We start from the raw sequence: 60948 nt of genomic DNA, 5'->3' as shown, positions 1-60948 counted from the left end.
GGGAGAGACAGCTGCCAAACTGTATGCTTTCATATCATCTCGGTATGGAAGCATGAGTCTGAATCACTGGGCACCGCAACAAGAAAGATCTAGGACTATGGTTTTAGAGCACCACCCAATGGCTAGAGGTCATGATGGCAACAGTAGAACCTGCCCAAACACCACTGGAAGGGACAACCGATTAAAAACAAAACAAACAAAAAGCATTAACTTAAATAATGGCATTTTCTGCTTCAATTCACAAGTTTTTAAAATTTCTGAGGCAATACGATTTTTTTAATCTTTTTAAAATTCCGGAGTGGAAAGAAATATGCTAGACATATATTTGCACAAGTGTTCTTTTGATTTAATTTGCCCGAGTGAGTTTTGTCTTCATCACCTTAATAAGAGTCACAGGCTATAGTTAAAACAAGGAGAATGGGAAAGAGATGATTCAGTGTTTCTGTTCTAGTCCTGAGGCTCTTTAAAGGATTCAGTTAGACCAGCAGATGAAGAAACTTGATGGGCCAGAGAGTTCTGCACAAGGGCACAGAATGCTTGTCAGACGGGGCTTTAAATGAAACCCATGATTTTTTTCCTTTACCTTGACTCCATTTTACCACAGAAGTAAAGACAAGCAGCATAGAAGATGGGTTATATTCAAAACTCTTGTAAGAACCATGTAGCTTCCCATTTTAAGAGAAGCTAAAGAGACTATTAGGATGAATTAATGAAAAACCATAGATTTCTTTTTGTTTTAACTATAGAATATTTGCCATTAGGAACTTACCTTTTTCAATAGAAATCCTTTTCCTCCAAAAGTGAAGAGTATGGATTTTGATTTTGTTTATGATAGAGTGGGCACTAAAAGTTCTTTGCCAATTTGTTTTGGTTTGTTTTTACTATACTTCATAGGAGAAAATTTGAGGACCAGTTCCTCAAGGTATAACCTTCGTTGAAGTTAGAGAACTGCACATGAAGAACTTGACATGTTTATTATCCAGACAACCTTTATTGAAAGTTTATTTTCAGTGATCCTGGCTCAGAATCCCTTAATAAACATGACACTCATCTTCCAAGCCAAAATTTCAGGAAACAATCGGAGGCAGTTAATACAGGCTTTGAGTTTCATCATCTCCTCATCACTCAAGTCCAAGGTTCTGTTTGCCTTCATTCACGCACTGTTGGAAACTAGATCACTGCCGGCCAATTGTAGATAGGAATATAAAGAGAAAAGCTACATTTCCACAAAAATAGATAACTAACACCACCTTTTTAAATGCATGGCCCTGAAAGAAAAATGGATATATTTCAGCAAAGTACACGCCACTTCTGAGATGATCTTATATGAAGACTAAAGAGACTCACCTCTGCCTCAGCTGTTGTAAATGACTGAAGAATCTGAATTCTATCATCTTCCAATATTTCAACTGTCAAAACCAATAAGATTTTATCAAGAGATTTAACAACATTTCCTCTTCCACTTTTCCTCACCATTCCAGCTCTGAGATCTTGAGCTTCTGATTGATAAGCATTCATCTAATCCTCCCTCTTGACTTCCATTACCCTACTGGCCCAAAGTCTTCTCCAGTAACTGTCCAGGCGGCCTGTCTTGTGACAAGACTTCTCTAGACAAAGCAACTCCTGGCTTCTATCACTCCCTCTACCCCAGGCGTTCTTAAGTGTTTCATTCTTAAGTTAAGGGCAAGATACCACCACAGGGTCTTCTCTAGCATGAGGTACACCTGGCATTGCCACCTCTTGCCTCCTGACCAGGCTCTGACTCCCCAAGCCATAGCTCCTCCTACTCTTGCCTGCTATGAAATAAGACTCCTGGAAACTCAGAATACAGCATCATCAGCTGCTACCTACACAAAAATACCCAGGTCTCCCCCATCCTTAAAAACCAACATTTGATCCTACCATTCCCACTTGGTACCATCCCATATCCCTCGTCCTTTCCTTGGCTAAACTCCTGGAGGGACACACTGACACACATGCCACCATTTTCTCACCTCTCACTCTCTTCTAATCTTTCTGTATTCAGGCTCCCAATTTCATCACTCAACTGAAACAACTCTCTTCAAAGTTACCAGTGATCTCTTAATTGCAAAATCTAATGGCCTTTTCTCAATCCTGATCCCTTGTGACCTTTCCATGGGATTTGGCACTATTGATTACCTTCTACTGCCGGTTACTCTCTAGGTTTTTGTTATACTGCTCTCTCTTTGCTCTTTCCCTACCTGTCTGAACACTTTCTCAGTCACTTCTGTTGATTCTCCATCCATGTCATGCCAACTAATCCTAGGTTCTGTCCCAGGCCCTTTTCTCTTTTCCCTTTATCTTCTCTCATCTAATGTACTCATCAGCTCCCAGGAATTCAATTACAGTCTTAACGCATATAATTCCCATATTTTACTCTCTCTGAGCTCTAGTCATCCATCACCTTTTGGACATCTCAAGCTAGATGTACCCACAATAGGCATCTCAAAATCAACATGTCCATAGCAGCTTATTATAAATTTGTACTCTACCCCCGGGTTCTAGTAACAAATAACAACAGTAGCTAGCACTTATATAGTGCTTTAATGTTTGGAAAGTGCTTTTAAAATATTTCATTTTAACCTCATGACAACCTAGGAGGGTGCCATTATTATCCCCATTTTGCAGATGAGGAAACTGAGGCCAAAAAAAAAAAGGTTTCATCTTATCAAGCCCAGTTCTCAGCCACCAGCTTCAAACTACAGAGTATTCCTAAAGTCTGGACACATAGAAAATGCATGCTTTCAAGAAATGAAATGAATGAAATTTTCAACAACATTTTATTTAATTGGAATATTAATAAATAACATCTTCAATATGATTTCCATCTTTTGTGATGCAAAGGTTGATGCGCTTTGCGAGATTCATGTGAACTCAATGCAATAACTCCACATTGCCCTCAATTTTAGCACATTCACTCTTTATGTATTCAATCAAGTGTGTTGATTTTCATTGAGTACACCTTCTCCTTTAGCATACCCCAGAAAAAGAAGTCAAGGGGGCTAAAGTCTGTTAATATTTCAATTAAATAAAATGTTGTTGAAAATTTCATTCATTTCATGTCTTGAAAATATGCATTTTTGCCTATGTGTCCAGACTTTAGGGATACCCTGTATACTACTAAGCCAGTAGTGGATTTCCACTCAAGCCTTTTTCAGTTCCTCTTTATGTGTTGTCTTCCCCTAGTAGGATGTAAGCTTCTTGAGGTTAGGGACTATTTTGCTCACTTTTATTTGTATCCCCAACTCGTATCATAGTGCCTGGCACTTAGCAAATGCTTAATAAAGCTTTTTTATTCATTTCTCTGAAGTTTCCATCAAATTTCCATCAATTCCAAATCATATGGATATATTTTAAACAGTTTCCATTAAATGCTCCTTTAATGTTTCATCATCGTGACTTTGTCTTCTTTAAAGCTCTGCTTTTATACTCTTATACTAGCAAAGCACAAGCTCTGGAAGGTCTCAGGAACCTTGGAAGGTCAGAAGTAGAGGCCTGTGGTCCAAGGCCCAGCCTAAGCTAAACTCATTCTCTCTGGTCTCCTCCCCTCTTTAATCCATTCTCCATAAAACTGGCAAACTTGATATTTCCAGAGCATAGATCTGACCATAAAAGAAAACATTAGAAACTCTTTTGCTTATATGCCAATAAAAATGGTAAATTAAATAGATGAATGTTAACAAAAATATAAAATACTCAAATTAACAGGAAAAGAAATAGAGAATTTAAATGATTCAAGCTCAGAAAAGGAAATTGAACAAACCATAAATTATGAACTCCAAATAGAAAAAAATCAAGGACCAGATACATTGCAATTAAATACTATCAAATAGTATTTTTAACAAAACAATTCTAATATAAAATGTTTGTAAAAATAAGAAAATCAGTGATCCTACTGATTTTCCTCTATTCAGAACTCCAATGGCTCCCTCTTACCTCTAAGATAAAATATAGCCTCTCCTTCATAACTGCACCCAAGTCTACTTTCCAGGCTTAGTTCACATTATTTTGCTTCAAGCATTCTAAATTCCCACCAAACTGACCCACTTGTTATACTCTATATAAGGTAATTCCTCTCTTATCCCCCATAGCTTTGCATAGACCCCCATGTTTGGAATATATGTATTCCTTCATTACCTCTGCCTTTTTGAACATCTTCGATTCCCTCAAGGCTCCCCTCAAGTGCTACCACTTCTGTAAAGCCTATCAATCAGTAATGGTGGCAGTAATAGGAGTAGGAGTAATAATACTAATACAGCTAGCACTTACATAGCACTCTAAGATTTGCAAAATGCTCTTAAAATATCTCATTTCAACCTCACAACAACCCTGAGAAATGCCTTTATTATCCCTATTTTATAGATGAGGAAACTGAGGAAACAGAGGTTAAGTGGCTTGCCTAGAGTCACACAGCTAATAAGTGTCTGAGGCTGGATTTGAACTCAGGTATTCCTGCCTACAGGCCCAGCATTCTATCCATTGCAGCATCTAGCTGCCTTCTTATTAATCAACAAGCATATAGTAAGTGTCTACTATGTGTCAGGCATTGTGTGCGCTAGATGCTGGAGATACAAAGACAAAAATGTAACGGATCCTGCTTTTGAGAGTTTATTGATTCCCCCTAGCTGCTGGTGCTCTTCCCTTCCCTTGCCCCAAAATTATTTGTATTTGCTTGCATTCTTTGTATTTGCTTATCTCTCCACATGTTGTTCCTCCCCCTCTCCCTACAGTAGAAATATAAGCTCCTTAAGGGCAAATAATAGACATCTAACAAGTGTCTGATGAATAAATGAATTAATTAATTATGAATAAATAATGATGAATAATATATGAATAGATATATGAATAGATATGAAATATATATTCCTATATATGAATATATATGAAATTTATATATGAATATATACATAATGATAAATAATATATGAATAATCATTATCATAATCTGATGAATAAAATTAATTAATTGATTGATTGATTGATTAATTAATTGAAGAGCTTCTTCATCAGAAAATTGGCCACAGTGCTAACTTTCAGCCACACCAATTCAAGAAACTACCTACTAAGGCATAGAGAGGCCATGCTATGTACTGATGCAAAGGGCATTAAACGCTACAAAAACTATGAATAGTTGAAGAAGTATTTTAAATAGGCTTTATATCAGCCAACAATAGAAAAGCTATCATCACAATTTACTTACAGTCCTGTCAATGGTCAAAACTGCACAACATTCGCTCTCCAGTACCTAAATGCCACCCATACTGCTCCATGTACCCAACATACGTACAGCCAAAATCATAGCACAGTTTTCAAGAGTCCCTAGGCATAATCATGATAACTGAAATCATATCAAGTCAAGACAAGATGTCACAATCTATCCCCCAAGTAGAAGTCTCTAGACTAAGAAACAGCCTAACCCCCAGAATGTTAGGCAGCCTCCAACAATCTCTCCTCCCCTTGAAGTAGCTCTGGATTTCTTGGCACCAAACATACTTTCAGGCCACTTTTGGGGGCTGGCATGACTGGTCTAATTTATGTCGAGTAAACCAGGGAGTATTTATATAATTTGGGGGACAATGAAAGACCTATTGGCCCCCAAATAAATCCCTTAACCTTAGATTCCTAGAATTGGAATTACTCCTTTAGGATGATGAATTATCTCATATAATTCATTAAAGTGAAACTATATTTACCTGAGAAGGTTACGCTGGCACCCCTACAGGATAAAATCATCATAGGTATAGGGTGAAAAGAGAACTTAGATGTTATCTAGTCTAATCTTCCTTTCTACAGATGAGGAAACTGAAGTTCAGAGTGGTAAATGTCTTGTCCAAGATTCACTCTCACGTTAGCTTGTATTGGATAGACTAATTAGCTGTCAGAAGATGGAGAATAAAGTCCTGAGGGAATAGGACACAATACAGTTCTATTTCTACAGGAATAGGAAAATAAAGTTTCCTGTAGTCCTGTCTGTAGGTAAGGAAGACCTGGCTGATGAACCAGAATGTGTAATTCTAGCTAGAGAGGATATGAGAGCATTGCATTCTAGAGATGGGGAGATGATGAAAAATACCTACAGTGAAAAAGAAAAGACAAAAATATTTCACAAAAGTGCAGAGACCACGTTTCAGCATAAGGGGTAGAGAGGATAATGGTGACAGTGGTGATGATGGCGATGATGGCGATGATGATGATGAGAACTAAGACACCCACTATTCAATACTACTGAGTGGCAAATGCAGCAGATAGCTTGAAGTTTCATGGGAAATTATTGTGGATGTTTTTCCATGTCAACATGACATAGCACCTCATCAATAACAGGCCTTCATAAAATAGCTGAATCTTAGGGTTTGGAAGGCACTACAACAACCCATGCCCGATGATTAAAAAGCACTTCACTGAGTTCATCCAAACCCTTTGTCTACCAAATGGATTGTATTAATTCTCCTGTTCTAATTTTTAAAAATCCCAACATTTCCGCCTTTTCGCACTCAGAGCTAAGTCACAGCAAGAGCACACAGAAGTGTACTCTGTTCTCTATTCCCAAAAGCTTGTTCAGATTTCCTCACTACATAAATCAATACATCAAGGACCTGTGATTTCACTGGTGTGGAAGTTCTTTCCACCAAAAGAGACAACAACCCATCTATAACATAGTCTCTTAGAATTATCTAAGGCTCAAAGACACCAAGTGACTCCCCCCTAATCACACAGTATCAGAAGCAGGATTTGAATACAGTTCTTCTCTTCTCCAAGTTTAGCACTCTGTCCCCTAGACAATGTTGCCTTTCCATTGTGTTTTATTCACTAACTCTAGTTTAAATAATTTAATTAATCATATCCTCAAATATAGTTAGCTGAAATTCTAACATAAATTCTATCACTAGTTAGAAAGGTATGACTTTCCTTAAAGGGTTGAGAAAATGGGGACAATACTAAGGTTTGTACCATCAGGAGAAGGACATTGATGGATCTCTATCCCAAAGTTTCCTGCAAAAAAAAAAATCTCCACAAACTATGGAAAATCACCAGATTTTCAAGTGCTTAAATATTGTTTTACCTTTGCGCGTGAGCTGATAGGCATGTATCTCAAGAAGAATCTCAGCACCAACATGCCAAGCTACAAATGCAATCATTGTATAAGTTTTCCCTGGAGAGGGTAGATTGAGTCCTGGTAAGTCCATGCCCAGGAATATTGCTGCCACTAAGTAGAAAACAAAAAATAGTTTGACAATATTAAAGTGTTGTTAGAAAAATCTGTTCTTTTTAAGTATCTACCTAATTGTTTTTGTTCAGAATTTAATACATCAAAGTTGTCACAAAATTAAACAAACAAATGCAGTATAAAGGGATGGGGGCTAGTCCTATGATCTCAATGGTATAGAAAATTGTCTTTACCAATATAAGTCGGCACCATTTCTGTAACTTATGGTCTTAGAGAACTGCCTAGAACACTGGAAAATTAAGTGTCCTGCTCAGGTCACAGGACTCAGACACAGTGAGGAATATATAAACAGAAATTTGGATCAGTATTCAAGCTCACATGACCATAAATGGGTCTATGCCTATGACATGGCCCTGTTCAATCTGTACTCAATTGTGAGGGGTTCTTATAATTTCCCCTAAAATGCAGGTTCCCCACCTTTCCATAAGAGGGAGCTATTCATTTCCTCGAGATCTTCAGATTTTTCTGGTGTAGGACTGAGAAAGTTATTTAAGCACAAGTTGCTGAGCTTAGGGCATGGAACCACAAAATTACAAAGAATTAGTTCAACCCATACACACACAAAAACAAAGAAAAAAGAAAAAGAATCCTCACTACAACATGTCTAACAAGTGGTCATCAGTCCTCTGCTTAAAGACTTCCTGCCAGGAGGAACCAGTAATGTCCCCAGGGAATACACTAGACTTTGGGATAGTTCTATTTGTTAGTAAGTTTCTCCTCATGTTTAGACTAAATTTGTGTCTTTACAACTTCCAGATCCTAGTTCCAGATCCTCTAGAATCAAAAAATAGCAGTGTAATCCCTCCTACATGTGACAACTCTGTAAATGCTTGAAGATACCTATCATGACACCTCTCCCCCCTCCCCCACAGGCTCCTCATACTTCTACTGGATGAGAAAAAGCACTGGGGGCCAAATACCCCTACCTACTGAGAACTTGAAAACTACAAATAGAGTGTGGTAGCAGTTATTCTACTGAAAATTAACAACATAGAACTTCAAAATGGAATATTTTGAATACATCTGACCTTAGGGAAGCCCTGGCCTAAAATCTATAAGCACACTGGAAAGAACCTGGGGAAAGTAGGGAGAGATTTTAGAGCAGATTGACCCACAGATGGTCCATAGATGGATTTCAGGGGAGGTCTATAAATTTTTTTAATATTTTGATAACTATTATAACTAGACTCCTTTTTAATCCCATGTATTTTGTTTTATGCATTTAAAAACCTTCTGAGAGGGGGCCCATAGGCTTTACAAGACACTTCCACACGAGCAAGGACCATGTCTTAGCCAAACTTCTCCCCCAACAACTCAGCATGTTTCTCTACACGTATTAAGGGCTTAATAAAAGAATAAATGACACCGTGGGAGATTCAAAGATGAGTAAAACACGGTCCCTACCCCTAAGGAGTTTATGACTGAGCAGAGGGGAAGTTGCTATGTTCGTAAATTAATATAACATAATATAAAGTAGTGTATGTAAATTAATGAATTAAACAAGTAAGTTCTATTGGAGTTCACAGGAGCAAGGAATCATTTTTGGCTGGGGGTGGGAAGAACCTAATAGCCATCTTAATTAAGTTCTTTCTGGATTTCAGTGTTACTTTCTCCTTAACAGTCAATTATTTCAATTACTAATGCATCCACAAATCACTTAAGCCAACTTGCAATTTGGTATTAAAAACAATCAGCAATTAACAATGACAAAGGGCATCGTAATTACTTACCTGCTATTATCCTAGCAGCAGTACCAGTCCCCCAATGAGTCCAGTTAAATATCTGCCGTCTAGCAAAAGAAAGAGCCTACAGTCTTAAAAATTATGTAACTACAATTAAATTTAGGAAAAAAACAGTGCAAATTTTCCATATATCTAGGAATTTAATATCTAAAATCTCTTCAATATCTAAAGACTCTAGTTCTTAAAAAGTTCTGAGGTAGATCAAATTTGCTGCTGAATTTTATAAACCGCAAAGTCACCCTCATTAAAAAAAAAAAAGAAATTTACTATCTACCCAATAATTCCATTGTTGCGAACATATTCCTAAAATGACTGTAAAAGGTAGCAAAGATTTTTATAGCATCACTTGTAATTATAAAAAAAGAAAGCAACCTCAATCTCCATTGTTAAGAGAATGATTAAATAAATCATGCTACTTAATGTAATGGAATATTATAATGTATCATATGATCATAGATTTAGAAGTAAAAGGGACCTTAGAAACCATCAAGTACAAACTAATCACTTTACAGAGGAAGAAAATTTGTCTCATAGAAGGGTCATGCCTCTACATCGTGTCTCAGGCATATAGTCTACCCCATTTGATTGCAAGCTCCTTGGGGGCAGGGACCTTCTTTGCCTTCTTTTTGTGACCCCAGCACTTAGCACAGTGCTTATCACATAGTAGGTATTTTTTAAAATGTTGATTGATGTGATCTGTTTTAGTTCTGGAAACTGAATCTTAATAGTCACTGGGGTCCCAGCAAGTTTAAGTCTTGGGAGCAAATTCTATGAAATAAACCTCACCTGTCTTATTGTCAAAAGTTACAACAATTATAGGACAAGTTTAAATAACACGAAAAAATGTTTATTGGTTGATTGAGGCAGGATCTGAATGCTGATCTTTCTGACTCTCCACTCATCACTCTAACCACTGGCACCTAGCTGCTTCAAATACAAAGAAATATGGAAAGATCTTTCTGAAATAACACAAAGTGAGAAAAAATGAAAAGTAAAAGAACAGAATGCCCATAAATGATGCCAGGTAAGAGACAAAACAGAAGAGAATTGAGGAGTAGATGAATAATTATAATACCTTCTGTATTAGAATCAACTAATTTTCATGTAAATAGGTACAATGCAAGTTTCCTTGGTTGTGTCAATGTTTAATAGTTTTTAAGAATTATTTTTTGGGGGCAGAGCCAAGATGGCAGCTAGAAAGCAGGGACTGGCTTAAGCTCCCCCCCAGGTCCCGCCAAACACCTATAAAAATGGCTCTGAACAAATTCTAGAGCTGCAGAACCCACAAAACAGCACAGAGAAGCAGGACTCCAGCCCAGGAGAGCCTGGATGGTTGCTGGGAAGTGTCAATCCCATGGAGCTGGGAGCAGAGCAGAGCCCAGCATGAGCGGTGACAGGACCAACCAGACCAGGAGCCGGGTGGAACAGGCATAGTGCCCTGAATCAGTGAGCTGTGGCAGTTACCAGACTTCTCAACCCACAAACGCCAAAGACAACAGAAAAGCTTAGTGGGAAAAGTTTCTGGGACAGAGTGAAAGGAGTTCGTGGTGGGTCACCATCCCCAGGGGTGGCGGAGGTGGTGCATCTCTGCAGCTGCTTCCAGAGCTACAGCTGCAGTTGCTTCTGGCCCCAGGCCCACCTGGTGGGAGGAATTAAGTGGAGGATCAGAGCAGGAGTTCAGAGCCTGCTTTGCCCTGCCTGGATCTGGGCTGCAATCCTAGTTGGCGGTTTTGGGGGGAGAAGGAGCACTGGTGTGGCAGAGTTTGCTGTGTAGAAGTAGCTCTGAAAATAGCAGTGCAGCCCCTCAAGCTTGGAACAAAGTACTCTCTACTCTACAAGCAGTCATACCCCAGTGAAAAACTCAAGGGTCAAGTAGTTGGCTGGGAAAGTGGCCAGGCAGTGAAAATGGACTCAGACTCAAACTCAGACTTTGGAATATTTTTTGGTGACAAAGAAGACCAAAACATACAGCCAGAAGAAGTCAACAAAGTCAAAGACCCTACATCAAAAGCCTCCAAGAAAAACACGAACTGGTCTCAGGCCATGGAAAAGCTCAAAAAGGATTTGAAAAAGCAAGTTAGAGAAGTAGAGGAAAAATTGGGAAGAGAAATGAGAAGGATGTGGGAAAATCATGAAAAACAAGTCAATGACTTGCTAAAGGAGACCCAAAAAAATACTGAAGAAAACAACACCTTAAAAAAATAGACTAACTCAAATGGCAAAAGAGCTCCAAAAGGCCAATGAGGAGAAGAATGCCTTGAAAGGCAGAATTAGCCAAATGGAAAAGGAGGTCCAAAAGATCACTGAAGAAAATACTACCTTAAAAATTAGATTGGAGCAAGTGGAAGCTAGTGACTTTATGAGAAATCAAGATATTATAAAACAGAACCAAAGGAATGAAAAAGTAGAAGATAATGTGAAATATCTCATTGGAAAAACCACTGACCTGGAAAATAGATCCAGGAGAGATAATTTAAAAATTACTAGACTACCTGAAAGCCATGATCAAAACAAGAGCCTAGATATCATCTTTCAAGAAATTATCAAGGAGAACTGCCCTGATATTCTAGAGCCACAGGGCAAAATAGAAATTGAAAGAATGCACCAATTGCTTCCTGAAAAAGATCCCAAAAAGAAAACTCCTAGGAATATGTCGCCAAATTCCAGAGTTCCCAGACCAAGGAGAAAATACTGCAAGCAGCCAGAAAGAAATAATTTGAGTATTGTGGAGACACAATCAGGATAACACAAGATCTGGCAGCTTCTACATTAAGGGACAGAAAGGCTTAGAATATGATATATCAGAGGTCAATGGAGCTAGGATTAAAACCAAGAATCACCTACCCAGCAAAACTGAGTATCATGCTCCAAGGCAAAATATGGATTTTCAATAAAATAGAGGACTTTCAAGCTTTCTCAGTGAAAAGACCAGAGCTGAATAGAAAATTTGACTTTCAAACACAAGAATCAAGAGAAGCATGAAAAGGAAAACAAGAAAGAGAAATCATAAGGGACTTACTAAAGTGGAACTGTTTTGTTTACCTTCCTACATGGAAAGATGATGTATATAATTCATGAGACCTCAATATTAGGGTAGCTGAAGGGAATATACATATATATATATATATGTGTGTGTGTGTATGTATATATATGTGTGTGTATATATATATATACATATATATATATATATATAGACAGAGGGCACAAGGTGAGTTGAATATGAAGGGATGATATCTAAAAAAAAAAATCAAATTAAGGGACGAGAGAGGAATATACTGAGAGAGGGAGAAAGGGAGAGAGAGAATGGGGTAAATTATCTCACATAAAAGTGGCAAGAAAAAGCAGTTCTGTAGAAAGCGAAGAGGGGGCAGGTGAGGGGAATGAGTGACTCTTACTCTCATTGGATTTGACTTGAGGAGGGAATAACATACACACTCAGTTGGCTATCTTACCCCACTGGAAAGAAGGAGGAAGGAGATAAAAAAGGGGGGACAATAGAAGGGAGGCCAGATAGGGGGAGGAGGTAATCAAAAGCAAACACTTTCAAAAAGGGACAGGGTCAAGGGAGAAAATTGAATAAAGGTGGACTGGATAGGAGGGAGCAAAATATAGTTAGTCTTTGACAACATGAGTACTGTGGAAGGGTTTTACATAATGATACACACGTGACCTATGTTGAATTGCTTGCCTTCCTAGCAACAGTGGGTGGGAAGGGAAGAAGGGAGAGAATTTGGAACTCAAAGTTTTAAAAGCAGATGTTCCAAAAAAAAGTTGTTTTTGCATGTAACTGAGAAATAAGATATACAGGCAATGGGGCATAGAAATTTATCTTGCCCTACAAGAAAGTAAGGGAAACGGGGATGGGGGGTAAAGGGGTGACAGAAGGGAGGGCTGACTGGGGAACGGGGCAATCAGAATATATGTCATCTTGGAATGGAGGGAGGGTAGAAATGGGGAGAAAATTTGTAATTCAAAATCTTGTGGAAATCAATGCTGAAAACTAAAAATATTAAATAAAAAAATATTCCCATAAAAAAATAATGTCATGAAAGGATTTAGAATGAAATAAACGGAGCCAGGAAAATAATATATTTGACTTCAACAATATACATAAAAAATACAATAAAACAACACTGAGTGATGTGTAATTATAATGACCAAAAAGAGAATTATTTTTTAAAAGTACTTTGCTAGCTAGTGACCTTCACAGTCAGAAAAGAGTAAATGGAAACATCATACCTTGGATCATGTGATGGGGGCCTGAAAACTGCTAGAAGCGGCTGAAGAACTGCTAATATCATCACTATACAGCCAAGGTATGGATGATAACCTGCTTCCTAAACAAAAAGCCATCATGAGTACAGTGCCACTATGTCCTCTTGCAATTAAAATCCAAAGGAAAAAAATTCATGAGTCACTGTGAGGGTATCTGCATGCATTTTAACATAAAAATATCCTCCCCTAATATTTCAATGTGCCCTTTGTAAATTACCCCAAGATTCCTACAAAATAAATTCCCAAAAAGCACACTGGCACCAGGCTATTCTCCTTTCTCACTTGTCTTTGTGCTGGTATTTGCCTCTACAACCCCCTTCTTAGAATTAACCTCTGATCCAGAGTCTGATCTCACTTTTCAAGAACAAGTGAGCTTGTCCAAGCAGCTGCAATGCTATATAGTTACATCTACGTTTGATTGATTTGGGGTCTGTTTACTCAAAAACTCGGACTGATAGACTATAACAGGTTGCCACATGACTTCATTTGAAACCTTAAACTAAGGCTTAACAGAGCATCTCTGACTTAAGAATGAATGAATGAATAGCATTTTTAAGTACTTACTATATACCAGACATGGACACATTGAGATGGAGAAATAATACTTGAGGTGTTGTATCGTGTGGTTTGTTCTCACTGACTCTTCTGAAGTCAACTTATTGAAGTGAGAGATAGCGGGTCATAATGAAAAGGGCTAGAAGACCTGAGTTCAAGTCTCATCTCTCCCACCTTTGGCTTGAACCCAGGTCCTCTGACTCCATAGTCAGCATTCTTTCGAATCCATCATTAATCAACCAAACTATAGTATGCAGAGTTGTAACTAGGAATTTTTGTGCTTGGCACACAGACCACAAACCACATGTGGGGAAAGCTGAATAAAGAACCAGTGAGTTGAGGGGTAGACAAATACCACTGCAGAGGCAGGGGAGAGGGGAAACAGAGCCCCCAGAACAGCAGTGCAAAGCCACTGTTGAGGAGGCTACTACATGAGAAGAAAGAATAAGTTTGTCTATATGGCAGCTTCCTGTTTTAATATAATAATGGAGGTCTGGTAAATGCACAAACCCCAACAACTTGTTCTGCTGATGCAAATTCCCCACATTCAGAGGTTGAGGAGCTTGTTTCCAGTAGAGTTGCCACGATTGGGAATAGGAATGCCTTGGAGAGACTGGACAGTCATTCTTTAATTTGTTCTGATCTACCAACCATGTGGTTAGGAGGAGCCTTTTTTGATTGATTATATAGCTTGCATTAGAGGTGTCTTCAAGAAGTCTCTTCACCTCAGGTTCTTTACCTCAGTGCTCTCAGGGTTTCTAGATAATTCTTTCCCTCCCAAGATCTGGTGAGAGACATTGCTTTAAGGGAGACATCTCAGGGCCATCTCCTTTTTGAGTCCATGTGGACCTGTGAAAGGACTTTGGGCCTTGGCCTTCTGTGCTAGCTGAAGGTGGTAAAGAAGGACATGCTAAAGCCAGCTCTGACAAGCTTACAATCAATAGTCGATTGTTAAATTTTCAGTGTGAGTTTGATTTATTGCTTATTGATTGCCTAGACTTAAGATATACTCTTGTTGATTGCCTAGACTTAAGAAAGTTTCAATAATGCAGATTAAGCTTAAAATTGTATCTGTGTGCATCTTTTTTTTCCAAAGATCTTGGTGGTTAAACATTCACCAGCACACTCCTGGGTTGGAGCCTCTAACCTTAGTCAAGAGGATGCTTCAGAGTCTGGGTTTGCAGCCAGCATAGAAATCAGTTACCCAAGGAGCAAGGAGTGACCTTCAGGAATTACATCTTGACGAGACCCCCAAAACGTCAGACAAGGACTCGTCTTCTAGTCAGGCCTCATCAGGATATGAATTTGGTGGCACCAATGTTCTGTAGTAACTGAATTAAGGGTGGGTCCTTTGAGGTCTTGGGGGAAATGTTTGTGGTTGGCATATCTTCATAGTTAATGTCCCTTTGCAAAAGCTAATTGTGAAGTGAAGTAGTTAAATGAAACTAGAAAACTTATCCCAGGTATCCAACAAGGTGGTAGGGGCAGGAGGGAGAGACAATGAGTGCTCAAGCCAATGGATGGAGAGAAAACAACTCAAGGTTTGGTGCCAGAGACTAGTGGCTGGGTTCAGGTAGGAGCAAGCTAAAACACTAATTATTCTACTTGTACTTGCTAACTAGCTACTAACATCTGCTGTAGCTACATATGTCTGTACTGCTGAATGACTGCACACAGTGTCAATATCCTCTAAATTTAGTTTCCAAATCACCCTGCTTTAGATGACCATATGCCAGAGACACGCTAGAAGGAGGCTTTTGCAGGCAAACATTTTTGTACTATAAAACTTCTATGCCACCTTTCGTATGAATTCATAGCTGCACACTATGGCTGACTTTCAATCATGCTTAGCATAACAGGCTTATAAACTATTCATTGTGTTTGTCCTTAAAGCCAAAGTAATCACAAGATTCTTCTTTATAATGAATCACCACCCTAAAAACAATAAATGCCTGGGAGAGGAGGTAACAGTCAAGTAAAGTAACCCAACCCTTGGCTTTTATTGTTTAGAACAGGAATATAATGGGGGAACTCATTGCCTCAAGTAAGACCTGTTACTAATAGGACATCCTTTTAGTTAAATCGCAACACAAACTCTTGGAGCCTGGCTAGGGAGGAAATGGTTTGTCTTCCTGATCTACAAGCCAAGGAATTGGGAGTATCATTTCCCAGAACTCCATCGCCCTAGATGACATCCACCTACTTGCCTCACAGTTGCCTGGTCTCTGTATACCGAAACTTTTCAAACCTTCTGACCTCCCCTACATAAACCTTTTTGATACTTTGATGGAGTTGTGACCTCAGTGACATGGGTACTGGTCTAGGCTGGCTCCTTATCATGCTGCCTATACTCCGGCCACCATCCTCATTAATAAAAGTATAGATTCTTAAATTATTCAAGTAAAAATATTCATCCTCATCCTCATCCATCATAATAGCAACTCACATTGACATAGCACTTTAACGTTTTCAGATTCTTTTTTCTTACACAAACCCAAAGAGTTTTAGGTAATGCAATTATTAATATACTCATTTTACAGAAAAGGAAGCTTGAGAGTCAGAAAAGTTAAGTGATTTGCTATAAGTTACCCAGAGAGTAAATGTCAGAATTTGTGACCTACATTATAGGGACATTTATTTCTGTTGTGTGGATACCTTCTCCCCTTCCCCCACATCTTCAGCTTCCTTTTATGTATGTTCTTCCCTATTAGAATGGAAGCTCCTTCGGGACAAGAGCTGTCTTTCTACTTGTATTTGTATTTCTAGCACAAAGCACAGTGCCTGGCACATAAAATAAGTGTTTAAAAAATACACATTGACTTGACTTACGTGACTCCAGCCTTTTCTATATATGAAAGGAAGTATAAAGCCAACAGTGGTCAGGCCAGAAGTGCTGAGCATGAGAATCCGATGCACCTGTGAGGATGAAAATGATGATGTAAGAAAAGAGCTCCTGGGGTAATAGATAATGTTCCTCCATGAAGAAGCTCCTGGGATGGGAAATGCATGCGGGTAGGAGTTCATTTGACAGCCAAAATGAAAAATATCTCTGGTGTAAAGAATATAAAGATTGTGGTGAGGGTTTTTAATGAAAAAAAGTGAGTCTTGGGTGGGTCCTTAAAGGAAGTTTAAGATTTGAAGAGGTAGAGAGGAGAGATGAGGACATTCTAAGCAAGAGGAAATAGCATGAATGAGAAAGGAACAAGGTATGAGATACAGTAAAAAGAATAACCTGGTTGGAAAAGTGAGGAGAGAGAATTTAGGTTAGATAGGAGAATTAGGCTTATAGGGCTATAAAAAGATCCACTGAAAGCTAGCTAATGGGCAAAAATAATCACAAAGGAACAAAATTTGTGGAAAGGAACCTGGCAGTAGCTAATGTGATTTGAGCTGCCTTAAGAGAGACATACTTTCCAGATATGGGAAGGTGACAGTCCCTCTGTACTCCACCCTAGTAAAGCACATCTGCAGTATTGTGCTCTGTTCTGGGCACCACATTTTAAGAAGGATGCTGATAACCTGGAGAGTGTACAGAAGATGGAAACTAGAAAGGAGAAGGATCTTGAGTCCATGAAACAGGAGGATCATTTGAATGAACTAGGAATGTTTAGCATGAAGAAGAAAAAAATGAAGAGGAGAAATGAGAGTTGTCTTCAAGTACTTGAGGAATGGTCACACATAAAAGGGATTAGCCTTGTACTACTTGACCCCAGAAGTCAAAGCTAAGATTAATGAACTTGCAATGGGCTGCCTCAGAAGCTAGTGCCTCCCCACCATCACTTGGAAGTCCTTAAAGAAAGGCTGAATGACCACTGATCCTTTACACAATAATGAACATTCTTCTTCAGTTATGGGTTGAATCAGGTGGTTGCTAAAGTCTCTTCCAACTCTGACATTCTATGATTCTATAAATTTTAAGAAATTCAACAAACATTTATTAAGCACCTACTGTGTTCAGAGCACTGTGCTAGGCATTGCTAGACATACAAAGTTCAGATGAGTCAGTCTTTCTTTTCATGTAGATAGTGATAAGAGCACAGTGTCTTGCACATAGTGTTTAATAAATGTGTGTTGACTGACAAAAGATAACATAATAGGGATATGGATATGGACCAGAACTGTAATTCCATTGGCATAAGGAACTCCCAGTAAGGAAGTTCCCTCTACCAATTCAGGCTGCCACTTTCTCTGCAACTTAGAGGCTGTCTAGAGTACCTAGCTGTTTGCCTGGGGTTGAACACCCAGTATCTGTCAGTGGAGAAACTTGATCCTATGTAATATAACATACAATAGAATATGATGAGTTCATTAAGGAAGTGCAAAAAAATTGCTATATGAGGTCTAAGGGGGAAGATTTTCATGATGATTTCATATGTAAAAGGTAGTATTTTAGCAGAGCTCTGAAGGTTGGACAGGTCTTCAGATTGTGAAGATAGAGGGCATTACAGGTATAAGGAGCACTGTGAAAGAAGGCATGGATATGATAAAGTGCACAGCATGTTTCAGGGGCCAAGAGCAGTCCACTTGGGTTGGAACTTGAACTATGTGAAGAAGAGCAATAAGAGATAGAGCTATTAAGGTATCATTGGAGCCCAATTATACATGCTTTGAATGCCTGTGAAGTCCATGGCTAAACAAGATTGCTTAAAGACCTCTAGTGAGGAAAGGCCACCCAAGCCAGCCCATTCAACTTCCAGATTGTTGTTAGGAAGCCATTCCTTATAACAAACCTAAATCGTCCTCTTTGCCACCTCAACCCTGCCCCCACCCAGCTGCTAGTTCTGGCCTCTGGGCCCAAGTAGAATAGATGCGATCCCTCTTTCAGGGGGCAAGGCTTCAAATACTTGAAGACCACTATTGTGTCCCTACTTAGTCTCCCTTTCTCCAGGCTAAACATTCTTTACTGTCTCAACTAATCTTGATTCAGCATGAGCTCAAAGAGAGAGCTCCCAGAAAAAAAAATTTCCTAACGCCAAAACAATTTCATAGATCTTATTGGAGTACTTCTTCCTGCCTACCTGAAACCAGGCTGCTTCACCAAAGAGGAAGGCCTTGGGCCACACAGGTTTGAAGAATCGGGCTATCAGCACACCAATGCTCCCAGTTGTCATCCAGGCCACAAACATGAATGCACCTTCCAGAGAAAAGACACAGTGCTCAACCTATGCCATAGTGATTCTTTCACTAAACTGGATTTTAATTCCTAGACCAAAGACCCAGAGCATATAAAAGAACAGGAAAAAAAACTGTCAACTGATATCATTTCAAATATCTTTTTTTTAAAAATGAAATGAAAAGAAACTACTAATTCTCTTAGCCAAACTACCTTTTCAAATGATTATTTTGGAATTGGCCCACACCTTACAAGAATTAACGAGGAAAGGAAGCACTATTTCTGAGCCCAAGTACTCTTTAAACTGGAGCCATGATTAAAGCAAAAGCAAATTAAAAGTCATGGAGTTATTTTTAAGCTTATGTTGGTGATTTTATTTGTATATTACCACTTATCCCTACCAGACTATAAAAAATTCAGTAAATTATGTTGTGAATTCATAAAGAACCAGTCTGCCTTCAAAAAATGGGGTACACTGCTAGGTCTATATCCCAAAGACATTCGAAGAAAGGGAAAAGAACCTATTTGTACAAAAATATTTATAGCAGCTCTTTTTGTGGTGGCTGAGAATTGGAAATCAAAAGGATGCCCATCAATTGGGGAATGGCTAAACAAGCTGTGGTTTATGATTGTAATGGAATATTATTATGTTATATGAAATGACAAGCAGGATGATTTCAGAAAAACCTGGAAAGACTTACATGAACTGATGCATGATGAAGTGAACCAGGAGAACGTTGTACACAGTAACAGCAATATTGTTTGAGGAAGAACTGTGAATGACTTAGCTCTTCTCAGTAGTACAATGACCCAAGACAATCTCAAAGGACTGATGATGATGAAGCATACTATCTGCCTCCAGAGAAAGAACTGATATTGATGGAATATAGACTGAAGCATGCTATTTTTCACTTTCTTTCTTTCATTTTTTTCTTTTATTCAAGTCTTCTTATACAAAATGACTAATATGGAAATGATCTACATAACTGCATATTATAACCTATATCTGATTGCTTACTGCCTCAGGGATGGGGGAAAGGAGGGAGGGAAAGATAGAATTTGAAAGTCAAAACTTTAAATAAAAATGTTAAAAATGGGGGGGGAAGCCATGATAAGAAAAAAATAGACACGCACAAGTATGGAACACTGTATGTTACATCAGATTTTTTCAATATATTGATCAGTTTGCTGAATTTTTTAGCTTCACCTTTTTCATTTAAAAGACTTTGTTATAAAGGATTCTAAGGGGGGGAAGGAAAGAAACAAAATCTAGGTAACGTAAAAGCAAAACCTATCAATTAAACAATTTTTTTAATTGACATTTATTGTCTACTATTATGACTCTGTAGTCAGTGATGGAAAAGATATGAAGTTTAAGTAACTTCGTATCTAATTTTTATATCAATGTTGCTGCCCTCATAGAGTTTATAGTCTAGTAGGGATATGTGGCACATGTGCAAATAATTTCTTTTTTAATAATTAGTTAATTTTTCATTTTCAGCATTCACTTTTACAAGATTTAGAGTTCTAAAATTTTCACTCTCCTTCCCTTCTCCTTTCCCCAAGACAGCATGCAATCTGATATAGGCTATATATGTACAATCATACTAAACATATTTCTACTTTAGTCAGATTGTGAAAAAAGAATCAGAACAAAAGGGAAAAGCCACAAGAAAAAAAAGAAATAGTATACTTCAATCTGCATTCAGACTCCGTAGTTCCTTCTCTGGATGAGGATAGCATTTTCCATCATGAGTGTTTTGGAATTGTCTTAGATCATTGTATTGCTGAGAAGAGCTAAGTCTATCAAAGTTGGTCACTGAACAACGTTGCTATTATTGTGTACAATAGTCTCCTGGTTCTGCTAACTTCACTCAGCATCAGTTCATGTAAATCTTTCCAGGTTTTTCTGAAATCCACTTGCTCATCATTTCTTATGGAACAACAGTATTCTAGTACGTTCACATACCACAACTTGTTCAGACATTCCTCAACTGATGGGCATCCTCTCGATTTCCAATTCTTTGCCACCACAAAAAGAGCTTCTATAAATGTTTTTGTACATGTGGGTCCTTTTCTTTTTTTATATTCTCTTTGGGATACAGACCTTGTCATATTATACAGATCTAGTAGTGGTATTATGTGCAAATAATTTCAATGCAGAATAATGCTTGGCAAGTGCATATGTATAAAAATGTTATTTAAGGTCTGAGGATGAGAAAGGGTTACCACCTTGGTGGAGTAGATGAGAGAATGCTCACTAAAGGAAGTGGTATTTGAATTGCGTTTTATAAGATAAGCAGAAATTCACAGGCAAAGAACAGAACAAAGACACAATTCCAGGTGTAAGGAACAGCATAAACAAAGGCAATGAAGTAAGAAAGTTCAGAGCATGCAAGAAAGACAGTGAATGAATAGTCCAACTTGGCTGGAATGAAGATGATATGGAGAGGAATAATATGAAATAAAACTGAAAGAGTTCAATAGCATTAGTGGGATGAAAGATAGTTTGGAAGAAAGGAAAGAATGGAGAGGCATTAAAGTATATTAGGTGGCAAGCGTAGGACTTCAAATAGTAATGAGGGCTATAATGAATGATACTCAAATGACAGCAGTGGAAAGAGACAGAATCAATCAATAATCATTTATTAAGTGCTTACTAGGCATCAGGCTTTGTGCTAAGTGCTGAAGAGGGGACAGATGGCAGAGAGGTTGAAAAGACAGATCAACAGAACTTAATACCTGATAAAACATGAAAGTGATAAAAAGGAAAGAGTACAAGTTATTATCATAATTTTAAGAGGAGTGATTAAGCAGTGTCACTGACAAAAACAGCAAAGTCAAAAAGACCCAACCCAGGAAGAGCTAGTTGAAGCTATAACAGCAAATGAGATGGCCAAGGAAAAGAGGCTATACAGTGGGGGCCGTACTTTGATAAGTACTCCAAGAATAAATTTACATTCTCAAGAAGAGAAGGAGTCAACAAAGGAAAAAGAGAAAGTATAGTAGGCCAGGTCAAAGGAAAACCATGACAGTGTGACTTTTTTGGTAGCCAAGGATAGAAAGAGTATCAAGAAAAAGGGGTGGTCAGTGTTAAATGGCACAGAAAGGTTAACAACAATGAAAACTGAAAAGGAAAGAAAAGGTCATTGGATTTGAAATTAAGAGATGACTGGTGACTATTGGAAGAGCAGTCTCAATAGTATGGCAGGAACAGAAGTCAGATTGCAAAGGTTAAACTGAAAACAGAGTAGGGAGTAAAAAAGTGAAGATAGTGGGTATAAAAAATAACTATTCCAAGAAGTTTGACAGGAAAGAAAGAAATGGAAGAGTCCCTGGATGGGAAGAAAGAGGATTTTCAAGGAAGAAAGAGGGTTTTCACCTGTTTAAAGGCAAGGGATATCTGAGTAGGTTTACAGGCAGTTGAGAAGAGACTAATGAACCTTTGTGAGAGGGAGAGAAAAAGAGGGGAGGAGAGCCTTTCTTTTCAGAATCTAATCCCCTCTCACTTTTTAAGAATATGGGGCTGGCCCCGTAAGTTGATCAATGGGCATTTCATTTTGTCTTAGAGCCGGATAGCATCCTCAAAATCAAAATCCCACTACTTAGCTATAGGAAACAAGAGGTCATTTTCCCCTTTAGCAATTAATTGATCATCACTATAGAAAACAGCATGATAAAGTTGTTCCTTTTTTTCCTCAGGAAAAGTTGTGATATGAATCAAGCATTCCCCCAGTTTCTAACAAATATTAATTGGCATTAAGATGGCTTGTGCTCCTGTCTTGTTTCAATGCTCAGAAACATAACTTGTTAGCAGCTGTGAAGTCACACAACCCACTCCCTAAGACAATCAACACCGAGTCTTCATCAATGAACTCTATCCCATAAACAGATCGTGTAATGACACTTGCCATGAAACTTCAGGAGGAGTGGAGATCGGGAGCCTCCTATATTTTTCGGATGGTCCGTCACATCATGTTTTTCACTGGTAATCAGAGGTTGTTGTGAATGCTTATAAATCTGACCTAAAAGAGAAAAGGATGTATAAGGATCAGTTACTTCCGATAAAAAGAAAATTAAATAAAATGTTGGAAATACATAGTTTGTGCAACTTCTCAAATGGACAGAGGTCTTATCATTTAATTTTCTATTCATTCATCCAACTAGTATTTATTTAGCACCCAATTCTATGGACTATGCGGTAGTAGGCACTAAGCGGAGCATGAGGTGGGGAGGGTGGGGGAAAGGAATAAGCATTTTTATAGTACCTACTAAGTGCCAGGCACCGTGTTAAGAAATTTTATAAATATTTCCTCATTTGATATTCACAATAACTCTGCATGGTAATTTTAGTACAAAACATGGTTATCATCCTGTTTTACACTGCCCTTTCAATCATGTTGGGGAGACAAGAAATAAGAAAATAAAAAAATTAGGAGACAATGAAAATGAGTAAGTACTAAAATAAGTGGTATTAAAGAATAAATGTTGTACAGAAGTTCTGAGAAGGAGAATACCATTTTTGACTATTAATCCGGGAAGACTCTTGGACAAGGTAAGACTGGAATTGAGCCTTGAAAGATGAATAGGACTCAGATAGATGGAAGGGAGGGAAAAGACCATCCAGATCAGGAGATGGGAAAAGGAAGCACCATGAGTAATTAGTTACTTTCAATAAAAGAAGTCATTAATAAACAAGTGTCGCACAAAGGGCAATGAAAAGACTCATCATGCTCCTTATGACAAACTAGTACACAAAAAGTGGCACACGGTATCTCAAAGAGATACATGACAGGAAAAGGAGATGGGACAGTCATATATTATGAGCCAGGGATAACAGGCAGACTGCCTGTATCCTACTTCTTGTTGCTGTTCAAACATTTCAGCTGTATCTAATTCTTTTTGACCCCATTTGGGACTTTTTGAGACAAAGAAATTAGAGTGGTTTGTCATTTCCTTCTCCAGCCCATTTTACAGATGAAGAACTGAGGCAAACAGGGATAAGTGACTTGACCAGGATCACAAGGCTTACTAGCTGAGTGTCTCATTTATTTACTTACTTACTAGTGTCTGATACCAGATTTGAACTCATGAAGATAAGTCTTCCTGATTCCAAGCCCAATGCTCTATCCACTGTACCACCTAACAGCCCTCTTAACATTGTCAGTATACCACTTAGATGCTGAAAAGTAATATAGGCCTAGAAGTTGGCTCCTGACACATTAGGTGGATATCTTACAGAACAGTTATGGAAAGAAGAGCACAAGGTTTACATAGGAATAAGAAGGCATTGATGGGTTAAGACCTATACCACTGGAGGTAAACCCACAACAATGAGACCACAGGCCCATTAAGTACAGAATTTTATACATGTATTCAAGGAGGCTATTAGGAAAGATCAGCCTAGCCAAGTCAGGGAGGCTCATTCAATTATTCTGGTCACAGAAATTCTCCAAACCTGAAGTGAAGATGGGTAGCAACCTGAGTCAGTGACGGGAGTATTCACAATAACAAAATCACAGAACTTTAAAATATTAGGATCTACTACAAAAATGAATAAGAGTCATCATAGAATATTTAGGCCTCCCCAAAGGGACAAGATTGGCTGGAACAGAAGGTGCTAATGAAGAAAATGGGGTTGGAGGCCAGGTTATAGAGAACTTTGAGTTTCAGGAAAAAGAGTTTGGACTTGCAGGGGGCAATAGAGAGGCGTTAGACATTTTAGGCAGAGGAGTGCATGACGAAAGCAGGTTTTAAGATTAATCTGACAGCAGCATGAAAAATGGACTGAAAGTTGAAGATACTGCATCTGAAATCTACAAAGCACCTGTTATAGTTATCTAGGAGCAAAATAATAAACACCTGAACTAAAGAGATATCAGAAATAAAGGAGAGGGAGGGAAACAATGCTAGAGACGTAAGTAGAACACTGATCTTGAAATAATAAGTGATCTGAATTTGAATTTGGACTCTGACATTTACTAGCTGTTTAATTTCTCTGAGCCTCAGTTTCCTAATCTGCAAAGTAAGAAAGGTAAGTGTAAGGACTGGACATGTCAAGATGAGGGAATTCCCTCTGCCAATGGAGGTTGGCACTTCTGTATCTGATGGTCTTAAAGAGTTTCCTAGAGGACTAAAAGGTTAAATAAATCGCTTGCCTAGAATCACACACCCAGCCAGTACATGTTAGAAGAACTTGAACCCGGTTCTTCCTGGCTTGGTGACTGGCTTGCTACTGCATCTATACCATTATAGGGGGTATCTTAATACCTTAATAACCTTAACCCTATAATTCCTATATTTCAAGGTTGTTATAAAGATTAAATGTAATATAAAATACTACCTTAATGTCAGTTATTCTTTCTTTTCCCTCTTGAACTCCTAGAGATCAGGGGTTATTTTGTTTATTATATTCCCAGCCTGCAGCACAGTGCCTTGCTCATAGGAGACATTAAACAAGTATTTGTTGAGTTGAACATATAAGAAAAATAATTTATTAAATGAGATATTATGTGTGGAAGTGCTCTGTGAAAAGTGTAAACATATGTTATAAATGAAAGGTATTTTTTCACCCAGGAATTGGAAATGTCAGATAAGGCAGATGAGAAAAGCAGCAACATACCTACAGGTTTATAGTATCTCAGAACTAGAAGAGGTTTCAGATCAACTAACATAAGCCTTAATTCAAGCAAGATTTCCCTCTATTACATCCCCAACAAGTAAGTTATCCAGTCTTCATCTGCATGCCTTCAGTGACAGGTATGGGCCACTTTCTAAGTGACATTATCCTTCTGAACACTTAGAAAAATGTTCTACTGTTGACCCTAAATCTACCTCCCTGTAACATATTAGCTCTTCCCACTGCAGTCAAATATATCAATTCACAGAAAAAGAGAATGACAGGATTTCTGAGTTGGAAAGGAGTTCAAGGGCCAGCTAATCTGTCATATACCTTAATAACAATCATGGACCCCTTTGGCAGTCTGGTGAAGCCAATGGACTTCCTCAGAATAACATTTTTAAATGTATAAAATAAAATGCATAGGATTACCAAGAAAATCAACTACACTGAAATGAAGATGCATTTTTTTTTCATCCAAGTTCACAAATAGCCAGAAGTCTGCCCATGAATCTTTTGTGGATCTATAAACCCAGTCAAGAGCCCCTGGTCTAGACCTTTTGGAATTTTTTTATTATTTTTTTATTTATTTATTTTTAGTTTTCAACATTCACTTCTATAAGATTTTGAGTTCTAAATTTTCTCCCCCTTCCTCTCCTCCCCCCTCCCCAAGATGGTGTGCAATCTGATATAGGCTATACATATACATTCATATTAAACATATTTGTACATTAGTCATTTGAACTCTTACTTTGTCATGTTAATTATCCCTTCTGGTTTTGTGTTATTGGTAAATTTGATAAGCATTACAATTATACCTTTTTTAAATCACTGATTAAAACTTTGAACCCAACAGGCACAAGGGCAGAGCCCTCTACCAGAAATAACCTCTCTGGGTGCCATTGACCCATTAATCCCAGCAGCCCGAATCCAGCTAGTTACTGACTCTACCTAACTGTTCCCTCTCACAATTCACATCTTTCCATATTGTTGAGGATACCATGAGCAGCTCTTTCAAACACCTGGCTTGAATTCAGGTATACTATTTCTATGACATCTACCTGATCCTCTAATCCAGAACCTGTCAAAACAGGAATTAATACCGGTTAGAGGAAAGAATTCTGTTATAGATCCTATCTAGTAACTTTTTAAATTACACATCCGATGTGTCCTCTTAAAAACAGAAAATAGATCGAATGAATTTCCCACATTGTCTTTTAGTTTTTCCTCAACCTAAGGCTGACTCTCAAGTCAAATGCTCAAGTATTTATAAAAATAAGTGATTAAGCTAATTCTCTATCCATACATACAATCCCCACCTCCAAAAGACCTTTCTCTTAATAAAGATAAACATGTGAGTTACATAGAAGTTCCCACACTCTGTTTTATTCTTTCCTCTTGGGACACTTTTATTTTATTTATATTTTACTTCATGAAACTTTATCATTTGACTTTATCATGTATTTGTTATTCTTCGTGTTACAGATGGATCCTTCCATTATAAAAAAAATAAGATTATAGAGAAAGAGAACAAGACATGACAAAGCTCCCTGCGCCATTTGCCTAACAAAGTAATACCGTGTCTCTAATGTTTATTTTGGAAAGCTATTATGTAACTTCATTGTATAGCTTTTTAATGCTAATTTGCATGATGAATGAATGTTTCTCAACATACCTAGCCCGTGCAGGTAAAAATATTCAAATAGTTGTATGCCTAATTATCTCTATCTCAGTCACCATATGCTACATTAAAACTTCCTGTAATTTCTCAATTCAATTTAAAAAAAAACATTTATTGAATACCTAGTTTGTACAAGGTGCTAAGTTCTGGGGATACAAAGAGAAAATGAAAAATAGTCCCTATCCACAAGGAGCTTACATTCTATTGAAAGGAACTTACCTTCTACTTCAGGAGTTCTTGATCTCTTTTGTGTCAAAGACCCCTATAGGAGTCTGGTGAAGTCTATGAACCCTTCTCAGAATAATGTTTTAAAACACATAAAATAAAATAGAGAGGATTACAAAGGAAACCAATTATATCAAAATAGAGTTATCAAAATATTAAACAATTTCACAGAGCCCACTTAAGAACCCCTATTCTACTTAACATAACCTGTTCAAAAGGATACAAAACTCAATTATTCACACTGACTGCTCATCTGTGGGCATGCCCACATAGTAGCCCTCCAAAGATTAAGTAAAGATACTTTATATGAAAATGTCTACCATCATTGGTGGCTCCATTTGCTAGAAATATGTAATATTTCTGGTCCAGATCAAATCTCTTCGAACCAGGAAGACTAATATTTCTTCTAAAAGAACACTGAATAACTCCATCAGCCAGCCTCCATGCCATAGCTTCAAGGGTAGCCTACAAGAAAACACATACACAGCACACACAATGGTCTTTCTCAAAATTTTCAAATGATTACCAAAAATCAGGGTGTTATAATAATTAATAATCAGCACAGAACTCCAGAACGGGATGACGCTTTAAAGGTCATCTGGTCCAAATGGCACAGTTTGTTGAATTTCCTTTCTGTAATATTGCGTGTGTGCATGTGTGTTGGTTTGTGTTCAATTATTGTGCTTCCACTTCCTCACAGAAGATTGCAAAGGGTATTTTCCTCCTAGTGATGAGTCCAGCCTCCCATTTGGCAAGCATGTTATTATTTTACCTTGCACCAGATTCTCCCAGGACCTAATGAGCATACCACTTAAGAGTCTCTGAAAGCTTCATTAATTCATTGAGACTATTAGTGTCCAATACAGTGCCCCCCAAAAATAACTTGCTAAATAAGTTCCCTGGTAGGCAAAATCTAATTGATAACTGCTTCCAGTTCATTAGGAATATCTACTATTCCATTCAAGTTTATTTGATCATGAAAATGACCGTGAAAAATATCTTTCACATTAGGTATATTTTGTATATATTTTATATATTCTTATATATGTGTATGTAATTTCCTCCAAAAGAACAAGTTCCTTGATGTCAAGAACTGTTTCATTTTTGTATTTGCATCTACATTTGGCCTGGCACATAGTAAGTACTTAATAAATGCTTGTTATTTGCCTGACAATCTATGGTATTGATGGTCCTGGGAGACAATAAGGGCATGTGTTTGGAGCTTTTCCCCACTATCCACCACATCATAGAATAATAAATAGAAGGGGTCTCATATTCCATATAGCCTAGCCCGTAGTTTAACAAGAAAACCCCATCCAGTCTTTGCTTGAAGTCCTATAGCGAAGAAGAATACAGTTTCCCTATGCCCTGTAGAGGGAAGCAGCCTATCCCACAGTTTTGCAGCTATAATTGTTAGGGAGCTTTTATGAGATCTAAATCTACTTTTTAGTGATTATGACCTGTTATAATGTACCTGTCTCTTTCCTCTTTAAGCTTCCTTTCACTGATCAAAAACTCTCCTGCTTGTTAAAAGTTGTTTTTACATACAACTGGGAAATAAGATATACAGGCAACAGGGTAAGAAAGTAAAGGGGAATGGGATAAGGCAGGGGTGGGGGTTATAGCAGACAGCAGCGGGAAGGGGTAATCAGAATGCATGCAATCTTGGGGTGGGGGAGTAGGAGAGAGATAGGGAGAAAATTTGGAGCTCAAAATCTTGTATAAGTGAATGTTGAAAACTAAAAATAAATTAATTTTTTAAAAAACTCTCTTCTCAGAGGCCATTCCTATAAGTTAGGGAGAAGGGAATCTGCTTGTCAATTAAATATTTTATCAAATAAAAAACTATAAAAGAAAAACTCAACAAAGGCCAAGTACAAGGATTAGCAGATAACTGAGGCAAATTCAAGTGTTTCTTTTTTTTATTTCAGAAAAAGGAAACAAAAGTTGCCAATTTATATCATAAAAATTATGAGTATCACATATTCAGTCATAGTATAGTAAAACGAATATGTAGTTATCTACATTGTTTCATGAGTCTCCATTGTCAAAGAATGTATCACCCAGGGGCCATCACCCTACTAGTGATAAGTTTCTTCCTACTTATCTATGCTCATCCTTAGACAGAAGACAGAGTCTATCAAGGGGACAAAATTCAAAGTTTTTCAAAGTTTAGTAGGATCTGCCAGAGCTTACATACCAATTTCACAGCTTTTGATAATTCAGAGTCAGCTCCACATTACAGGAGGCACTTGAGTTGGAACTTTTTAATAAATAAATAATGTATCTAGAAAATGAATATTCATGTTACTGACTCTCAAAGACAGAACAAAGGATCAAGTGATAGGCCTTTTCCCTAAAAAAAAAAAAAAAAAAAAAAAAAAAAAAAAAAAAAAAAAACCTCTTGCATGATGAAAGAAATTATAATTTTGAAAGGACTTTCTGGATCACTGTAATGGGAGAATGAGGACCAGAGCTACATTCTAAAAGGGACTTTGCTTCCCAACTAGTCTGATTGGAGGCTCATGTCCAATAATGCAATTATAGCCAAATGACCAGCAGAGTCGAAAAGATGGAGGATATTTTCCCAAAATTTTTAAATCATACCGAAGAATCCAACACAGGGTGACTTCGTCCAATAACATGAGAAGGATGTATACGCACAGTGTCATCTTCATGAATACATATGTATCCATCATCATCACCCTAAAAGATATTTTAAAATGCAAAAAGTTTAAAGGAGGTAGAAAATTATATCTTCCTAAAAAAGAACTGACAAATTTTAGAATGCATCTTGATATCTGGTGGAAAAATAAAATAGTAACCTATTTGCATTACAAGTTGTTGAGAACTCTCCCATTTTCCCAATTTAAGGATGCTTATGATCTAAAAGATTAGAAGTGGCATATACAGGGATGACTGTGAGTTTTTTTATGTTTTCAGAGTTAGCTTTGTTATAATATGGGAGGTACATGCAAATAACAGTGAAAGCATTAACTATCATACATTAAAGTGAAGATACTTGAACTCTGGTGCAAGAACAAAAGATCAGACTGCTTCATTAGTCAGTAGGGCCGTTGTTGAATGTAATCTGTCTTTTTCTCCCTCAATGTCCCCTTTTTCTAAGAGAGGAATCTTATCAAAAGTGACCCTGAGAGCACAAATCATAGCCTTCAAATTCCTTGCTGGTGGTAAATCTAGTTTTTAGATAATGTCTATGGGTTTTAGATTTTCATTTCCTCTAAAGGGAACCCTTGATAGACTGCTTTAAATTAATGTGCTTCTTAAATTATCTAAACATATCAGAACATTGTTCCAAAAGTAGGGGTAGAAATAAAGGGAACATTGTAAGAAAGGTACTCCTGGGGGGTGGAGCCAAGATGGCAGCAGGAAGGCAGGGACTTGCTTAAGCTGCCCCCCAAATCCCTCCAAACACCTGTAAAAAATGGCTCTGAACAAACTCTAGAGCTGTGGAACCCACAAAATAGCAGAGGGAAACAGATCTCCAGCCCAGGAGAGCCTGGATGATTGCCAGGAAGGGTCTATCACATGGTGCTGAGAGCAGAGGGCAGCCCAGCGTGGACCGTGCCAGGACAGACCAGACCCAGAGTCAGCCAGCCAGAAGAGGCCTTGGGGCCAAGAAACAGTGAGCTGTGGCAGTTACCAGACTTCTCAACCCACAAACGCCAGAGAGCAGGTTAGGGGGAAACTGCGGGATCAAGTTCAGAGCGGTCTGGCCACCAAGTCTGGGGATGGAGGAGGTCGTGCAGCAGTGGCAGTAGGAGCAGCAGGAACTCTTGAGGCTGCCTCCAGAGTGCCAGCATCAGCAGCTTCCCAAGTCCCTGGTTCACAAGGTGGGAGGAATCTCGCAGTAGATCAGAGCAGGAATGCGAGGAGTGCTTTGTGGGCACAAAGGCAGATTCTCTTGCTGTGCCCTGCTTGGATCTGAATTGTGGTCCTGGTTGGCAGTTCTTGGGGGAGGAGGAGCACTGCTGTGACAAGAGCCTGGGGTGACAGTGGAGTAGAAGTAGCTCTGAAAACAGCAGTGCTTGGACCCTAAAGCTTGAGACAAAGTATTCTCTATTCTAAAAGCAGTCATAGCCCAACAAAAAGCTCAAGGGTCAAGTAGTTGGCTGGGAACATGAACAGGCAGCTAAAACAGACTCAGACTCAAACTCTAGATTACTTTTTTGGTGACAAAGAAGATCAAATCATACAGCCAGAAGAAGTCAACAAAGTCAAAGAGCCTACATCAAAAGCCTCCAAAAAAGATATGAATTGGGCTCAGGCCATAGAAGAGCTGAAAAAGCATTTGGAAAAGGAAGTAAGAGAAGTAGAGGAAAAATTGGAATGAGAAATGAGAGTGACACAAGAAAACCATGAAAAACAAGTCAATGAATTGCTAAAGGAGACCCAAAAAAATACTGAAAAAATAACACCTTAAAGAATAGACTGACCCAAATGGCAAAAGAACTCCCAAAAGTCAATGAGGAGAAGAATGCCTTGAAAGGCAGAATTAGCCAAATGGAAAAGGAGGCCCAAAGGACCACTGAAAAAAATACTACCTTAAAAATTAGATTGGAGCAAGTGGAAGCTAGTGACTTTAAGAGAAATCAAGATATTATAAAACAGAACCAAAGGAATGAAAAAGTGGAAGACAATGTGAAATATCTCTTTGGAGAAACCACTGACATGGAAAATAGATCCAGGAGAGATAATTTAAAAATTATTGGACTACCTGAAAGCCATGATCAAAAAAAGAGCCTAGACATCATCTTTCAAGAAATTATCAAGGAGAACTGCCCTGATATTCTAGAGCCACAGGGCAAAATAGAAATTGAAAGAATGCACTGATTGCCTCCTGAAAAAGATCCCAAAAAGAAAACTCCTAGGAATATTGTCACTAAATTCCAGAGCTCCCAGACCAAGGAGAAAATACTGCTAGCATCCAGAAGGAAACAATTTGAGTATTATGGAAACACAATTAGGATAACACAAGATCTAGCAGCTTCTACATTAACGGATCGAAGGGCTTGGAATATGATATTCCAGAGGTCAATGGAGCTAGGATTAAAACCAAGAATCACCTACCCAGCAAAACTGAGTATCATGCTCCAAGGCAAAATATGGATTTTCAATAAAATAGAGGACTTTCAAGCTTTCTCAGCGAAAAGACCAAAGCTGAATAGAAAATTTGACTTTCAAACACAAGAATCAAGAGAAACATGAGAAGGTAAACAAGAAAGAGAAATCACAAGGGACTTACTAAATTTGAACTGTTTTGTTTACATTCCTACATGGAAATATGATGTGTATGATTCATGAGACCTCAGTATTAGGGTAGCTGAAGGGAATATACATATATGTGTATGTATGTATATATATGTATATTCATATATGTATATATATGTGTGTGTGTGTGTATTATATATATATATAGACAGAGGGCACAGGATGAGTTGAATATGAAGGGATGATATCTAAAAAAATCAAATTAAGGAATGAGAGAGGAATATATTGAGAGAGGGAGAAAGGGGGAGATAGAATGGGGTAAATTATCTCACATAAAAGTGGCAAGAAAAAGCAGTTCTGTAGGAAGGAAAGAGGGGCCAGGTGAGGGGGAATGAGAGAATCTTGCTCTCATCAGATTTGACCTGAGGAGGGAATAACATACTCACTCAATTGGGTTTCTTACCCCACAGGAAAGAAGGAGGAAGGAGGTAAAAAGGGGGACACAATAGAAGGGAGGGCAAATAGGGGGAGGAGGTAATCAAAAACAAACACTTTTGAAAAGGGACAGGGTCAAGGGAGAAAATTCAATAAAGGGGGATAGGTTAGGAAGGAGTAAAATATAGTTAGCCTTTTACAACATGAGCATTGTGGAAGCATTTTGCATAATGATACATGTATGATCTTTGTTGAATTGCTTGCCTTCCTAGGGAGGGTGGGTGGGAAGGGAAGAGGGGAGACAATTTGAAACTCAAAGTTTTAAAAGCAGATGCTTAAAATTTTTTTTAATTTTTTGCATACAGCTGGGAAACAAGATATATAGGGAATGGGGCATAGAAATCTATCCTGCCCTACAGGAAAGTAAAGGGAATGGGGATGGGGGGGAATGAGGTGAAAGAGGGGAGGGCTGACTGGGGAACGAGGCAATCAGAATATATGCCATCTTGGAGGGGGGAAGGGTAGAAATGGGGAGAAAATGTATAACTCAAAATCTTGTGGAAATCAATGTTGAAAACTAAAATATTAAATAAAATATATACAGAAAAAAGAAAGGTACTCCTTCATTTTAGAAATTTAATGGAGAAGGAGAAAGCTGGGGACAGTCTGACATGCACCCTAGATTTCAGGGCAGTAGACTTCAAAGGATTCAGAAAAAGGGTAAATAGGATCCCATGGCCTAAAATTCGACAAGAGGCCTAAGGAAAGGAAAGGAAAGCTCTCAAGAATGAAATTCTGTATACATGTGCATTGGTAATTAAGATGGGCTTTTGGCACTTATTCAATCAAGTGCCTTTGAAGAGTTTGGCCTTTGTTTCCTTGATTAAATTAGGAGTCCTTGATGACCTCCTTGCCTCCAGGGAAAGCCTGGTTTACATGGGTTTGAGTGACATTTGTGACATCAGAGACTTTTAGACCACGTGGGTTTAAGTCACATTTTTGTGACCTTTTAGGTCACGTGGGTGAGTCATATGTGTGACTCCCCTTTGACCCTGAACAAGATATATAAATCCACTGGTTGGCATTCTCCCCGGGGGCTCTCACTCTTGGAGGCATGTTGATATGGAGACTGTGGGCAGCTGTAGTTAAGAGCACCCCAGCTTGTAAACCTGGATGTTTGGACTTTGTTAAACCCTGGTAACTGAATTGAGATTTGAATCAGGCAAGGTCTGTCTGTCGATGTTTATAATTTGTTTGTAGTTGCTCTGAAGTTCAGGGTGCTGGCTTTTTCCCCTGAACTAAGTGAATGATATTTGTATGTTGGATTGAAATAATATTGTCAACCCCCTTAATGCTATTTTCCTTAGTAAAGCAGATCTAAAGAACCTGTGCTTGCAGCATTCTTGTCGTTGGGCTTGTGTTGGTTTTTCACTCCCCACAGCAGCTGCTAGCCAGATTGTTGCAACAACATGAAAAGAAAACAGTTAAACTGAGAAGGGAAAGAGGGAGCTATCTAAAAAAAATCTGATTCCCAGATTTGAATTCGGGAAGCTGAGTCTAATGGACTTGAGGCCCAGCACTCTGTTTCAAAAATCCAGCTAGCAGCTGTTGTGGGGGTGTAAGACCAACACAAGCCCAACAACAAGAACGCTATCAGCACACTGCAAAAGCACAGGTTCTTTTGATCTGCTTAACTAAGGAAAGCTACATTAAGGGGTTGACAAGCTTACTTTAATTCAGCATACAAATATCATCCACTTAGTTCAGGGGAAAAGACCAGCACACTGAACTTCAGAGCAAATTACAAACAAATTACAAACATCAACAGACAGACCAAATACAGATTCATAGTTACCAATATCTAGATTCAGCCCAGGAGCTCAGAACAAGGGCTGACCCAGAGTCACATGCGCCACCACTGCTGTGGGTAAGAGCTCCAAAGAGAGGAAACCAACCCCTGGTTTTATATCTTTTTCACGGTCAGGGGTGAGTCACACATGCGACTCACCCACGTGACCTAAAATCGTCACAAAGAGGCGACTTAAACCCACATGGTCTAAGAGCCTCTGATGTCCCAAACCTATCACTCAAACTCATGTGTAAACCTTGGACCCCACCTTGGACCCCACCTTAGTTACCAATCCACACCCACATAGGTTTTACACCTAATAGGGGTTTGGGCCTGGGGCTTAGCACCTAGTAAGGCTCAATGAAATACACTGAATTACTCAAAGCAAACCAAAGCCAACTGAGTGCTAAGAGCCCATTTTGCTTACCAACACAACTACCTAGCTGCCAACCATTTAAATACTGGATTCTAAATTCAGAATATGCTAAGAATGTCAAAGAAAGCTATAGTCAAGAAAGGAGGTATCTCAAAAAAGTGATAGGACTACTGCTCAGAAGAGATGCAAGTAATACCTGACAATGGTTCGATCTCTGCTAGAAAGGACAAAATAACAATGTTCAATAGGGACTCATTGCCCAGGATAAGTAAGGAGGTAGTAGGACCTCCTTAATGGTAACATCTAGCTACCAGTTATGAGTTCAAAAAGACTCAAATGAACTATATCCTAGGATACCCAAAGAACTGGCAGATTGATTTCTGAGCCATTGGGAGTAATCAATGAAAGACTGTGAAGAGAATTTAACAACAAGATAGAGAATGAGACATTTTTGTTGATCCACATGACCTCTCAAAACTGCTTGTTGTAGTAGCAGACAACTGGAAACCAAATGGATATCCAATCAATGCGGAGATAAGTGAAAAAATGAGGTATAAAAATAATTGAATATGACTGTAAGGCAAAAAAATTATTAATATGAGGAATTTGGAGGAAATGTGGAGATTGGTATGAAATGAAGCACAGGAAAGTAAGAAAAGACAAAATAATAATAAACACCCTGATTACCACAATGCAAATTAAAAGTTCAGCAGAAAGAAGCTACATTCTAATTGTCTAAAAACAGTTAAGATCCCAAAAAAGAGATAATTAACATAACTTCCTCCTTCAAGTAAAGTGTTGGGGATTACTAGGACAGAATGTGTCTGCTGTTAATATATGCATTATCATATCCAATTATTTTACTGGGTTTTTTTAACTAAGTGTTTTTCTTTGTTTCAAGGGATGATTCAGTCTAGAGAAGGGGCTACATGGGGTTCCTCCCCAAACAACTGTGATATAGACAGGAGACAGAAATTTAAAAAATAGTTTGTTTTTAAATATGCCCCCCCCCAAAAAAACTAATCTTAAATTCTTTTTCTGACGGCATTACTAGACTCATTTCAATCAGCACTGAATGATTCTCTCTCTCAAAGGAGAGAAAGAAACAGTGGTATTCATTCCCCGGTTCACAGTTCACAGGATTCCTAATACAGAACTTTTTTCCCACAATCCAGATCTGACTACTTGATCAGATATATACTGATAGGCCATGGTACTGGTATAGTTAAGTTGGATTTTAGCAAAATATTTGACAAAGTCTCTCTTGCAATTCTTGAACGAAATATGGAGACCTCAAAGGTTCCTTCCAGCCCTAAACATATAATCCTATGATTATATAGGGAGCTACTGAAGCTTCTTGAATAGGAGGGGGCCATTGTCATATGGTGCTTTAGGATTGTCAATTTGGCAGCTATACGGATTTTGGATGGGAAAGGAGAGGGGCTAGAGGCAAGAAGACCAACAGGGCAACTATTGCCATGGTGGACAGAAGGATACAGATGTAAAAGATGTTGCAGAGACAGAACCAACAGCACCTCCCCACTAACTGAATGCACAAAGTGAGTGACAGTGAAGAGGCGAGCAAAACTCCTCGGTTGCAAAGCTGGATAATGAGAATGATGGCACCCTCGACAATAATATAAAAATAAGGAAGAAGTAAAAGGATTTGGGGAAAAGACATTATGTTGAGCTTTGGTCATGTTGAGCTGGAGATATCTATAGGAAACCCTAGATGTCCAGCTAGCAACTAGAGATGCAGGATTAGAGCGTAGGAGAAAAATGAGGGCTAGATGTATAGACAGACAATAATCTGTGTAGGGGTGGATGAGTGTTGAATACAGGAGCACTGAGGAGATCACCAAGAAAGCACACAGAGAGAAGAAAAGAGGGCTGAGGGCAGAGTCAACAATAAAATATGTACTTTGAACTGGAGAGGATAAAATATATAATTTTTTGCTCTTTTATTCCTATAATGTAGAGCAGAAAGAACTACCTTTAACGTGAGCTCTTTGTGACCAAAAACCAGACAAAGCTAATGTTATATCAGGCAGCTTGATCACCCATCTAGTTTGAGAATTAGTTCTCAACTAATTTCTGCTATTTCCAGAAATTTGGTCAAAGGAGATGCAGCTTTTCCATAAGCATTGATATTCAAAGGAAAGTAATCTTTTTGAAAGAAAGGCTCTAAAAAATTCCAAAAAGCCTTTGATCAAGAGCAATATCATTGGAATAAATAGATTCATAAAATGACTGTTGGAAAGGAAAATTTTGAATTTGGATGTATAAATTCTGGTATGTTTGTTTTTGGGTTTTTTAATCCATTTGTTGCCATTTCTCATATAACTTTATATATTCACCATTTTGGAATGACATGCAATAATAAACTCAAAATTTAGATTCTGTGCTTATCAAGAAGAATATGTGTGTCACATACACAAATAGATGAAGATTGGAATCAATCCAAGAAAACATCTATAACTGGCTCCCCTTCCTCACTCTCTCCAATGCAACGGATTGATAGCTATAGAAAGCATAATGAACAAAAACCAGCTTTAGGGACTAGAAACCTTTCCATTCATTCCATGTGCCTTAGTCATGAATAGTAGGGATCCAGGCCATCAAGCCATATACTCCCAACATAAGGAGACAGAGAGAAGAACATGACAAATCAAGGGAAAAAATGAATACAATGATGCAGAATATAAAAGAAAACAGCCCAGAACTAAAAGGCATAATGAAGAGCTTTTAGAGAAGGCTAAAAGGACAGATAAACAGAAGTGATATCATTCTGAGAGCATACTATAAACCTGTTGACAAGTTAAGAAATATGGATCATGCTTTCAAAACAAAGATCATTAAGTTGTAACATGAAGAAGGTAGGATAATGCTGAGGGACATCGATGATCTAGTTAACCATTCAAAGTCTCCTATAGAAAGCATAGCTTCTGAAAGAATTCTTGATTTTAAATGCTAATAATTTTAACTCTCACCACACATATTCGTGACCCCGTTATCCAACTTCCCATGTCCTTCAGGAGTCAGGTGTTCCGATTAAGTGGAAGAGGATTCAGCTGAGAGGCACAGTCTGTTCCACCTGAGCAGAAAGATTCACCCCCACCCACCCACCCCCACCCCCACCACCTCCGACCCAGGTAGCAATAAAGGCATCCACCGTCCTGTGACTCACAGTCTTTTGGGAATTGTTACAAAGACTATTGCCTCAATTATTTGGCTCTTCTTAAGTCAGTTACAAATGGGAGGGTGGTCTTTTCTGAAGCTAAGATCCAGATGATACTTTTGGACTTCTTCCTTCTGGAATATTTTTCTAACTTATAGTTTTTTTCCCAAGGAAAGCAGGAGAGTGTGTGACATTAGGAACATAGAAGAATTACTGTCTTTCTCTTAAAGAATTCTCTGGATATGTGAAATTCATTATTATACGTTCCTCAACATCCCCTTCCCTGCCTCCTCCAAGCTGTTACCCCTCAGAAAGAGTCTGCTTTTTTCATCAATTAACTCCTCCCTGGGTGCATCTCTTTCCATGCTTGCTTCCATTTTCCCTTAATTCTGTTTTTCTCTCTCCTCACTTTCCTGCTGTTTTCCACCTAGGATGCATCATTGTCTGTCCCATTATGTTATTATGAAGGACTCAGGACATTGTCTTCCCATGGGTAATTTACAAAACAATTGTGTTTTAGTGGGCACTCCCACAGATCCCTTCTCCCAATCTATCATGTGTTTCCTAATGTTGTTTGCTTTTTTGTTTGATTGTTCTGATGTCCTCAGCCCAGCTTCCCCAATCCTTATCTTACCCCTGCCTCCCAGGATCATAATGCAAAATTCTTTTTCCATGTCAAGAGATTATAAACAATACAAGTATTTTGAAAAAATAAATAATAAAGAGGAAACAAAGAAGGCAAATGCTGCCCTAACAAAAAAGTGGTTTATAATATGGAAATAACAGGAATATTGGAGAAAAGTAACTCTGAAATACTTGAAGGTTCCACTATTCAAGGCATGGAAAATTGAGCATCATCTCAAAAATACCCTCAATTTTAGGAAATCAGATTTTTAAAAGATAAAAGAATATATAGTTATGCTTCCACACTCAGAGATTACGTTATACAAATGACTACAGAATAATGGGAGGATCTCAAAAATAAAATTCTGATGAGTCTAATTAAAAACATACATGCTCACCACTACTAGCTTTACCATGAGGTGATGATTTCTTTGGCCACGTTGATGTATAAGTAAAGGAAAAAAGGAAGAGATTGCACAATAATATCTGATTTTTACAGTAGATATAAATAAGACAGAAGAAAGGACAGAGAACTAACATCAGATAAGACAATAATGATATAGATTCACAAGGATAGTATTAAGAAAGCTCATATTAAGAATGAGCTGAGGTTTACCAAAATAAAAAAATACTGAAGACAATCTCAAAAAGGTACTTTTATAGTAGATATATTTAGAGCAAGAGGAACAAAAAGGTACTTTTATAGTAGATATATTTAAAGCAAGAGGAACAAGGAAGAATTAGTCTAAATGCTTGAAGCAGAACTATTCAAACTGATATTTTGCCTTCATCTTCTCCCTCATACTGGAAGAAAGGATTTTAAATTCCAAAGTGATATGATAGTAACTTACAGAAGTTTAAATGAGTCCAAATATCTAGGATCCAAAAGAATTTTAAGGTACTGAAAGAACTTATAGGTGCCATCACTGAAATGCTATGAATATTTCTTCCAGAAGCTTAAACAATGGTAGAAGTCCCCAAAGACTAAGTGGCAAAGTTTCTACTTTTCTAAAAAAAAGGTGGGGGAAGGGTTCATTCCAGAATCTAAAGACTGAAGAGTTTGAAGTTAATTACTGACAAATCCTTAATAACTGCTGGTTTATGAGTACTTAGAAAGGAAAATGGTGATGGTACCAACCCAAACACATTCTTAGAGAATCATGCCTACCTAATCTAATTCCTTCTTTTGGAAATCTAAGATTATCCAGATTGAAGAATGCTGTCAACAGTGTGTCTGGACTTCAACAAAGCATTTGCCAAGACCTCTAGTGATATCCTTGTGGACAGTTGGAGAAATGTAGGCTGGGAGACACTACAGATAGATGGACTGGAGAACTGGCTGAATGGCTGTACCCTAAGACTTGTTGATATCAAAGAAGTAGGAGGTTTCTAGAAGTGTACTAGAAGTCTTTGTCTTTGGATGTTCAATAGTTTTATCAGTTATTTAGATGAAAATAGAAATGGCATGCTTTTCAGATCTGAGGAAGACACAAATGTGTGCAGGATCAGATCAAGTGCCACTTCCTATACTTCTATATTCCTTTCATGATCCTCTCCATCTGTCAATGCTCTCATTTACTCCAAAAATATTTTGTATTTCATTTGTATAGATTATGTATTTATCTACATATAAATTGTTTATTTCCAGTTCAGTTCAACCAGTTTTTAACAAGCATCTATTACAGGCCAGGTGCTAGGCAGGGCACTGGGAATACAAAGACAAAAACAAAACCATCCCAGCCTTCAAGGAGCTTACATTCTATTGAGGAAGAAACAATGTCACTTTCACCCAACTGGCTCCTAGTTATGCCCTCATATATTAAATCAGAGGTGTCAAACACATGGCTATATAAGACCCACAATATTCTTGAGTGTGGTCTAAACCAGATTAAATGTAATTGGGAAATATTTAACAACACTTAAAAATTTATGAAAAAAAGAAATACGTGAACATGTAGTGTTCTAAGTCAATAGGCATCCTGCAAAGAGATGCGTGCATGGTTTAGAACCCCCTATTTCTATTTGAGTTTGATATCACCAGACAAAACCTAAACCCCCTTCATCAGAGGAGCCCTTTGGAAACAACATTAATTTTTAAGGACTTTTTCATAGTGTTCGCAGCCAAATACAGTTAAAAAGAGAACTAGAAAAGATTCGTAGTTTCAGGCATATTTCTAATTTCTGGCTTGTTTTGTATATAGAAATGTCCACTGTACTTGTTTTTTAAGTTCAGAATGTGTTTTAAACTGTGAAAAGAAAGAAAAAGAACTGTTCTGGAGTAGGAACAACGAGATTTACATTCTAGTCTTTACTCAGCTATCAACTACCCTCAACTATCCACTACCAGCCATGAAACCTAGGGAAAGTCACTAACTCTCTCTGGTCTAAGTTTTGTCTAATATGACAAAAAATGAGATGTAGCCATAGGAAAATTAATGCACCATTATATACATTAAAGTATCCAAAACAGACTCTGTCAGAAAACATTGGAAAACAGTGCTCATAGAGTTATGTAATTCTGGAATCGAAGGAGACCTTATAGACCACCTACTTGAAACCCTTAAATTTACAAATGACAACTGAACCCCAGTGAGGTAAAGTGAATTGCCCAAATCACACACCTTATAAGTAGAAGAGATGGGACAATCCGGGACTTCTGGCTTGTTAGATTAGATTAATGATTAAATGGTTGTAAAGGAGATATATGATTAGAACATAAAGGTAGATTTCAGCTCATAAAGAACTTTTTAATGATTAGGGCTGGGCAAAAATGGAATAGGCAGTATTTATAAGTAGGGAGCTTCCACATCACTAAAGGGTTCAAGCAGAAGATGGATAACTCCCTATTATAGATAATTTTAGAGTAGAGAATAAAGGGGATCCCTAAAAGGGACTGAAGAATGGGACAGACAAACTCTAAGATTCTTTCCAACTTTATGAAACCATGAAAATATCCAGGTGTTTCCTACATGTTTGCTTCAAGGACACCCCACTGTTTCCATACTTGTGCAAGCCCCCAACAGTTAGAGAAATGAAAGACAGAATCATAGATTGTTTGAGTTGGAAGGAACTTTAGCAGCTATCTAGTCCAACTTATACCTGACCAAAAATGTTCATTAGTCCTTTCCTTGAAAATTTCCAGTGAAATGGAGATCCCTCTGCCTCCTATAGTCTCCCATTTCACTTTTGGATAGCTCCAAATGTTAGGAAGTCTTTTCTTCCATAAGTACTATATTTGCCTCTTACCATTTCTACACACTGCTTTTCGTTCTGTCTTCTGGGACCAAGCAGAACAAGACCAATCCCTCTTCCATAAAATAGCCTTTTAAATGTTTGAGAACAACTATCACGTACCCCACTGAGTTTCTTCTCTCTAGGCTAAGTATGCCTACTTCCTTCGCCATCTTCATATGGCATGATCATGAACCCTTTGCCATACTGGTTGTACGACATCAATAAAAAAAAATAGTTCACTTAGAATCTGCTCTCCTTTAGGGACTCCTTTCCTCCTTTTCAGTGACAATGTTTTATTTCTGAAATTATAGGGTAATCTACTCAACTGCTGATTAGAAATTATTCCTCACATTCCACTTCATAACTGCATGAAGAGCTATACTTACCATCCATTGATCATGAGACAATGCAAAGGATAAGTAGCCTTCATTAGGTCCACTCATTTCAATCAGCACTGAATGATTCTCTCTCTCAAAGGAGAGAAAGAAACAGTGGTATTCATTCCCTGGTTCACAGTTCACAGGATTCCTAATACAGAACTTTTTTTTCCCACAATCCAATGTGCTGAACTAGAAAAACAGGAAAAAAAAGATTTTAATGATCAGAAAAGCAGGTCACTGACAATGATATAACAGACCTTCAACTGAAATGACAGTTTTCAGAAAAATGAATCTTCCTAACAAAGAATCACCAGATAAGAGAACAAAGATGCATCCAGATTAACTAACCTAAATGAGGAATAATCAGCATGATAGGTTGTGAACTTTTAGCCCACAATTAATTTTAATGAAATCCTTTGAAATTACAACTGAAATTGGCCTGCAATTATGTCAATGTTATAACATTGCCTGTTTAATGTTGCTCAGGAGCAAAGTCTCTAATAAACTCTGATACCTCCTTTGTGCAATTCTAAAGGCATGTTTAAGACCATTTTTTTGTTTTTACCTTAATAAAGCTCATTGTTTTACAGAGATGAACTAAGAAGAAACTCCAGTGGGAATCTATAACTTGTAAGGCCCATAATCATGGAATTCAAATGTAATACAAAAAACGCTGCACCCTGAAATAACTAAAATTAAAAACATTCAGTTAGATGCCTATTTTTTAAATGATGAATGGGGCAGAATGATTATAAAGAAAAAATATTTCATCAGAATGCCTTAAATGTATAAGCTAAGTCTGACAGGGTCTGTTGTCAATGACCTTGTTAATACATATTTTTAAAAAGAAATGACATCAGGTCAGCTGTACTTTAACACTATGCAGATCTAAAATTTGGTTAGTAAGAATACTTCTTCCACCACCACAGATCCAGACCTCTGTATAACTTAGTAACTGGTGCTACCAAGAGGTACTGTGGCAAAAAAAAAATCATTTTTTAATAATTTCCTTGCAAGTGATGTGGGGCTGAGCTCCTCTGAATTTAGCTAGGCTGGTCTTCAGACAACATATTTAGAATCTATAACTAGACTCACACCCAAAACATTTCTAGCCTAGCCCTAGGTCAGCTGCAAATAGAATTTATTCATTAAGAGAAAATTATGGAATCTAAAGAGTACTAGCCTAGGAGTTAAGAAACCTATATGGATTTCTACTATTTTGTTCAGTTTGGAGGACTACATCTTAGGAAGAATATTGGAAATCTGAAGGCTGACCAGAAGAAAGTAAATCAGGATGCTGAGGGGACTATTTGGGGCTTAGCTTGGAGAAAAGAAGACAGAATGAGGACATAATGAGATGTCATCTTCAAATATATGAAGGGTTACACTCCTCGTTGTCAAGGGAAAATTGATTATCTAAACATCTACTGGAGCTATCTGTCAAAAGCAGAGGAGTTAATTTCTTCATTTGCCCTAATGATAATTACATCCTTAAAAAGGTAGTGGCATGAACAAGGGGAAACACTGAATCTGACTCTCACCAACCAAAAAGAACCTTTTGTATGGTAGAAATAATGGGAATTTTGTGGGAAAGTAATCACTCTCTCCTAGAGTTTGGGAAGACATCCAGATATTAAAGAGTTTAGAGGATGAACAGGATACCATGGACCACTATAGAGGTGAAGTCATTGATGCCTTTGACATTTCCTCCAATCATATAATGGCAATATGTACATCAGGAGGTGAGGACAACTAGATGCGGATTCATCCTGCTTGAGGGAATTTCTTGAGCACCCATAAATAGAAAAACAAAAAGGACCCCCAGCCACCAGGACCTGTAGGTTCTCTGCTACGTGTGCTTTCTAAACTTGAGCTAACTTTCCCCCTGAACTCTGTATATACTTGTGGAACGGTATATCATAGGTCTTTTTTTTTTTTTTTGCTGGGGGGGGATGCAGAGGGCCAGCTCTGAGAAAGTCCACTCTGGAATAAGATACAGGCCAGAGGCCTGCTACATGGGCTCTCCATCCCTCTCTCTGCATTCACATGCTGCTCAGGATGAAGGCTCTTCAAGCCTTCTTGGTACACATGTGCTCTCTCCAAAACCCCCAAGGCACACATGTGCTAAATACCACCTGTGGGCTATTAACACAATATTGTTTATGGCAAAAGGGGAACAAAAGCATGAGGAAGTCATGCATTATGCAAATGCCGCCCACGATTCTTCTTGCCTAAAAGGTATATAAGCCCTGTCCCTCAGTTAAATAAATGGAGCTGTTCTTTTTTCTTCCACCTGGCCCGTGTTTTGTGTTTTCTTTACACTCTCTGTGGCATTTGGCCATCTCCGGCCATTTTGGCACCACAGCTGCAGGCAGCAGGGAGGGGACAACGGGTAGGAAGATTGTTTCATACCAACTGTTATGTTCCACCTTTGTATGTACCTCTGTCTAAAATCTACTTAAAGCTAGCTCACCAAATGATTCTCAATTGATAATCTTGGGAGGAAACCACACCAGAAGGATGCCAAAGCCAATGGTGCTAAAGAATTACCCCTAACCTCTCAAGAGTACCCCTAGAAAACTTGATGTAGTCACCCTCTGGGGACCTCATTCATCTGTGACAGTGGGATGCTCAGAGCTTATGTGGGCATAAAAGGATAGGACCACTGCTTGAAATGGATCAGATCATTTTAAATGACAATGTCAGATTAGTAGATCCAGCTTGTTCTCAATCTACTTCTGTTTTTTCTACCAAGAAGGATCTTTGCACTAGAAATGACAGAAATGGCTAAGAGGGAGTTGTATCCAAGATAAGTAAGGCTATAGTAAGAGAATAATATCTTCATGAATTCACATCATCTAGTCCAAAGGAACTGTTGTCCCCAAACAATGAAAGAACTTGGCTGTTTGGTCAGCTTCATTTACTAACTACAGTCACAAGCACAGCAATCATTTTCTTGAGCAAAAACACAAACTACCCTTTCAGAATCTCTCTGAATGGTGTCATTATGTTTTCCAACAGAGTATCTGGAATTTTCTGTACTTTATTTTGTAAGCCCTAAAATTGCCTGATATTTTCTATAAGTCTTTTCAAATTATCCTTACCGTGCTAAAAAAAAAATACCCACTACCGTAAACCAGTATTTCTACTTCATTATCTCCTTCCTTTCTTCACATTGGTCAGTTACATAAACACAATTATGAGATTTTTTTACATTGGGTTTCCCAGAGAATACAATTTACTGAGGTCAAAGACAGAAACAAAAGTTCAATATATACTAAAATATGCTACCCCTCAAAATGCCAAGAATTGAAAATAATATAGGTGCCCATTGATTATGGAAGAGCTGAAGAAACAGTCGTATATAAGTTAACAGAATATCGTGTGATAGGAAATGACAACTATGAAGAATCCAGAGAAACCTAGGGAGAGTTTGTACACTTGTGACCCAGGTTAATGATAGTAGTTACCACCCTTTCCTCCATTTCTCCTCTCAGAAGATTTAATTTGTCATACTGTTACAACAATTAGCATATTTTTAGCCTAGAGGCAACATAGTGTCCCTTCAGGTACATGTGGTTTCAACTTCTGCTGCTTTGTGGAGTTTATATTAAATGAAAAGTTAGAAATACAATCACAAGTACTCAGAGAAGCTAGTTAGAAAAATCTTAACATTTTAGGAAGTGATTTGGCTCTTTGCTTTAAGTTTATTTTATTTCATAAAACAGCCTTAACTAACCCCTGGCTTTTTTATACTTGAGGCAAAAATTTGAGTTACCAAAAACATTTGGATAAAGAACAAAGATAGTCAGCAGAGGTGTGCTGGAGCCTGCTCAAAACCACTGAGAGCCAAATGTTGAATTTTCAGTGTGAGCATTGACACCTGGGAAATCAACAAATGCTACAAATCAGGGCATGGTTCATTGTTTTATGGATGTCTAGTCTTTTAAAAATGATGGAGAAGAGACTGATAATGCAGAGTCAATTTAAAAGTGTGTCATGTGCCCTTTTTTGTGGAGAGCTAATTTTTAGATGTTTACCAGTACACTATATTATGTTTCATTGTCTGTTAATACACAAGCTTAGGGAGAGGAAACTAAGGAAAAAGCAAATCTTTTTCAACATTCTCTCAGTCCTTGAAAAGGTGGATACAACTGGTTGCTTCAGCCTGAGTCTTCTGCTCTAAGATACCTGTAGGGCCAATGGTTCATTCTCTTTCTCCTTTCCCAGGTTACTCCTGTGTCACTGATTCTTCTGTCTTCATTCTTGAATCCCTCTCCTGTCTCTAGCTCTCCGACTTTCTCTGCCATCAGTTCTCTTCACATTTCTCTCAGTGGCTTAACTGGAACTGTTCTCTCCTGGCTCACCACTTGAATCCTAGAATCTGAACTGATTTGCTGTTTTATACAAGCCCCACAGAGAGTGAGTCTCCTCTATCTTCCCAATTTGACAGTCTTCCTTTTGCGGCATCACCTCACTTCATACAAAAGCCTTTACTCCTTCTAAATCACTGAAGGAATTTTTTTCCATCTAATCAAAATGCTTCAGATTGATTAATTCAATAGAGGTTCCCAGGCCTTTTTCTCACCTAGTTCACACCTTTGTTCATTCAGTAGAGAAACACAGGATCTCTATAATTCCTGAAGTAGAGGTATGGAATACTTTTATACACTAATGCACAATGAATATGGAGGACCAGAAGAACAATATACACAATGACTATAACAATGTAAAAGAAAAAATTACTCTAAGGAAGCCTAACTCTGGATAACTAAAAAACCAGTAATGGTCCCAGAGAACAGAATATAAAACATACTGCCCTTCTTTCTCCAGTGTGGAGGAAGTCTGTGAGGGCTGATCATTACACATATTCTCAGATAAGATCACTATAGGTTATTTGCTTTACTTTTTTCTTTGTTATAAGGAAAGAATCAGTTCTGGGAGATGAGAAGGGGCACAAGGGGCATAGCCTGGAATGACAATGATTAAAAACAAAAGGCATTAAAAACCTTTTTAAAGTGATGCTACTTACCGATTTTTTTAGATTGGTGATGGGACTTGATGTTGGTGAAGGCACTGTTGTAGTTTGGGATATTGTAAAAGGATGTGCATTTGATGAGTAAAGAATAAGGCCAGGAATCTTTACCCAGTAGATTTTGTACTTCTCAACAACAGTAGCTCTGAAATATCATATTCATAATCAGAATATACTAAAGACAAAAAAAGGAATATACTAAAGACTAGTTATGCCTTAGTGATCAAATAACAATTTTAAAAAGCACCCAGCAGAATAGACAAAGCATAGACAGGCACACATAGTATGCAGTTGCTAATATTGCTAGGAATGATGGAAGACAAATCTTAGAGCTCCCTAAAACTGTCTCCCCCCACCAGATGAATGACTACCTTCTCTCTTGTTTTTATATCTTCTTCCTTGCTATCTTTCTTCTCCTATCCATGCTCAGTGCTTAAACTTTTGGCAATTGGGGCCAAAATCCACTGGGAATTGTCCCAATCACTGGCACCTTGAGATCTGAGCTATTCCCTTTATACTAAGTGTATCATTCTTTCATGGAATATACACTACAAACAAATACAAGTAGGAAATTAGCTACCTGAAAGCAGCTGTCAGTCCTGCCTTGGGTCACATGCCCTTTCACACCTTCCCAAAATACAGGTGAGTGATATTATAGATTGTGAGTTGTAGGATAGGGGGAACTGAGAGATTTAGTTTGTAGCTTTTTGGCTATTCATTGCCTTCTATAAAGGGGATGAGGAGAGGGTAGACCACAGGTGATTCAGGTGATTGATTTTATACAAAGGAGAAGCTAGGTGGATCAGTGAGTACAGCACCAGCCCTGGAGTCAGGAGGACCTGAGTTCCAATCCGGCCTCACACACTTGACACATGTAATAGCTGTGTGACCTTGGGCAAGTCGCTTAACCCCAATTGCCCTGCCTTCCCCCAAAAAAATTTTTTATACAAATTATATGACTCTGTGTAATAAAATATTAATGTGCCACAGGAAATGACTAAATAAATATTTTCAAAGAAAATATGGGAAGACTTGTACGAACTAATGCAGTGAAAGGAGCAGAATGAGAACAATTTATATAATGGCAACATTAAAAAGAAAAAGAACTCTGAAAAGCCTGAGGACCCCAATGAATACAATAAGCAATTATGGTTCTTGAGAACCGGTGATGAAGCCTGCTACCTCCCTCTTGACAGAGAGTTGATGGACTCAAGATGCAGAAGGAGATACATTTTTGGATACAACTAATGTGAGAAGTTGTTTTGCTTGACTATGTATATTTCTATGATTGCGGGGTTTTTTTCATTGTCCAATAGGGAGGGGAAGAGATTAGAGGGTGGAAGAAAGGAAAAAAGAAAGTGAGGAAGGAAAGAAAGAAGAAAGGGAGAGAGGAAGGACAGAAAGTAACAGCAATAAGCAGGACAACTTTCAAAGGTACAGGGTGAAAGTTTAAGAGAAAAGCAAGCTGTACATCCTAGAGATCTGCAGTTTTGTGTACAATCCTCTTATTCCATTCTACTATGTATATGGAAATACCCCTTTTATTTAGTGTTTCTTAAGAATAATTTAAAAAAAAAACAAGTTATATGATACTGCAAAAGAATCTGTTCCATACACCACATTTTAGGAAAGCTATTTGACACCTTGGAAAGTATCCAGAGAAGGGCAAACAGGATGATAAAAAGTTTCAAGATCAAGTCACATGAGAAATATTTGAAGGAATTGATATGTTTCATGGTGGTAGAGAAGGTTGAAGAATAATAATAGCCATCCTCAAGTATATGGAGGGCTGTCATATAGAAGGGGAACTAGACTTATTCTGCTTCATCCCTGACAGAAGAAGCAGGATCAAGGTGAAAGCTGCAATAAAGTAAAACTTTGGGTTATATAAGGAAAATTTTCCTAATAAAGGCTGTCCAAAAAGGGAAAGGGCTGCCTTAGGAGGTAATAGGTTGCCTCTCACTTTAGTCCTTCAAGCAAAAGCTGATTACCATCTGTATGGGATATTGTTCAGGGGATTCTCCATCAGGAACAGATAGAACCAGAAAGCCTCTGATGTCCCTTTCACATATTAGGTTCTATGACAAATTAGTGGTTAATTTGTGGTATTTTAAATTAATATAGACAATAATAATGTGTCTGTTTAGGTTTTTTTAGTCCCTAGACTATATGGATTGGGTTATCAGATGATAAATTTCATTGGTATAAGAATACAGCTAGATCCTAATTAGTGAGAATAATGAATCCCATGGAGTGATTTGCACCGATTGTTTCCATTAGGCTGGAACCAATTACCATATTTTACTTAATTATAACTTCCAATATGTGTGACAATGTCATTACTTGTACTAATTGGGACCTAACCATAGTCCAATAATAGGGTTTCAAGGTCAAGAGAACTGCTAATGCACTAGAGTTCTGTTATCAATACTAATGTTCTGCAAAGAGTGCATATGAAGGACCTTATCAAAAGTCATCAATTCTTTTACTTACAGAAACTGTACAGAGTGATTAGCAGTGTTTGGTGCATTCCAATAGACCTGTATTTGGGTTTTTTTGGATGAACTTGTATGACTGACAGCTGAACCCTAGAAAATAAGACAATGAACTAATGACTCAGGAGGACTGAGAGAACTGTTACATTTCACATTGTATGAAGGCACAACACAAACATTCTCATGAGCCCAAAATTTAGAACAAGGGGCCCAGCACTTAGGAAACAGCTGTTGATCGATTGAAAGCAGATTCATAGCTACACTTTGAGAACATACTACTAGCTACAGAAATGCGATAATTAGGGAAAGTAGAACCCACAAGATGTAATGCTACATAAATCTTCATGCTTTATCATGATTCAAGAATATTTTCTAAAAAGCAAATGTTTTTTAAATAAATTAATTTTATATAATAAAATAAAATAATTTAAATAGAATAATTTTCACATTAAAGAACTGTAAAGAGCAAATATTAGCAAGGACTGGAGATGGGAAAATGTCTCAATAAAAAAAGTAATTAGGTGAAAAAGAAGAATATTTTCTACAGTTTTGTTGATTAGTGAAAAATGGGGAGGAGGGGCCTGAGGAGAGAAACAACCTAAGATTTGGTCAGGTCTATATGTCTGAGTCCTGACACATCCATCCAGTCCTGAACGTGACTGCAAACTTAAATTAAATAGCTGGACTTTATTCTTGCTTTACCTTGTGACTTTCAATATTCAAGTGTTCTAAGAATTGTTGAAAAATACAATGGCACCCTTTGAAAATACAAGAACACCTCCTTGGGAGGCAGCATGGTACTGTGAAAATTGCACTGTCTCTGGAGACAGAGGACCTGGTTGAAATACCACCTCTAATGCTTAATACTTGTGTGACCTTGGACAAAATACTCAACCTCCCTGAGACTCAGTTTTCTCATTTGTAACATGAGGGGGTTGGACTAGAAGACTTCTAAGGTTCCTTCTAGCTCTAAATCTATGACCCTAAGATTCTTTCCTGATTCCTTCAGTGTCTATGCTCTCCTCCCTCCCCACTTTGCCTTTATTTTATTTGTGTATATGAGGGGAGGGGGTAGGCGGAGGGGCATGTGTGTATGTACTTACACACACACATACATATAAAATTAGTTGTTTCCCACAAGTAAAGATAAGCACATTAAGGGCCAAAGCTATTTCATTTTTTTGTGTGCATATCCCCAGTGTTTATCACAATGCCCGGCTCTTGGGTGTTTAATAAATGCTTGTCGAATGAATGAATACTTAACAGAGAAATCTTCCCATTCTTTTCCTACAAAATAAATAAAGGTGCATTCTACCCTTAATAGACACCATTAGCATGGCATATGCTCATCTGGAACATTGAATAAGAAACTAATCCTCCTTGCCTCACACACAGGTAGCATACCAACTTTTATAGGATAAGAGTATCATAGATTCAGAGCTGGAAAAGATTTTAGAGGGCATGTAGTCCAAACCCTCAATTGACAGATAAGGACACTAAGGGTCAGAGAATTTAAGTTACTTGCCTAAGATCACACAACTAGAGTAAGAATTTCAACCCAGGTCTTCCTAACCCCAAGTCTAGCACTCTACCCACTAGACCAGGGGTAGGGAGCCTGCAGCCTTGAGGCCACATGTGGCCTTCTGAGTCCTTGGGTGTGGTCTTTTGACTGAGTCCAAGTTTTACAGAATAAGTCCTTTTATTAAGAGGATTTGTTCTGTGAAGTTTGGATTCAGTCAAAGGGCTGCACTTGAGGACCTAAAGGGCCACACATGGCCTTAAGGCCACAGGTGCCCCACCCCTGCACTAGACCATGATGCTTCAATGAAATTTAAACTAAACCCCAATGGAATTAGTATCATATTCCCCCAAGCTACCATTGAATTGCTGTAAGGGCTTGGGTGAGTAAGTGTACATTTGGGGAACAGATAGAACTGTGGAAATGGTCTGATTCCAAGATGGCTGGCATGATACTACAAATTAGAAAAGGCTAATCATCTTACAACATGACACAAGCATACATTGGCTTCAGGACACATCTGTTCTTGCAGCAACCACCACCAACAAACATAAATAGGGAGGACAAAGGCAACCAATGAATGACTATTTCTTATACCCATTCATACCTCTTTGTGATCACAAGTTAGAAGCTGGGACACCTCCTTGTCAATCAAAGTGAAGGAGCCAATGGGACTGCCATCCAAATCCTCAGCATTGCGAGCTTCTATGAGGAATCCTTTAAACCGTGGCCCAGACAGAGTAACTAAGTGACACATAGACAACAAAGTGAAGACAATTAGAAGACCCCCAGTACAGTGAAAGAATGTTGGATTTGGAGTCAGAGGGATTACAGGCTGCTACTCACGACCTATGTGACATTGGGTCATAACCTTTCTGAGTCTCTGTTTCCTTAGCTGTAAAGTGAGATGGTTGGTCTAAATGACCTCTGCGGTCTCTTCTGGCTCTAAATCTATGATCCTATAAACTTTGAAAATGACAATGTTTTAGAAGAAGGTTTTTATCCAGTCCCAATAATAATCAATTTTAGAACTTCCACAAAATCTCTGATCTGAAAGGGACCTCAGTGGTTATCTAGTCCAATAAGGAATCCCTCCTGCCCCCACAACATACCCAACAAATATTCAAGAACCTTTTACCAAGGTACCCTTTGGAGAGCAGAGCTAGTAGTGGTACCATTGAGTCAAAAGAGTACACCCAGTTTAAAAACTTTGGGGACATATATCATTACACATTGCTTTCCATAATGGCTGGACCAATTCACAACTCCACCAACAGTGCCTTAGCGCAGCTGTTTTCCCACACCCTCTCTAGCATTTGTCATTTTCTTTTTTGTGCAAACTTTGCCTATCTGGTGGGTATGAAATGGAACCTCAGAGTTCTTTTAATTTGCATTTTTCTAATTATTAGTGATTTAAAGCATTTTCACATGGCTATTAGCTTGAATATCTCTCTCAGAAAAATACCTGTTCATATCATTTGACCGTTTATCAACTGGAGAACGGCTCTCATAAATTTGAATCTGTTTTCTGCATATCTTAAAAATGAGACCTTTATCAGAGAAACTTGCTGTAAATATGTTTCCCCATTTATCTACTTCTCTTCTCATTTTAGCCAACCTGGGTTTGTGTGTGCAAAAATGTTTTAACTTTAATCAAAACTGTGCATTTTACTTCCTGTAATCCTCATTAGCCCTCATTTGATCATGAACTCTTCCTTATCCATAATTTCTTCCTTGCTCCTCCAATTTGTTTGTATTATTCCTTTATGTCTAAGCCATATACTCATTTGAAGTTTATCTTGAAATAGTGTCAGATGTTGGTCTATATCTAATTTCTACTGGGTTGCTTTAAAATTTCCTTAATAGCCTTCATTGAATAGTGAGTTCTTAATCCAATACCTGGGATTTGAGGGTTTATCAAATACTAGATTACTGTGATAATTTGCTTCTGTACATTCAGTACCTAAATTCTTTCACTAATCAATTTCTCCATTTCTTAACCAAATACCAAATTGTTTTGATGAATATTGCTTTGGAGTATAGTTTGAGATTTGGTACTGCTAGGTTCCCTTCTTTCCTATTTTCTTTTTCATGCTTTCCCTTGAGATTTTTTACCTTTTGTTCCTCCAGATGAATCTTGTGATTAATTTTTCTCCCTCTATTATTATTTTCCTCCCTCTTTTGGTAGTTTGAATGGAATGACACTGAATAAATTAATTAATTTAGATAGTAATGTTACTTTTATTATATTGGGTTGGTCTACCCATAAACAATATCAATTATTTAGCTCTGACTTTTTTGTGGAAAGAATATTTTGTGATTGTATTCATTAAGTTCCTGTGTGTGTTTCAGTAAGTACTTTATATATTCTGTAGTTTTTTTAAATGGATCTTTCTATCTGTTCCTGATGGTTTTTTTTTTTGCTACTATACAGAAATACCAATGATTTATGTATTTATTTTATACCTGCAATTTGCCAAAGTTATTGTTTCAATTAAAGATGTTAATGTTTGAATTAAATTGTTAAATTAAATTTAATATATAAATATGTATAAATATAATAAATTTAAGTTAAATTAAAATGTTAATATTAAAGGTGATTCTCTAGGGTTCTCTAAGAAAATCATCACATCTGCAGAGTGATCATTTTGTTTCCTTTTTGCCCATGTTTATTCCCTCAATTTTTTATTTTCTTGTCATTATAGTTAACATTTTTACCTCTACATAAAATAGTAATAATAATGGACATCATTGCTTCATCTTTGATCTTATTGAGCCTCATTTACCCCTATTATAAATGATGCTAGCTTTTAGTTTTAAGTAGCTACTACATATCATAGGAAAGATCCATTTATTTCTATGCTTTCTAATATTTTTAATAGGAATAGATGATACAAGCTTTTCCTTAATCTATTGATATAACAGTATTTATTTTTTTCGTTTTGTTATTAGCATGGTCAATTAGGCTTATGGTTTTCCCAATATTGAACTAACCCTAAATTCCAGCCTTCAACCAATATTCCAATATCACCCAATATTGAACCAACCCTAAATATAAGTCCAGTCTGGTCATAGTATGTAGTCTTTGTAGTATGTTGCTATAGTCTTGTTGCTGATACTTTACCTAAAAATTTTGCATCAACATTCACTAACTATATTGGTCTATAGTTTTCTTTCTCTATATTTACTATCCTTGCTTTAGCTATCAAGGTCATAATAGAAGGATAAAATGGATAGAGAGATAGATGGCGGAAAGAGAGTAAGAAAGACAAACACAGATATAGATATATAGGCATACACACATATAGTGTCCTATATTGGGGATCACATTATTGAAAATGATATAAAAGTCTAGAGTAGTTAAAAGATTTGGAGACTATGAATGTATATGTGGACATGTCTATCCCTGGTTAAAAATAAAAGATTAATGAAAGAACAAAAGTGTAGCAAATCAAAACACAAACAGGGTATCTCAGCACAGTACCTGTGATAGTATCTCCTGGAATGAATTTGGTCTGATTCAATGTGATTTTGTGAATAGGATCTGACTGTGGAGTATAGCCATGGCCAGGAACCATTGTGTGACAGGCCTCTGATACTTTTCCATTTGCATAATTAGCCACAGGACTAATCAGCTGTAGAAGCACCCAAATACCAAGAGTAAACTCAGGAACTGTCATCTTAAATAGGAAACAAAGAAAGAAATTGCATTTTTAAATCTAGTAGGTTAGGTTTTGATAGAAATAACTTAGTTCAATATTGCAAAACAGTCTTTATGACATTACTCCCAATATACCATGTTCTCACCTTCTTGCATCTAATTAGAAAGTGAATTGATTTTGCCATAATCAAAGTATATTTCCAACCTATTTCCCTTGCCCCTTCCTCAATGATTTTGGAGAGCTTAAAATAAGAAATATTTATTTCAGGTCAACTTTGGTGCATCTCTTTAAAACAGCCAAACTTTCTAAACACCTTCCCCATACCCCTTCTAATGAGGTAATTCATTTTGAGGTTGCCTTCTGACCACTTGTTTAATAACCAAAAATGCATTAGGTAAACTAACTTCTTTTATCTTTGTTAAACTTACACTTAAGCTTTATTAAAGGCTCATTTCAGGTGTCTCCTCCCAGTGCCACAGCCGTTAGCCATTCTCTCCCTACTCAAACGGTATCACATTTATCTATTTAAATGTTGTATATACCTACCCACCCACCCAGCCTGCCCTCCTCCAAACAACCAACCAAGCTTTCTGTATCCCTAGAACCACACCTTGCACCATAGTAAGTGTTTAATGGATTGAATTCTTTACATTAAGCAGTAGTTCAGAATATCTTATAGAACTATATATTTCAAAAAAATAAAATCTTTAACTTTTTAAACAGGGTCTTGAGAATACTGGGATTTAAGATATCATTAAGGATATCTAAAGGGAACCCTAGGATGGCTCTGCTCTCTCTCTTCTCACTACACATTATTCAGTAAAGGAACGTCATGGGCAGCAAGGTGGTAGATTGGTAGTGCTAGACTTGAAGTCAGGAAGATCCGAGTTCAAATAATTAAAAGAATCCAAACATAACAGCTGTTCTCTGTTGAGGAGAGGAAAAGGGTCACTCTTCTCCACAGTTCCCCAAAAGAAAGGAAAGCCTGCAGCTACTGCTGGATTTACAAGCAATCAGATAACCAATTTACAAGCATTTACTAGATGGCCACCACACGGCAGGCACTGTGCTAGGCACTGGGGATACAAAAGCATTAATGAAATCGCCCCTGCCCTAGAAGAACTTACATCCCATGGGAGAGGTAACAAGTAGCTACCAAGGTATATACTAAATAGATACAAGATAATTTTTAGAGGCTGGCACTAGCAGTTGAAGGAAATAGGAAAAAAAAAAACCTCACATAGAAAAAAAGGTTACACTTGATCTGAGACTTGAAGGAAAGTGGGTATTCTAAGTGGTAGAGAGGAGGAAGGAATGTGGTTGAGGCATGAGACATGACCCATGCAAAGACATAGATGTCTTAAAGACTATTCTGAAACATGGAACTAACTTTACATCATGCCTTCCTTCCCCAGGAAACTCCATCTTAGAGAAAATATCATTGTCCCCTAAGACTGAATCTGCCAGGTACTCACATTTTATCAGTACCCTCTGTGTGGATGTCTTGGGAACTCTCCATCATGCCATGCCACACCTCCCCCACCTCCCACCCTTTCCAGCTTCCTTTGTCTTCCCCCATCAGACTGTAAGCTTCTTGAGGGCAAGGAATGTCTTTCTTTTTATTTGTATTTGTACCTCCAGTGCTTGGCACAGTGACTGGCAAATAGAAGATGCTTAATAAACATTTCTTAGCTGACTGGCAGAACCAGGAAATGGGCTGGCATTGTATGAAGGACAGTAGTAGGTCCAGTTTGGTTGGATGATGGTTTAGAGTTTAATAGGAAAAAAGTATGTTTAGTAAGTTTGGGAAGATAGGTTGGAACAAGATTGTGAAAGGTTTTAAATGACAAAAAGAGGAATTTATATTTGTTATTAGAAGTATTAGGGAATAATCAGAATTTATTGAGTCAAGTAAAGCAAGTAGGGAGATGAGAAAAAGCAGTGACCTGAATTATCAAACCCTCCCACCTCTTCTCATTGGGAAAAGATTAGAGGAAAGTGGAGAGGGAAAAAGAAAAGAGAATGAAAATTGAAAGGGTAAGGAAGTATAGATGGGTCCTACTCACAGTTTAACTGCTCTAATTCCCAAGTTCAACAAAGACTACAGCTAAACCAAGGAGTGTCGTGACTCAGTTGGAAAGGAGAAACAAGTTTCCAAATTTTGCAAACAAACTGTAAGTTCTATCTTAGAACGGGAAGGTGAGGAAGAGAGTGTAAATATTTGAAAAGTAGGTGCCTGAGAAAATAATGGGAAACTATGAATGGGAAACTCACATCCTTGTGCCACCAAGGAACAACATAGAAATGGGTAGAGAATAGGGAACTAAGAAAGGGGAAATGGATGAGGGGACATAAGAACAATTTTAAACATGTGAGTTCAAGATCCTATGTTTACCTCTTTGCATTCTGTATCAAAGGCAGTAAGTTCCCTCATCTGGGATGGGGCAATAAGTCAGCCTGAAAATTCCTGCCTATACTAACATCAATTAAGAGGCAACTAGGACTCGCGTTGCAGAGTAATTCAGTCAGATGACAAAAAAAAATGAATTGGAAACTGGCAGTTCTTAGAGACTCTCCTATAAGGAAAATGGAAAAGATAAGACAAAGTAAAAAATCTAAAAGACTTACAAAACCGAGAAAATGTGACATTGACACAGGAAAGTACACTTTGGGTTATCTGAAAACTTCTTATGTAATTAGAAATGTTCCTCTGGTTTCAGTATCAGAAGTCATCTTCTAAGTATCAATTAGATATAGAAGGTCCACAGCAAAAGCCATCTCAACTATAGCACAAAAAATAAAGGACATACTCCCATCTACAATCAAAGAAGAAATGATCTACATCTACTGAAAAAGCACTACACTCAGTGTCAAGAGAGACCTGGATTCAAGTCTCACTTTTAATACTTAACTAGCTGTGTACCCCGCACCCCATCCCAAGTCACAACTTCCCAGATTCTCTTTCTTCCCCTTTAAAATAAGGATGAGCACCTACCTCATAGAGCTGTTGTGAGGATCAAAAGAAATAGTGAACAGCTTGAAAAGCTCTTTATAAATGGTAGTTATTATTGTTATCATATGAATAATAAATTTATTGTCATATGAATAGTATGGAAACTTCCTCCACTGACACAGATCACAACCAATCTATAACCTATAATCTAAGGAAAGGGAGTACTGAATGATGTACTGAAGTTTCAAGATACACAGCTAAAATAAAGATAGGCAAGCTAAAATAAAAAACATACAAACCGAAATAGAAAGTAGGCCAAGGCAACCAGGGTTTTTGCCTTAGGTGTCTACATCCAAAAGAATACTGATTTCTTCCTACTGTGGTCCAGAGGCTATAACCCTGTCCCTAGCCCTTTCCCTAGAAGCAAAGAGATGGCTCTGTAGGAAGAACATTTCAGGAGCAGATGAGGGTATATGACATTAACATGTCAACTGAAGTTCCCAGGTATGAATGCTTAATAATTAGCAATTCTTCAGCAATTTGTACATTGCCCCTCAGGTCAATAGTCAAAGATCTATGATCGCATCCATAACAAACCATCAATAACTGATAGATAAGTCTTTCATTCAACCCTTACATCCAATCAAACACTAAGTATCTGAAATGTCAGTTCTTAAGTCTCTCTACCCCCAGCACCTCAATCAGGTTCCTTTTTAGCTCATAACTCTATCTCGACACCAGCCTCCTAATTAATCTGCCTGATTCCAGCCTCTTCCTCTCTGAACCAATTCACAAGCCCACCACTAGTTTAATCTTTCTAAAATACCCACTTTCATAACAACACATTCCCACCAATCCCAAAACCACCTGTGGCTCTCCATATGGCTAGCAAAGTAGGTCCAAACTTTTCAACCTAGTATTCAAATGTCTCTATAATCTTATCTCACCTTAGCCATCCAAATCTTATCACTAACAATGACCCAATTGTTGTAGCCTGGCAAAGTGGTAGGAGCATGGAACGTGGAATCACAATAGATTGCACCCCAACTCTGACATTACCTAGATGTACAATCATGTATAATTTTTCTGAACCTTGGCTTCATTATCTATGAAATGGGGACAATGATACACTGCTTTACCTACTTCATAAGGTTGTTTTGAGAAATGTATTTTGTTCAGTCTTAAAGTGCTCCATAAATGTTAGTTATTAACAAAGGCTTTTCCTCTAGTCAGCTAATCGGCATCTTTCTCCAAGCCTCATCTCAACACAGTAAAACACAACATTCATTCTCACCTCTGTGACTTGGCCCACATCCACCATTCCTACTATCTAAATGAATCCAACCTTCGAGTTCCTGTATGGGTGTCACAAGGACAAAATGAGACAATATGAGATGTCATCTCCCTAACTAGACTATCACTTTTCATGGGTAGGGACTACAACTCCTATCTTTTATATCCAGAGTTTCCTATATCAAAATTTAAAAGAACAATAACAAAAACAAATAACCAAAACAGTATATCAATAAGAAACAACTAGATTTGATGATAACATACCAACCATGCCCAAAAAATGCCAGGAGGTAGACAACTCAATTGGTATCACCCAAGCATAATCCTAGGCATGGACTAGGCACTTAGATGTTTACAACCCAACTAAAAGACAAGTTGGCATGAAAGGAAGACACCATTTCTCAATACATGTGGCACCATAATACTCTACCCTTATCGACAGAGGAATTTGTCATTACTGACAGATTGCTAAGTAGTTTTTTCGTCTATCATTTACCAGGATCTTATAAAGTCATTTTTTAAGGAAGGAGTAGTATATGAGACATGACTTACAAATCCATGGGTCAATCAATAAGCACCTATTACGTGCCAGGCACTGTCCTAAGAGCTAAGGACACAAAGAAAGGCAAAAACGATCCCTGACTTAGAGAAGCCCATGTTCTCATAAGGGAGACACAGACCAATACTGAATATTTAGTAAGGGAGACATATACCTATACAGGCATAGACAAAACACATTAAGCATTTTAGTTTGGGGGGTGGAGGGGGGCACTAGCAGCTTGGGGGAACCAGGAATGGCCTCCCACAGAAGCTGGCACTTTGTTCAATTGAGTCTTAAGAGGAAAATGGGGATTTCAAGAGGTAAAAATGAAGAAGAAATCCATTCTATGCAAGGGATACAGCTGGCAAAAAAAAATAGGAAACAGAGTATTGTATATGGGGAACAGTAAGTGGAACAATCTGGCTAACCCAGAGGGTCATCAATCTGAAGGCAAGTTAGACAGAATGAGAAGAACCAGGGTGTGTCTAAAAAACCCTGTCCTACCTATGAGCTGGTAGCCAGCTGATTTTGGAAACATAAATTGTCTGGAGAATCACCAAGGGCCACCAGTTTAAACAGGAACAGAAGCTTAGTCTGGGCAGACTCCAGAATGACAGAAACATCATCCTTGCTCACACTGACAAAGTGCTTTATATACATTACCTCATTTGATCTCCACAATGACC

General features: G+C 37.9%; 1 protein-coding gene across 1 annotated transcript; it reads right to left on the bottom strand.

The window, feature by feature from the left end:
- Nucleotides 1–971: 971 nt before the first annotated feature.
- FRRS1 (ferric chelate reductase 1) lies at nucleotides 972–55493 on the bottom strand. Its single transcript, XM_036765909.1, has 15 exons — nucleotides 55298–55493; nucleotides 52421–52557; nucleotides 50293–50387; nucleotides 47797–47944; nucleotides 42771–42953; nucleotides 30064–30162; nucleotides 27777–27921; nucleotides 22843–22956; nucleotides 18837–18952; nucleotides 16648–16734; nucleotides 13228–13325; nucleotides 8977–9035; nucleotides 7082–7225; nucleotides 1348–1409; nucleotides 972–1268 (listed from the first exon to the last, which is right to left on the bottom strand). The coding sequence occupies exons 1-15, from the start codon at nucleotides 55491–55493 to the stop codon at nucleotides 1176–1178; spliced, it is 1776 nt and encodes a 591-aa protein (XP_036621804.1). The 3' UTR covers nucleotides 972–1175.
- Nucleotides 55494–60948: the final 5455 nt, after the last annotated feature.

Source organism: Trichosurus vulpecula, chromosome 7, assembly GCF_011100635.1.
Source record: "Trichosurus vulpecula isolate mTriVul1 chromosome 7, mTriVul1.pri, whole genome shotgun sequence".
In the NCBI taxonomy this organism is placed as follows: domain Eukaryota; kingdom Metazoa; phylum Chordata; class Mammalia; order Diprotodontia; family Phalangeridae; genus Trichosurus; species Trichosurus vulpecula.
The sequence above is the reverse complement of the archived record's forward strand: the minus strand, read 5'-3'. Positions and strand labels throughout refer to the sequence as shown.

Bases quoted from the DNA above. Each gene is read 5' to 3' on its own strand.
- FRRS1 (XM_036765909.1), bottom strand. From the start codon at position 55,493: ATGACAGTTCCTGAGTTTACTCTTGGTATTTGGGTGCTTCTACAGCTG. The intron at 13,326-16,647 runs GTAAGTCAAGTC...CTTTTTGTTTAG, and splicing joins ATAGAAAAGGCTGGAGTCAC to GAAGCAGGTTATCATCCATA. The intron at 1,410-7,081 runs GTAAAACAATAT...TGGTTTTGACAG, and splicing joins CTATCAGCTCACGCGCAAAG to TTGAAATATTGGAAGATGAT.